Genomic DNA, 60,948 nt, shown 5'->3' with positions numbered 1-60,948 from the left:
TTTCCTGTGACAAAATGGCATCCAATGTAATCAAAAAAGTCAACCAACGAACTCGATTCTTGTACCGGATCTCCTCTCTGGTAAACAAGAATACCCTGAAGACTCTGGCAGGAGCACTCATTCAAGGGTACTACGACTATGCTTGCACCTCATGGTACCAAAGCACCTCAAAGGCACTAAAAACAAAATTACAAACATCTCAAAACAAACTGGTCAGACTACTGCTTGACCTTACTCCTAGAACCCACCTCACCCCTGCCCACTTTGACAACCTAGGATGGCTTAGAGTAGACGACAGAGTACAGCAACTTGCAATGGGCCTGGTCTACAAGATACACTACACGACCAAGGTACCCATGTACATGTCAAAATACTTCCCAAAGGTCAGTGAATACCACGATCACAACACCAGAGGGAGCTCCACAAATCATGTTAAACCCAGATTCGGCTCAAACAAGGGACTAAACACGTTTCGCAATTATGCCACATCAATGTGGAACGCCCTACCCAAAGCTGTAAAGGAATGTGAATCACTACCCACTTTCAAAAACACTCTCAAAAAACACCTACGGGAGACTGCAATTCGAAACTGGCCCCTGTAAATGTCCTAACACAACCCCCTCCAATGTACAGTAAATGACGAAATATGGTCTTGTCAATATTCCAATGTACAGTTTTGCTTGTACAGTTGTACAGTGTGTGTCCCCCACCCCTCCTACCCAACCTCCCCCCCACCCACCCAACCACCTCCAATGTACAGTCCCCCCCCCCCCCCCCCCCCACCTACCCAACCTCCTCCAATGTACTGTTTCTCTTTTCTGGACTCTTTTCGTATCACAAACAGTACTGTATTTGCAAATCTGGTATGTCATAAATGTATAGATGTAGCAGTACTGTCTATCTGTATGTCATGTATGTCATATATGTTATGATGAATTGAAAATGGGGGACCCTGATGTAAACTAGACGAAAGTCTTTCTCTGGTCTGCATCCCCTTAACAATTGTATGTATTGAGCTGTACTGTACTGTACCCATTCTGCAATCTGTTAATAACGTTTTCAATCAATCAATCAATATCTGTATGTCATCATGTCATATAATATATGACATGATGACATACAGATATTGATTGATTGATTGATTGAAAACGTTATTAACAGATTATTAACAACATATTATGTTATGATGAATTGAAAATTGGGGACCCTGACATTTTGACCTCTGACAAGTCCATGATCTCCAGTAAAGGGGTGATAGCATGCGGGTTAAGTGATCATTATATGATTTTCTGTACCCGCAAAAAGCTAAAACAGAAGGCCGGCTGTCACAAAACAGTCACATCTAGAGACCTCAAAACTTACTCTAGAGAGGCCTTTAACCTAGAACTGGGGAGCTTGGACTGGTCAGATGAGCTCAGTGGTACACAGGTTGAAGAAACATGGCTTGGATTCAAAACCAAATTCACAGCAATACTCAACAACATGGCACCGATAAGAACCACCAGGGTTAAAAATCGCGCTGAGGCATGGATGCACACTGAAATACTGGCCGCTATGAAAACCAGAGACAAAAAATGCTCTGAACTTCATAAAAGTCAGACAAAGCTTTCCAAAAGCTCAAACAGTGAACTCCAAGCCCACGTGGTTGAACTAAAAATCCAAAGAAACAGACTAAGAAATGACGTAAACACCATGATCAGAACCGCAAAAAGAAATTTCATCAACGACAAAACTGAGGAAAACAAAAACAAACCCCGCGAACTTTGGAAATTACTCAATAATCAACTAGGCTGCAGTAAAAAACTTAAAACCAGATTCTCAAACATAAACATAAAGACGGACAACACGCTCATCACAGACAAGCTGGATGTAGCCAATTACTTAAACATCTTCTTCACAAACATAGCCACAACACTGGTAAACAAACTACCCTCCCACTCAGGGCATTATGGGGTAGAACACATAGTAGCATACTACAAAAACCTAGGGGTCCACAAAGACGACTTCAAACTTGAAATGGTAACAACCGATGAGGTACTCAAAAAATTGAGCGCCCTCCAACCTAACAAGGCCACTGGCCATGACAACATCCCCTCCAAATTCCTCAGAGACGCAGCAGCCGCCATCACCCCAGTCATCACACACATAATAAACCTCTCTATAAGACAGGGGCACGTCCCCAAGGACTTCAAACTTGCGAGAGTGACCCCTCTACACAAAAAGGGCAGCAAATTAGACCCAGGCAACTACCGCCCTGTTTCTATTCTTACCTCCATCTCGAAAGTCATGGAGAAAATAGTCTACGAACAGGTCGAAAAGTACCTGGCGGAAAAAAACCTAATCTACGAATTCCAATCTGGCTTCAGAACGTCCCACTCCACTGACACATGCCTCCTCTATTTGAACGACCACATCAAACAAGAGGTGGACGCTGGCAAATACTGCGGCATGGTCATGCTGGACCTACAAAAGGCCTTCGACACTGTCAATCACTCCATTCTAATGGACAAGCTAAAAGCAATTGGTTTTGATAGCCTATCAGTGAGCTGGATGCAATCCTACCTGGAGGGGAGAGAACAGATGGTAGAGGTAAACGGTACTCTATCCCCCCCCCTCACAGTGAGCTGTGGTGTTCCACAAGGAAGCATACTAGGACCGCTACTCTTCCTAATTTATGCAAATGACATGTCGTCAGCCTGTGACTGCAACTTGTTCCTGTTTGCGGACGACTCAGCCCTGCTGGTCTCTGACAAGAACAAATTGCAGGTTGAAAAAACCCTCAGCACGGAACTAGGCAAAATCTGCATATGGCTCGCTGATAACAAACTATCATTACACATGGGCAAAACAGAGTCCATTCTCTTCGGTTCAAATAACAAACTCAGCAAGACCGACGGATTCTCAGTTACAGTGGGTGACAATATTGTCACAAGGAAAGACGAAATTACCTACCTGGGTTCCATCCTAGAGGCAAATCTTTCCTGTGACAAAATGGCATCCAATGTAATAAAAAAAGTCAACCAACGAACTAGATTCTTGTACCGGATCTCCTCTCTGGTAAACAAGAATACCCTGAAGACTCTGGCAGGAGCACTCATTCAAGGGTACTATGACTATGCGTGCACCTCATGGTACCAAAGCACCTCAAAGGCGCTTAAAACAAAATTACAAACATCACAAAACAAACTGGTCAGACTACTACTTGACCTGAACCCCAGAACCCACCTCACCCCTGCCCACTTTGCCAACCTAGGATGGCTTAGAGTAGACGACAGAGTACAGCAACTTGCAATGGGCCTGGTCTACAAGATACACTATACGACCGGGGTGCCCATGTACATGTCAAAATACTTCCCAAAGGTCAGTGAATACCACAACCACTACACCAGAGGAAGCTCAACAAATCATGTTAAACCCAGATTCGGCTCAAACAAGGGACTAAACACGTTTCGCAATTATGCCACAACAATGTGGAACGCCCTACCCAAAGCTGTAAAGGAATGTGAATCCCTGCCCACATTCAAAACCGCCCTTAAAGAGCACCTACGGGAGGCTGCAATTCGAAACTGGCCACCATAAATGCCCAAAACCCCCACCACCTCCTAATAGACAGTCTCCTCCCCACCGCATGTATATATTCCCTCCCCGCCGTATGTATATTTCCCTCCCACCCACCCACCCCCTCCTAATGTACAGTCCCCTCCCCATCATATGTATATACTCTGTCAGGATCTAGGGGTAACAGTACTGTATATTTGAATACCGCCTATGTCACAAATGTATCAGTACTAAATACCTATATGTCCCTATGCCATAAATGTCATGTATGTTGTGTATGTCATAAATGTCTATATGAATTGAAAATGGGGGACCCTGATGGAAACAAGACAAACGTCTTTCTCAGGTCTGCATCCCCTTAACAATTGTATGTATTGAGCCGTACTGTATTGTACCCATTCTGCAATCTGTTAAATAAAGTTTTCATTCATTCATTCATTCATTCATTCTGGTGTAAACAAGACGAAAGTCTTTCTCTGGTCTGCAACTGCATCCCGTGTGTGTATTGAGCTGTACTGTATTGTACCCATTCTGCAATCTGTTAATAAAAATGTCAATCAATCAATCAATCAATCAAAGGGTGTGGAATGGATACTGTGGTCGGTGACGTCACTGCGACGAAGAACGTGCCCGCCCCCCCCCCCCTGTGTGTGTGTGCGCGTGCGCGAGGCAGTAGCGGAAGTTCCGTTGTGATCTCTGGGACAGCAAGCGGTGAGTGTGAAGAATCATTGTATTAGCGGGCCGCGGTTTATTAATTTCTATCACTTTACCGCCGGTCGAACCGAACCCATTTGGGGCCTTTAGGGTGTCTAGAACACGGCGACCACCGGACCATGTTCTAAACTAGCCGTGTGACATTGAACCACATTGCTTAATAATAACAAGCCGCCGAGGCAACCTGGTCTGGATGGTAGTGGGAGACAACACACTGTGTGGTTAGCTCGCTAGCTAGCGCTACTACTACTACTAGCCCTGTCCATTGTGGGGGACTGGGGGGGGGGATCATAATGTGTGTGAGCTAGCTAAACGAGATTATAAACCGGGCTGGTAGAGAGAGGATGTAGTGGTCTGATAATAATACTACACTGTGTGCACCTTTTTGGAGCACTAACGGCTTTGCTCTTATCCCCTCCTGCTGAACTCCATCACTGGTGGTGATGATGGTGAAGGATCGCATAACGCGAGGCACTCAGTGGGCGAGCTAAGCCGCTGCTCTCTTCAAAACCCCCATTGTCTCTCCATCCCCACCCCCTTCCTCTGTTTTATTAGTAACTGGAATTGTTACTGTCATGGTTTGTTTAGCTAACAACGCTGGCTGGATGTGGATGATAGCTAGCCTGGATAGCTTTAATAATACGGGGCTGCTTGTCACTCACATACGCATATTATTATACACCGCCATATTTGGTGGTGTGTGTTGTCCACCCACAGCCCTGTTGTAGTGCTTGATTGATTGATTGATTGATTGATTGATTGAAAACTTTAACATATTGCAGAATGGGTATAATACAGTACAGCTCAATACACACAATTGTTAAGGGGATGCAGACCAGCGAAAGACTTTCGTCTTGTTTACATCAGGGTCCCCCATTTTCTATTCATCATAACATACATGACATACAGTCGATATAGACAGTACTGCTACATCTATACATTTATGACATACCAGATGTACAAATACAGTACTGTTTGTGATACAAAAAGAGTCTAAAAAAGAGAGTATATACATTTGACGTAGAAACGGTGCATAATCAATGATGCTATACAACTTAAACCTTGTTTGCATCGACGCAGGAACACCAGTCTGACGTCAGTGAGTCTCTACATCAATCGTGCCCATTTCGCTCCATGTCTGGGGGGTTTAATTCGAGTCAGCTGCTGGATGTTGACTCGTGATGTTCTCTCTAACGCCACGGCGGGGGCATTTTTTGTATGTGTCACACCGACCAGTAGGCAATATCAGAGGTGACCGTGGAATCAGTTCATTACTGTTGCTGCTGGCGAGGGTTCATACTAGGAAAATCATCCCAAGAGAAGCATAAGTTACAGCATAGTATGTCTCCCAGCGTGACCTGTTGTTGGTTCATTCAGTGGCGGCTATGTACACTGTTAGAAGATGTCTGTATGCTTAATGCAATTACAGCCTGCTTTTAAGTGATGTCTTGAAGTCAGTGATTAAATTACACTGGTACTTCTTAGTAACAAAACCTTTTCTATAGCTTTTTTTGCTCTTGTCTACTCTTCAGGCTAGATGCATGCCGCGCAATGCACACAGACACACCATTCCACGTCTGAACAGGCCTACTGTTGAAGTATTGGACCGCACTGTGAAGAGTGGTGTAGTCATCATTAGTGAGCCATTGTTCCCATTGTGCTTTTGTTATTATGTTTTATATGAATCTAGAGAAGGACGACGTGGGATGATGATATACACAGTAGTTAAAGCGGCACGTTGGTTTAACAAATGGAATCTATCGTCGTTGCCTACATGGCTGTGTTTACAGTATGTTGTTACTAGTTTTTACGTTGGCTAGTACAGCCCATAGAAGAGAGAGAGAGAGCATAGGGTGCTTGTTATTGCGGAGAGGTCCCTGGTCGTCAACTCTTTTGAGGTTGTCAATCATTCCCCTGATTTTGCTTTTTCCTCTGTCTGTCTCTCTTTCTCTCAATCCATACCTCCCTCTCTTTGCTTTCGCTCACCCATTCTCTCTCTCTGTTCGTCACCCCTTGTGTTTTTCTACTCGTTCACTGACGGTCATAATGGGGTGGAATTTTAACACTGGTGGTGGTGGTGGGTATTATCACATGAGAGGGTTTATTTATTACACATTAATTAACCTATCTTTTCCATCTTTCCCCTTTTTTGTTCCTGGCCTGGGCGTCGGTGTTCCCGGTCTCCCCCCCCCCATCACCTAAACCAATCAGAATATCTCTGACCCCGTGCCACTCCCTTGCCATATCATCAGGAATGACAGGGTATTATCAGTCAAGGGCGTTTACTGTTTAGTGTTTACTGCGATTTAACTAACACGGCGTACTGTTATCAGTGACTCACTGGGATGGGTTGCCTGCTGCCAACCAACACAGGCATTTTGGTTAATAACCTGCATGTTAAGCCCCAGTCTGTCATTTAGTTAATGACTGTACAGGGCTAGCTGACTGCAGAGCCTACCCTCACACACGCGTCGCTCGTGACATGACTCTTTGGTTCAAAAGCAGTTCCATAAAGTGTGGTATGTTCAGTTCTATTGTCCCCTTGTAGTCATCTGCCTGTCCCAACAGAAGGCAGTGTGGGGGGGGGGGTTGCGCACTGAATAGCTGTATTGATAAACTGCAAATTTCACAGCACAGAATGCATGTGTTTACACTTCACATTTGGAATCAAGCTTTTGACCAGATTTTCAATACGTTTCACTGTTCTGAGAGGCTATTTCATTCTCCTGAACAAACAACCACTTCTTAAGGGTTTTGGATAAACAAGATTCAGTGATATGACTGTTATATCTCTGATATAACATGCTATGACTGTTATATATCTGATATAACATGCTAAGTATGACTTATATCTCTGATATTACATGCCAGGACTGTTATATCTCTGATATTACATGATGTGACTCTTATATCTCTGCCATGTCAACATCCCATTAACACCTCTGACAGCATGTTGTTTTTATTAGTTGCAAAGCACCTCCAGCAATGGTCAGTCAGTAACTCACTCACGGTTAGCCACTCTGTCCCTAGTGGCAGCTCCCAGGCATTGCACTTTGCTTGTTTACAGTATTTATGATCGGGATGTGCTGTTGTGATTGGCCTCTCTTCATATTCATTAAGTATCCAGTCCACCCTAAAACATGGTTTACATGTGTTAGGCCTACAGTACTTCTATTACTCCTATTAAGTTAGACTAGGGCTCTTTAAATTGGGTCTCTTTTGACCTTTTTAGTGTAATTCTGTTGCTAGGGGAACATCTTGGGCCCAAGTGTATTTCCTGGCACTTATTGTATCAGCAAACTCTGCAACAGGAAATACACTTGGGCTACGTTTAGACGGAGAGAGTCTGAACAGAAACCGCAAAAGTCGTCTTACGGTCTCACTTTTAATTTTGTGTTTAGACTAGCGTTTTCGGATGGAATTCTCCATGCAGACGAGGCTGTAACAACTCGAGATGACTGAGCCCCGCTGTCACACGATTGGCGCATATGTCACATGACGTGCTGTGAAGACCCGCCCTACTCTGCCTCTGATTCGCAGACTGTGGGTGGGGAATGTGATTGGACCAAAGCAGAGTCACTCACAGACAGTGGGTCCAGTCACGCCGCGGGACAGATTCTTGTGTATTTAAAAGTACTGCCAATGTAGCCTTCAGGTGATCGCCATGGATAGAATCAGACATGCTTTGTTTACGCTTCTAGGCTACTGGTGCATGCCTGTGATGTAAGCAGTACGCGCGACGAGAGCCTTGACAACCCTTTCGTCATTGTTTTATGCGGTTTGAAAGTTTAGATGATAGCGCAAAGGTTTATCGTTTCTAGGAATTCCACCCTGGAAGGTAGTCTCACTTTTTTGCGGTTTCACCCCGTAAAAACGCAGTTTCCGTATAAACGAAAGGCACATCCGGAAAAATATTTTTGCGGATTCACCTGCTAGCGTTTCCGTCTAAACAGGGCCTTGGGCCCACTTAGAAAGTATGTTGTCAAGTTTGAAAAGGTCTACCTTTTGTGTTTTAACCCCTTCACTACCACACTACAGTAGGTTAACCTTTCACCGTCTGTAGTGTGGTAGTGAAAGGGTTAACCTTCTCTGGTGTGATTGTGAAAGGGTTAACACTTTGTCGTGTGGGAGTGGAAGGGTTAACCTTTCTGATCTTAATCCACTCTCTGCCACCACTATAAGTCTATGGAGATGTTCCCCTTCTTTGCAGGGCTATAACTTTCTAAATTGTATTGCTAAATTGACATTACTATGGCCCATTCAACGTCAAGTATCTATCATTTAGGATGTAGCAACGTTCTACTTTTTCATTCACATATTCATACTAAAATACGGTCTAAAGTTAGAGCTGCCGCGGTATTGATGTTTTCCTTACTGCACAAATTTGCGAAATATTTCCTACCGCTGCGGTTATTACCACACACACACACACACACACACAAAAAAAAAGTTTGAATGCATTTTTTCTTTTTTGTAGTCTACTCTTTATAGCATATAGCCTGCCTCTAGTCTAAATGTCTATCTTTAGAGGATGACTTTGCAGCATGAATATTGTTTGGGATTCGGCAAGCACACATTCGTTATTAAAAGTGAAACACGGATTCGAAGTCTCCCCTCTGGTCGTGCGCCGTTCACTCTGTGTCGCGGGCAGGGGTGGTAGCGGCGCGCCCGGCGGTTACCCCCCCGACCCTTTCTTCTTCTTATTATAACGTTACTACTTATGATTAGAGTTGTTCCGATACCAGTATCGGAAATGCCGCCGATACTGCCTAAAATGCTGGTATCGGTATCGGCGAGTACGCCGAAAGGCTAGCCTCCGATACCATATGACGTCATTTATCAACAACACTGCGGTCTGCTGAGTGAGCATTATAAAACAAACGTGTTTTTAATCGACCGGGAATTAAAGTGTCAATGCTGTTTGTCATTTTAACAGCAGATACTTTCTTAAGTGCCATCGTCCCGAGAGAGGGGTGTTGACGGGGCGCTCTGATGGGTTCGCTTGCTGGTGTTATTTAGCATTAGCTGAAGCGCTAACCGAAAGCTAGTTTTAGCTTTAACGTTACCTTGGCTAAAGTTGGGGCTATTCATAATCCAGCAATAATGGCTGCAGACCTGCAAGCAAAGTACAGCAAGTTGGCACAGGAGTATTCCAAGGTAAATCACTTTTTCATCAGTAACGTTACATTGTTTGTATTTCCATCTAACGTTAGCTAACGCTAACCTAGCTCACGCTAATGTGGCTAACTGATCGACCTCTCGCACACAATTAATGACATGTTGCGGACAGCCATATCGGTGACAATGTTTAGCGTTTAGTGCCAAATGATAAGAGAATGAGAATATTTATTGTGCATTAAAAATTAGAGTTGTTCCGATACCGATACCGGTATCGGAAATGCCGCCGATACTGCCTAAAATGCCAGTATCGGTATCGGCGAGTACACGTAAATTCTAGCCTCCGATCCCATGATGTAATTTATCTCCTGCCGAGTCCTGCGGAGAGTGAGGATTATAAAATGAACATGTTTTAAAGTGTGATGCTGTGTCATTTTAACAGCAGATACACTTTCTTAAATTCCATTGTCCCCGACAGTGCGGTGTGACGGGGAGCTCGGACGGGAATCGAGATGTGTTTGGCTGGTGTTATGATAGCATTAGCTGGAAAGATAGCTAGTGGAACAACATCCGCTTTTAACGTTACATCAAATCAGATGATCGCCTGTCCTTTCTCCAGGACCTAACACTGTCCGTGACCATCTATCAACAATAATGCACCCACGGTGAATTGTATTTAAGTTAAGTAGCTACGGACTAGCGTTAGCTGACTATTACTAACGTTATCTTAATGTCACTGCGGGAAGGCGAGCTAGGTCAGTTAGCTTAGCTTGATAACGTTACCGTGTCTAAAGTTGGTGCTATTCACATAATCCAGCAATAATGGCTGCAGACCTGCAAGCAAAGTACAGCAAGTGCCAAAGGATACGAGTCTGAGGCGGAGTTTCAAAAGAGAATGTTGAATATTTATTTTGCATCAAAAACCACAACATGAACGTTCTATCTGCCACTAGCTTACAGACTGAATAGGGTATATCTGCAGAGCCACTGAGTAGCGAGTGCAACACAACGTTTAATGTCTGTGTGGATCATTGGAGTAGGGTATATCTGCAGTGCTGCAGCCCATACTCATTGATTAATGATACTAATACAAATCTATACAATCACCTGTTGTTGAATAAATACCATACGTTCTAGTTATTACTAAAAAACAGTATAACAGTATCTGAAAAAAAAAAAAAAATTATAATTTATATAATTTTTTTTTTAATTTTTTTTTATGCACTGGTATCGGATAAATATCGGTATCGGCCGATACCCAAAGCTTAGGTATCGGAATCGGATCGGAAAGGGAAAAATGGTATCGGAACATCTCTATTAAAAATCACAACAGATCCTCTGCTAGGAGCTAACTGAACCGGAGCCTTCTGGATAGGAGGAAGTGCGCAACGACGTATAACGTCCGTGCGGAATCAATGTCCCAACAACCATTCCGTGGGTGAACTCATTGAGATAGTTGTCAATTAATGATACTAATACTAATCTATACAATCACCTGTTGTTGAATAAATACCATTACTTTATAGTTATTACTAAAAAACAGTATATATAAAACAGTAGCTGTATACATTTTTTTTTTTTTTTAAGTTTTATAATTTTATATAATATATTTAAAAAAAAAATTATGTATGCACTGGTATCGGATCAGTATCGGTATCGGCCGATACCCAAAGCTTAGGTATCGGAATCGGATCGGGAAGGAAAAAATGGTATCGGAACATCTCTACTTATGATTACAAAGGCATTCGTTTTGTGGCATTAACGTTATATAGTTACACGTTCAATAACATCAGCGTATTTACCGGACCATAGCAAGGCACGCGTTACTCAATTCATATCTCAGTTCCTTTCTTTGCTCAGAGCGTGCCGAGTTGTACCCATTCTGCGGTCTGTTAATAAAGTTTAAAGTACTTTAAATAAAGTGTATAGAACGAAGGGCTTTTATTATAACATTCGTTGCAGTAAAATCATTATGCCTCGTTCCCCCTGAGGAGCGACGGTAATCCACTCCGGTCTCCGGCGGGAGCTAACATATTAGCCGTGTTGTGAGCTCTGATCAATGGCTGACATTCAGGAAGTAAAAACATAATACGATTGGTGGTAACACACTGCAGGACGCTCCAACGTGTGACGCGTCTCTCTTCTGACCAATCAGTGGTCTGCAGTGTTTCATGACTGTGACTTTTCTGGTACCCAATAGGGTCGCTTGGAACCTCGACAGAGGAGTAGGGTATATCTGCAGAGCCGCAAGCCCAACGAGAGCAGGGTACTTTATTATTATTATTATAAAAAACAGCGGTGATGCGGTATTCAGCCTAACTCTGCGGTGGGCGTGATGTAACAGCGATACCGCGGTAATACCGATACCGCGGCAGCTCTATCTAAAGTATAAATATGTTTTTATCGTTTTCTGCAGCATTCTGCAGAAGGCGAGTTATAGCCATAAATACATATATTACATCATCAAATGTAGTTTGATACCGATTGACGTCAGATAAAAAATTTCAATTGTACAAGGTCCTAAACGTCATGCCTCATAATCTGCTGGTGACCGGGGGGGGGGGGGGGGTTATAAGTCCGTGGCCGACGTTAAATGATTCATGTAGTATGGGCGATATATATATCAAAGCAGATTATACGTTTAATAATAATCAAACACGCTGAAACTCACCGCGGCTTCCTCTGACCGTTGGGTGATCAGCGTGGAGCAGAAAGATTGCTATTATGGGATGTTGATATATGCGATCCATTTCCAGGTTGTATAATACTATATGCGTCCAAATCATGTTGTTAATCGAGTTATTTGCAACCGATCGCTGTCCAGTGTATCAAGATGGAGTCTCGCTAACGATAGCGAGTGCCCGGACGAAATATGGTTGAGCACCACTTCCGGCGCGTCACTTCCGGTTTTGGCGATTTGCCGATCGGTTACCAGATGGCGGTCTTGAACCGTTGGAGAGTTGAGAGGAGATCAACAGCAAGTCTCAAGTCTCCGTGGGTGAAATATGATTGCCATCACAGATTTTTGAAATATTGATCTCAAAGACGCCTTACGGCGTCATTGGCAGATTACGCATGGCGAGCAATGACGTGGTAACACGTTCTTGGCGAGAAAAGGGTTAAGGAACCCTTGTTAGACAGTTCAACATTTTTGAACATGACACAATACAAAGATGATCTTCCTGTTATTAAGCCACTAAAGATTCATGGGTCTAACCTGTGAGTGATAGAGTCAAACGATTAGACCTTGAGCTGTTCCATTAACAGTGGAGAGTGGAGACTGTGGGTTTCGTTTCAGCTTTCACGTTCAAACTAGCTTCTTTTGCAGCCGTGTTAGGCCTAACAAAATAAATTGTTTGGTTCCTGTTGGTTGTCAGTTAAGGCCATGCGTAGGTAGGGAATTTATTTTATTTTTTCCCACAGCGACTATGGATAGGGAATTTTTTTATTTAATTAACATTTTCATGACAACATGGATGCATGTACTCTGCCAACATGTTTAATATCCATAATACTAAAGGTTAAAAATACAAAGACACTGTACTACAAAAGTACAATGTACAAAGGTAGTAGTATTAAAAATGCCACCCCTAAATACTAGTCACTAAATATCCTGACGTCAGAGAGCTGTGCAAATATTGTGAAATACTTGCTTTTTATATATTCTCATTATTGACATGGACTGCACTTTTTAAATCTTTTTTTTTGTACTCCTAAAATAAATTTGGGTCACACCTAAATCGGCAGGGTCGGTTGGCTACCGGAACCAAACAATTAATTTTGCATGGCCTTACTGTAAGTATGGAGCAGAACATGTGCCCAACACACACCTCCTCATAACACCGCCCCGGGAGGGTGTCACCACAGTGTTGTTCACAGAGGCGCTCTCCCAGTCACTGTCAGCGGGAAGGCTCTAGAACACGTCTGCCTTTCTCTCACTCCAGGGGAGGTTCCCGACTCTGCTCAGGAGGTAGAGCGGTCGGTCGTCTGGTAATCGGAAGGTTCCCGGTTCGATTCCCGCTCCTCCCAGGCAGCGTGTCGAAGGGTCCTTGAGCAAGACGCATAACCATTTATCATGTATTGTTCCCAAATCTCGACAGAACCATCCGATACCATAGGAATCTCTACCAAGAGAGAGGTCTGGAGAAATTCACAATTTAATGAGTTACTAAACTCCAACCCACACACATCAACAGACTAAAACTAATTTTTTTTAACAAAATGTGATACCAAGTGGGGCTCTTTTGCCTAGAGGTCGCTGTTTGACGGCATCACAGATTCTACCTTTAAAGTAAAACTACCATGTAGTTTTGTGAGTCAGAGAAGTGAATAAATGTCTAAGGTATATTTTTACAACTGAATAAACAAACTGCATTCAGAGGCAATGTTCCCTCTAATTTTTTTTCGGTCTGAGCAAACACTCAAACCTCCTGAGCAGACATCAGCAACTACTGAGCAACATACGTCACCTGCCGATTAACCGGTTAGTTGATAAGCGGCGGTTTGTAAAAAATCTGAGAATCTTAATTTCCCTCAATGTCTAACATAAAAATATATACATTTTGCTGATACACCGAGAAATAATACAAAAAGGCATATTATATTCCTTAATCAAATATTTATTTGACCATTGATTGACGATACAGAGCAAAGTCCTTACTTTGGCGGCAGCGGTCTGAGTCGCGTCACTAACTTTTGTCTTTTTAGGAGGCTGACTCGTCATTATTTTATTAAGTAAGGGATAATGTATGCCTACGAGGTCATTGTCGCAAAATAATTGACCGACACGGAGTTTAAAATACCGAGGCGCCGCGCCGAGGTGTTTTAAACGTAGTGAAGGTCAATTATTTTGCGACAATGACCGAGTAGGCTATACATTATCCCGCTTATTACATGGCTAACTTACTAACAATATACCTAATTCATTTGACAAATCGCAGTTGTTCTGTGGCTCTGTCAGCCCAAATAAAGTGATTATTATTATCGCGGGCAGCCTCTGGCTCCGCTGTCAGTGCAGCGCTATACATTATCCCGCTTATTACATGGCTAACTTACTAACAATATACCTAATTCATTTGACAAATCGCAGTTGTTCTGTGGCTCTGTCAGCCCAAATAAAGTGATTATTATTATCGCGGGCAGCCTCTGTGTTCTGGCTCCGCTTTGTTCTGGGGACGCTCGTCGCTCCGCCCCCTGTCATCGCCGGCACGGCAGTGTCTAATTGCACTGAAACAGTGTGTCAGTGGGCTTGATTGCGAACAGCTGCGCTCTGCGGTCATTATTGAAAAATCTGCGGTCATTATTGAAAAATAATGACCGCAGTCGGGGGGCTATTGACCAATCACAAGCAAGCATTTCGGCGAATGTGAAAACGCCATGTAATAAGTGAATTATAATGCGACTTCAAGGGTGACCATATTGTGATTTTTTTTTTAGAGAGGACACTGCCTTCAGCCTCAAGATACTTAATGATACTGAAAGTTTACTCAAAGATGCCTTACCATTATAATATATTTAAAGTATGCCTTCTCTGTATGGATATAAAATTATTGTTTATATTATTTTATATAACAAAATAATATCTCTCTATAACCAAAGTTACTCAACATGCTGTATTATGCCTAAAGTAATCTCTGACAAATCTCAAGAAAATAACTAAATCAACCTATGACAAAATAATATATATTTTCAAGTCTTACTGGACAAAATAAACAACAAGAAAAATATGAAGTAATGTTCTAAATAATACCTCTTCTGTATTAGAAAATCCAGCTTAAAAAATATATCTTTGTATCTTTTCAATGTAATGTAAATTATAAAACAGTAACCTCACAAAGATACTAATTTAAAAGTGCACTATGCAGTTGCAATTAGTGTACTAAACTAATTTATTACACACATAATCCTTAGAATGATTGTATCATAACAAGCATCTTATCAAACCAAAACATCATTTTGAGGCATCAAAATAGTTTTCAATTATTTTCTTTCTCCCTCTGTATAGCTGCATACTTCAATCAATTCGGTCAACTTTGCCATCAAACTCTCGCCTTGCACTGCTTTGTTTGTAATGTTTTTCTGTGTCCATGTGAGCTTTGAGATCGCCACCACTTTTATTAGACACAGAAACATATGGTCAAGCTTTGCACGCGTTGCGCTCCGCTTCCAATTAGTCTCGACGGGACGATAAATTGGGAATTTTCTCTGCAGTTAATCTGTAATGTACATTTTCGCGTTGGCATTGTGAGGAGCCAGCGATGCTGGTCGGATCTGTCCGCTTCCTGCTCTGTTGTGTGTGTCTGTGTGAGCGTGCAGTAGCGACGCCCACAAAGCACTGAAAGCGAGGCTTCTCTTGGTAACGTCACACGCAACAGGTTACCGTAGTATTCGGTGCAACGCGCCAGTCAATTTAACTACATGCATATTTTACACAAACGCTTCTGTGCGCGACAGATTTCAGATGTGCGCGGGAGCGTTTTGCCATGTGCACGCGCGCACGGGCGCACCTTAGGGGGAACATTGCTCAGAGGTAAGTTGGATCCTGGAACACTGTTTGAAGCTAGAAAGCTTCCTGAAAAGTTACCATTTCATTGCTCTCGTTTACAAAGGCAGCAAATTTAGTTAACAAACGCATTCAACAAAATAGTAACAAAATAGTAAACAAAGCGCAGTACCAAGCAGGGCTCTCTTGCCTAGAGGGCGCTGTCTGATGGTGTTACGGATTCTACCTATACGTCTCTTGTAACTGCCATGTGAGTGATTATAATATGACTATTATGCACTCTGCTACTAAGGGATCGGGCTTGCCTATATTATTTACTACCTACTATCTTTACTACTATGCACTCAAGACTAGCACTCAAGGTCGACACTGTTTGACGAACAATGTCACTTACCGTCAGCTAAATGTAAATGTAAAATGGTATATTTGACTCCTTTCTCATTATGTGTCGTCAGATTTGTCCTAGTATCAGTGATAATAAAACTGTAAACAAAGAGGCCTATTAACTCTTTCAGCGCCACCGGGTCTTGCCATCTTTGTTCCTACTGCGCCACCGCTCTAAGAGATAGGGATGCGTGGCGGTGTTTGCAGGGCTATATCTATATTCTATATTATAGCTATGGTGACAATACTATGGCTCATTTGACATCAACTATCCATCGTTCGACATGTGAAAAAGAATAAATTTTTTCATGTATACGTTCGCGTGTTATACCGTGGTGAATATTGTATATTTTCAGAGTGATCCTGGCTAATTCTTGAAAACGGCGCTATGGAGCAATACGTGCATTTTGCTAAAAGCGTTGGCGTTGCTCACCTGGACACGCTATTATTTTCAATTCAAAGGTATATAATAGGTATTATGTTGACATGAATGCATGAAAGGGGAACGTTTTTTTTTATGCTTTGATCGTCACCAACGGCATACGTTTTGGAGTATGTTACATATGATCGTTGTGAAATCATGGTTGGATCAAAGTAGGATTGATGTCATAATATATAGTCCTTACCGTAGGAGGTATCCCAAAAAGAATATTCCAATTGTCTGATTGCGATTTCCAGTATTGGTGTCCATCGTGTCCCCAACATAATCCGGCACAACACATGCATCGGGGGGCATTGGACGCGTTTCAATGTAATCGGGTGAACCTCTAGACTTGCCTGACCCAAAATACTGTGCCCGGAGGGAATTAAATGTAACACCCGGTGTGAAAAAAGGTTTCAAAGGGTGGGTGATACTGCCACCTAGCTGGATGCAGCCGGTATTGCACTCTAGTGATCTCAGAATGATTTCCTATGGTAACCCCAAGGTCTGTGTGCCTGAAATGAATTAAAAAAATTGAATAAAAGAAATAACGATGAAAACCCGACTATACTCGGGTATGGTGCTCAACCGCTGGCGAGATAACCCGACATCCTCGGGTCTGGCGTCCAATGAGTTAAGATGTTAGATCCTAATATGAAAAACTATGTGATTTAATGTTCTATGCCTATTGCTAGGTTTTAGTGAGTTTTTTCGTACCTTCGCGTGGGGTATGTCTGGAAGTGTTGCATTTATTTTGCATTTATTTAAAAAAAAAATTACTTTATGGTGTTCTTGTTTTGTTCTTGACTTATTGTGATGTTTCTTCTTGACTTGTTTAAAAAAGACGTGTCCGGCCCACGGGGACATTAACATGTGTTGTCGGGCCTTACAAATAAATTTTATTTGATTTGATTTACCTTGACTGCTGCTATATTTAGCTGCTATCTATTTTATACTTATTTTATGTCTGCACTTTTCTTTACATTTTGTGCTCATTTCATGCCAATCTTGTGCTCATTTTATGTCTGTCTGTCTTTATATTTATTAAAACAAAAATTACTGCTGTGGAGCACTTTGAGCTGCAATTCTTGTATGAAAGGTGCTATACAAAATAAAGTGTATTATTGTTATTCTATGGTAACACAGAGCTTTGTGTTTCTCTCCAGCGATCCTCAACAGTGTATGTGTGGCAACAACATGTCTTTTCCGCTGCTCGCCGAGGCTGTGACGGTGTCCGGGACAGAGAAGGAGAGCGCTGCGGTGAGTAGTGCCGACTGAGTCGTGTTGAGTTTTTGGGATTCGAACTTCGTCAGGGTTTTACGAACGAACGTTCGAACCTTCGTTTTTAATTAAAATTTAAAAAAAATATATATATATTCAAAGTTTAACATATTATATATATATATATATATATATATATATATATATATATATACTTTTTTTAATAAATATCCTCAAACTAAATCCTCAATTTGAATAAAGTAATTAATCTGATTAAATGAGTCTTTTTTATTAAATCAACTTTCTTTAATGAATATAACGTTTTTTTTAATACTATAATATTAGTGTAGCCTAATCTTTATCTGCAACCGTGAAGAAAAACCACATTGGTTCAAAGTACAGAATGAATAGACACATAAAAGAAACATTAAAAAAAAAAAAAAAAAATCGATTTAGAATTAGAATGTTAACATAACGAACGAACGTTCGAACATTCGGGCTCAGCCTTAGTTGAGTAGTGGTGAGTCGTGTTGAGTCGTAGTGTTGCACGATACACACAATACTAGAAAAGTGTTGTGATACCCAGCCATTAAAAACGGTCCAATACTATTAGTATCGATGCTTTTAGAATAATAGCCTGATGCAATTTTGAGTGGATGCGTGACCGGAGCAGTGTGTGTGTGTGTGTGTGAGAGAGAGAGAGCATGCTTTGCGTAGTGGGCGTGTCAACAGTGTCGGCGGCACTGTTTAGAATTGTTTTCCCCTGTTCTGTCATCTGTCTATATTACATTCCATTACTTTTCCTGATATTTTAGTTTTTTGCCATGGTATCGTTTTAGAACCGGTATCGTGATACTTAGGCTGGTATTGGTATAGAAGTCAAAGGTTTGGTATTGTGAGTCACAATACCAAACCTTCCGGGAACCCCGATTTGTGACAAAACTGATGGTGAGTCATGCCAGGGGTTCCCGGTAGGGACGCATGACCCCATACTGTCTCACTGCGGACTCCCACTCTCCAGCTTTAGGAGAGAGAGCAGCGCGCAAGAACTTGCGCAAGCGCTTAAAACAGGTGGCGTTCCCCCGCATTTTACTGTTTTGTCCGTATTCCTGTAAAATCACCCTCTTAAGATTAGCTCCCAAGATGTGTCTCTTGACGACATCATCACCAGAGTCTTCGCTCTCGTCTTGTGTCCAGCTTGAGGACAGACTCGTTCATCTTCACAAGTAAAGGCCGAACTGTGTTAAGATGATTGGAGTGATTCTCTTTTGTTTTTGGGTGGATATTGCCTTTTAAGATACACACATAAACTTTGCAGTATCACCAATGTATCAGCCTAGGCTTTCTTTCTTCCTTCTTTTAGGTTATCTTCCTCCATGGGTTGGGAGATTCAGGGTGAGTGATATTTCTTACAATTCTACCATTCGTTACATCAGCTACTGTTAGGCTTCCTTTTCGAGATTTTGGCTCCACCCAACGACCCAAGTATCGAGGCAGTGATATTATTGGCCGATATATGTGCCCTACATTTTTTACTTTGGTTTCAAATTGGTAGCTCATATACACAGATGTTATTGATTATGATCAGTATGATCACTGTATTATTATTATTATTATTATTATTATTATTATTATTATTATTATTATTATTATTATTATTATTATTATTATTATTATTATTATTATTATTATTATTATTATTATTATCTGTGGTATAATGCTTACTTGATCATTTTGAGTGTCAGTATAGGATGAGAACCTCCTGTATCGTCTGGGTCCTAATCAAGACCTGCTTTTTGACGCTTTGATATTTTCATGTCCGTTTCTCTCTTCAGATTGATGTGGTTTTCCCTGTTTCTTCATTAACAATAGATTGTCCTTTTTTGCCTCTTTTTTTAAGCTATAGTTCATGTTGTGGGTTCAATCTGTTTATTATTAGTACGTCTCTGTGTTGAACAGGACATGACCCCAAAAACTCTTCCCCCAAAGTTTCACCAGTCGCTCTGAATTTCTACCGGGGGGGGGGGGGGGGGGCAAAAAAATTGATTTTCCAAATACAATATCCCTTCATAGAGTCCAAGAACACCTGCCTAGTGGCTGGTGGGATTGACAAACCAACCACGCGACTAGCCAAACAATTTACATCTGTTGTTAAACCGCCCGCCCTGGTTGAAAATGGACCAATTGTTTGCGAGACAAAGATTTGCTTTCTCTCTCTCTCTCCGTCAGGCACGGGTGGGCAGACACCCTGACGGCCATCAGGCTGCCGCACGTCAAGTACATCTGCCCCCATGCGTGAGTGTTTCCTCTCGCCGAGGGGGCATTTATTGTGTTATAACAACAACAACAACAATAATAATAATAAACTCTGGACTGCGGTCCATGCATGAAAAGTGCTATATAGATAGTTATTCATATTTATTATTATTGTAAAAATGTATGCATTGAAATGTCTGTAAAGTCTCGACGAGATTGAGGGTGACCTCAATTGTCTTTTCGAGAATAAATACAGGTTTGAATTTAATTGAATAACATTCGCCACTCCACTGGCCTCTGAGCCAGCACCTTGTCATAGTGTGATGTCTGCAGCTGTTGTAAAATCATATCCTACCTCTGTCCGTCTGTCTGTCTGTCTGTCTGTCTGTCTGTCTGTCTGTCTGTCTGTCTGTCTGTCTGTCGTGTCGTGTCATCTGCCCTTATACTGTTTATCTTGTGTGTTCACAGGCCCAGAATTCCTGTTACTCTTAATATGAAGATGACAATGCCATCTTGGTGAGTTCCAAAATGAGAGACCACTTGTGACTTTTCAGTTCGAACAATGTATTCTGTTTTACTGTCTGGGACCAGATTGGACAACACTAGCCGTCCCCCCCTCACACACACACACACACACACTTGGGATTACAATCGATGGACACACTGGATACACACATTCATTGACAATAGTCCAGTTGTCCTAAACGTAGTGTGTGTGTGTGTCTGTAGGTTTGACTTGATGGGCCTCAGCCCGGACTCTCCGGAGGATGAAGCTGGAATCAAGAAGGCGTCAGAGAATAGTGAGTGGTCGTAGGGCGACGTGAGAATGTCTGGGGAAACGTGAACAATGGTTTAAAAGTATGTACAGTTTCCAGGTGTTTAAAAGTATCTAAAAACACACCCAGAAGAAAATCACAAGAACGTTTGGGAAATTCCCTGCTACAATTCCACTGGACACTACGTGTGGAAATGTAATACTGGAGATGTATCAATAAACGTGTACGTAAGATTATTTACTTAAAGCTGCTGCGGGTAAAATCTGGTTAAAGGGATGATTCATCTTTATTTAAAAAACTATTTGCATAAATAAATTATGAAATATTGTAGTGGAATCAATGCATATAATTGAGTGTAATCTGTACTGTAATAATAATAATAGATTCCATTTATGTAGGTGAAAATCAAGAGGTGCTTCACAAAAAATACCAAAGTAAAAATGTACTTAATTAATTATCAGGTTGGTGAAAATATAAAATGATATAAAATATGGCAAGTCGAGTTATAAAAGGTTAACGTGGCCGGAAAGATGTAAAAGAAGAAGTCTACGGTATGTAGTGTGATAGTAAAGGGTTAACCTTCTGTAGTGTGGTAGTGAAAGGGTTAACCCTTTGTCATTTGGCAGTGAAAGGGTTAAAGAGAAAGGGACATGTGAGTGAGAGTGACACACGTCTAGGGTCCCGCCTCCTGCAGCAGGACACTCCTCGCTGAGATGTGCGTACAAATGATATTTTAGAGCCGGCACAATTAAGTCTACACACCCAAATCATCATCAGGGGGACGACTGCAGACTGTGACACGAGTGACGGGAGACGTGTTACATTTTATGCCATGGGTCAGCCTGTCCAATAATTATTCATATCACAGATTTGTGTCAAATATGATAAAACCAAGTGAATTCAATCGGTTAAGGAACACGTCACACGTATGACATTGAAATAAATGACCCGTTCATCCGTAATCTGGCGACGCAGAGTATAGTATTGTAATATACGTAATTGTCTATAAAAAAAATCTACCGGCAATACATGCATATATTGCTGCTGGATCTCTTTGGCCTTGGTTCAAGCTATTCTGACATAGTTGGCCACAAATTATTGGCTGATTTGATTGGCTGTAATTGAAGCCTGCCCTGACTCTTACCTGCTAATAATGTATTCCTCCTACTCCAACTCTAATGCTCTGGACACCAAATTACCAAAATGAAGTTGGACACACATACAGTACATACACCCAGGGCCCTGAGCTAATGCTTGTGCCTGCGTCTAGATTCTTGAAAATAGGGTTTATTAGAAGAAGGTATCTACTGCAAGTTTACGTCAGAATTTCCGGGACGCAATGAAAGTTAATACGTCGTAGGCCTACTTTTAGACCAGTCTTAACTCTGCTTAACCACTATTGACTTGAGTTCAAAGTTGGGTTGATGATTTGTAAATTTGGGGCCAGCTTCCCGTACACAAACTAAGCCTGGTCAATCCTTCACTTACATTTTTTTTCAAATCAGAGTGTATTCATTATTTAAAGTTTTTTCAGATAAACATTATGGTAATAGCAGTAACCATAACATATCACCAGTTAACCTGTACCTTAAACATTATGCTAATAAAAGTAACCACCTTAAACATTATGCTAACAGCAGTAACCATTATTAGTATAATTAGCATTGTTTTTGTCATCATGATTTACTATTGCTGTTGGGGGGGTATGAGGGGATCTTGGAGGATACTGGGTGGGTATGAGGGGATCTTGGAGGATACTGGGTGGGTATGAGGGGATCTTGGAGGATACTGGGTGTATGAGGGGATCTTGGAGGATACTGGGTGGGTATGAGGGGATCTTGGCGGATACTGGGTGGGTATGAGGGGATCTTGGAGGATACTGGGTGTATGAGGGGATCTTGGCGGATACTGGGTGTATGAGGGGATCTTGGCGGATACTGGGTGGGTAGATGATCTTTGAGTCTGTATTGAGCTTGTTTCCCCCCCTATAACAGTATATAGATACTAGACATATGACTGCCGTCACACTTATTATTAAGTAGCAAACACAAAGCACAACTGTGAGTAATTTCTCATGTATGTCTGTTTTTTTGTTTTTAGTCAAGGCTATAATTGACCATGAGGCCAAGAATGGGATCCCTCCTAATCGTATAATGCTTGGTGGATTCTCTCAGGTAAGAAATGCTGTGTCATTTTTGTTAAAAAATAAATAAATACTGGCAGACTCAGAGATTTTTCGTGCCCTTTTAATGATTATTTATTAACAGTTAGTTCCAACCAAGTCATTTGATTGGACTAGAGGCATTCCTTTAGTGCTGATATTCAGCACTGGGACTATGTATCACTCCACTGCACAGGTGTTCTATTAATAACCATTAATTAGGCAATGGTCCAAGTTCAAGAGCTCAGTTGTGGAACTATTTGTTGGCGGAGCTAAATAAACAATTAAATAAACAAACCAATCATAATCTGTTGTTGCTTATTACTGTTTACTAATAAATGGCAATTGTAGAACTGTTGTATAAAGGCAATATCCCAGGAGAGGCAGTGCTGATTATCTTCCGTACTCGTACCTACGACTGAATCACAGCCGTGCTGATACTCGGCGTAACGGCACCCTCTCCTGTGGTGTTGCTTAAATGAAACGATGAATTAGAACGTGGCCTATCCTAAGTTCTTTCTTCCTTCCTTCCTTCCAGGGTGGGGCCTTGTCCTTGTATACCGCCCTGACCTGCCAGCAGCAGTTGGCTGGCGTCGTGGCCCTCAGTTGCTGGCTACCTCTGCACAAGAGTTTCCCGCTGGTAACCTTTTACATTACTTGGTTCTTCCTTCCTAGTGGCCAGACTCATACCAGACATTAAAACTGCTGTTTCAGAATACTCTTTGTCCAGTAAAAACAATAAACTAATATTTATTCATAACTCTGATATAGTATATATATATATTATATATAATAAAATTATGTCAGTGATACAAGGAAAGAAAATGGTAAATGGTAAAACGACGCCATCTGTTGGTAGACAGGGAATTGATCGCTATGATGGATGATGATTAATGATGCTCTATCTATGGCAACTAACAGAATTGTGTTCAAGCTACCTAGAAATGAACGATCCTAACACCTAAATATGGCTCCTAATCATAAACCCCTTTTAGATCATGCATCTTGTATCTGCCCGACATTAGTCGACCGTGGTGCGTCTCCACGCAGGGTAGTTCGCCACTAGTCCCTAGTCTCCCCTCTGCTCAACCGTGGTGCGTCTCCACGCAGGGTAGTTCGCCACTAGTCCCTAGTCTCCCCTCTGCTCTCCTGCCGTCCTCCAGGCGGCGAGCGGCAGCGGCAACAAGGACATGCCGATCCTGCAGTGCCACGGGGAGATGGACCCCATGATCCCTGTGCAGTTTGGCGCCATGACGGCAGAGAAGCTCAAGACTATAGTCAACCCTCAGAAGATCACCTTCAAAACCTACCCAGGGCTCCTTCACAGCTCCTGTCCTCAGGTACAACGTGTGTGTGCGTGTGTGTGTGTGTGTGTGTGTGTGATACAGTCTAGTTTGTACTGTACAATACACATATGTCTAATCTAGTTTGTATGTACTGTACAATACATATATGTCTAGTTTGTACTGTACAACTTTGTACAAACTTGAGAAACTTGAAACTACAATACACATATGTCTAGTTTGTACTGTATAATACACATTAGTTTGGTGTTTACTGTATAATTACACATTGGTGTTGGTGTTGTACTGCTAATACACATGACGCTAGTTTCTAATATGTATGTTAACATGATGCTAGTTTGTACTATGTAATGCACATCAGTGACGCTAACACGATGCTAGTTTGTACTATGTAATGCACATCAGTGATGCTAACACGATGCTAGTTTGTACTATGTAATGCACATCAGTCTGATGCTAACGATGCTAGTTTGTACTATGTAATGCACATCACTGATGCTAAGTTAACACGATGCTAGTTTGTACTATGTAATGCCCATCAGTGACGCTAACACGATGCTAGTTTGTACTATAATGCACATCAGTGATGCTAACACGATGCTAGTTTCATTTGTACTATGTAATGCACATCAGTGATGCTAACACGATGCTAGTTTCATTTGTACTATGTAATGCACATCAGTGATGCTAACACGATGCTAGTTTGTACTATGTAATGCACATCAGTGATGCTAACACGATGCTAGTTTGTACTATGTAATGCACATCAGTGATGCTAACACGATGCTAGTTTGTACTATGTAATGCACATCAGTGATGCTAACACGATGCTAGTTTGTACTATGTAATGCACATCAGTGATGCTAACACGATGCTAGTTTGTACTATGTAATGCACATCAGTGATGCTAACACGATGCTAGTTTGTACTATGTAATGCACATCACTGATGCTAAGTTAACACGATGCTAGTTTGTACTATGTAATGCACATCAGTGATGCTAACACGATGCTAGTTTGTACTATAATGCACATCAGTGATGCTAACACGATGCTAGTTTGTACTATAATGCACATCAGTGATGCTAACACGATGCTAGTTTGTACTATAATGCACATCAGTGATGCTAACACGATGCTAGTTTGTACTATAATGCACATCAGTGACGCTAACACGATGCTAGTTTGTACTATAATGCACATCAGTGATGCTAACACGATGCTAGTTTGTACTATGTAATGCACATCAGTGACGCTAACACGATGCTAGTTTGTACTATAATGCACATCAGTGATGCTAACACGATGCTAGTTTGTACTATGTAATGCACATCAGTGATGCTAACACGATGCTAGTTTGTACTATGTAATGCACATCAGTTAACAGTCTGTAGTGTGGTAGTGAAAGGGTTAACCTTCTGTAGTGTGGTAGTGAAAGGGTTAACAATCTGTAGTGTGGTAGTGAAAAGGTTAACCCTTTGTCGTGTGGCAGTGAAAGGGTTAACCGTTTGGTAGTGAAAGGGTTAACACGATGCTCTTGTCGCCCTTTTGCAGGAGATGGCAGCTGTAAAGGAATTCATCGAGAAGCAGTTGCCCAGGATCTGACCTGACCTCATCCCCACTGTGACCCCTTGTACCCTTAAACACTGACCTCTCACCCCCCCTTCCCCTTCTTCACCCACCTGCCATTCTCCCACAGGAAACAGCCATGAGCACCCCACCCACATGTACAAATTAACAAACACACGCATATGCATGAGCGCACACACACACACACACACACACACACACACACACACGCACACACACACACACACACACACACATATACACACATACAGTAATAATTAGATTTACATACATAAAACACATCCCTCTCTCATACGGTCCAAACCGACATCTTTCATACGAAGAAATTAAACCATTTTACACACATTGCAATAGTGATGATAATAACAACACAACAGAGTGCTTACAGTCTTTCAAGTCTTATCTTTTGAAGGGAGAGCCATCACCAGTACAGTCCCCTTGGGGAGTTAATCAACACCTGGCTAATTCCCCTTCCTTTCATTCCCTCCCATCTCTCCCATTCCTCACCCATCATCACCACACCCGGTCAGCCCCCCCCCCTCTCCCTCCCATTCACGTGTGTGTGTGCCAGTGTGTGAGCTGGTGAGTGTGAAAGGACAACAACAGTCTCGTCAGCTCAAGCTAACGGCTGCGCCGACACTCTCTGTGTTCGAACCCGCCCTCCAGTGTTACAGAGCCGGCCGCCGCCTCGTTAGCAGCACAGCGGGGGGAGTCGGCCAATACGCAAAAAAACCCAGAGTCTAGCCAGGAAGCGGGTGGAGATGGAGGCTCGGGTCCCCTTGGTCAAGCCGTGGTCTCTGGTGTTTCTGAGAACTCTGGTTCCGTCCGGAGTGACTCGTTCTCCGACCACACTGCATGCTGTCTTCCCGCTCAGCCCACCCCACCCCCCCACCTCCCGCCCGCCCCTCCTCCTCCCCTCGACGGTGCACTGCGGCCCTGTCCCCGTGGCCTCCTGGCTGCCCGCTCTCCTCCCTGTGGGCTCTCAAGTCCACGCCCCCCCCCCCCCCCCCCTCCTCTCTTGATTGTCTTCAAATACCTGAAATTATACTAAAGGAAAACCCGTTGAAATAAAAGAAACCAATGGATCATTACTTTTTGCCACCATGTTCTGTTCTTTTGACCCAGCTTACTGTATGGAATGGAGGGGTGTTATGATTTGGTATGATGGATAGGCCTCAGAGAAGCTCTTTCGTTATTTAACAGCGTATCAAGAGGGCGACGGTTCATCCTGATAGTAGTGCACCACTCTCCACATGCTATTCCCTTCCAACATCTCGCCAGTGAAGACTCACAGTATGTCTTGTAAAAAAGCACCACAACACACAGAAGGTTATCTCTTCGCCGTTCAGTCGCAATAAGCCTCGAGATGGTCCGTGGGTCTCCGTGGAACTTGGTGAAACCCAGCGTCCGCCGCGTTCCATCATGTCTGCCTCTCGGGAACAGTTTGGGGTCTCGAGGCGGAACCGATCATTTGTTCCCTTTTACCACAACACATGTGCTCCCTCCTCCTTTGGCAACTTACTGGAACCCACTAATAAGAACATGAAAGGTCAGAGTTAAACTTTAAATCCAGCACTATTGTAATCCACCTCTTAAAAATGGCTATACACTCGGAAGGCTCTGGCAAGGAGCTGTTCCGGCATTAACTGAAGGGTGATTTTTAAAATAAGAATGAACCTTGAACAACTAGCGATCCTCGGACATAATAGGAATATAATTCTGAGGAGTCTGTGTGCTAAAAACAATATATATATCAGGTGTTCTGTATCTTCCTTTTGTGAATGTTTTTTTTCTCATGATTACTTAATTCTATATTGCTGTTCTGGAACCTAATTTAAAAAAGACAGTAGACAGGAGGAAATGGATCTGTTTTGATTGTTCGCAATTCAATGAATGTCTCTCTCTCCCGTTTCTTTGGTATAGGCCATTTTATATTCCCCTCATGTCGAGACTTTCCTCAATTCTATCTGCTCTTGATGCCTGTATTTCGTGATGTTGTTTGTTTTTCCTCTTCATTTGATCTCCCACTTCTTCCTCCCCCCCTCCTCTCCCTCCCTGTCACCACAATCATTCTTGTGTTATTATTCCATCGGTCCCCGTATGTGTGACAAGGTCGGACAGTCTCCCGTTATGTTCATATGTTGTCATTGGTTTAACATTTTTACATTTTGTGTTGTCATTTTTGACTTTTCATTTTGTTTTGATGTGTTCTGTCACCTCTGTCATCTCATCCTTTTATGTGTCTTTTATTATTTGATGGGCTAAAAAAATATTTGAGGTGGGACCGTTGGTCTCTTTTATTTTCCAAGACACCTGTATGCGGAATAAATGATGCAAATAAGAATCCATTTGGGTTGAATTATTTTTATTTGCTATAGATTTGTCCTCATTCACTGTTGCTAATCCTTCTCTATTAAAAAGGTTATTTGTATCGCGTTAGATAGTCCAAATACTATATGTGCATGAACAACTCCCAAAGCTAGAAAATTGGAAACTGAAATGAAAACCTGTGATGTCATCAATATATAAAATGTAGAGCTGCTCCATACATAAACAATTATTTTGTTCGAGAAAGTCCCTTTGGGTGTTTTCATAGTTCCCTTACTATTTCTTTTTTTTTTACAAATACATAGACTATATTATAGAGCAAATGAGCTGTTCTGGACTCTGTGACATCACATATGCAAGCCATAATCCTCTGGTTTATTTGGAAATGAGTTATTCATATTCATAAATATTCATTTAGTTGTCCTAAGCCATAGGAACAACATTCATTCTTAAGTTGAGTGGTATTCCCATTTAAGCTGTAAACTCTTGCTTAACTTCACTTCCCCTTAAACGGACCCAAGACGTGTGGACTTGAGTCACATGACATGACTCATTGATGACTTCAGACTTGACTTCTAATCTGCTGATTATAACGCTTCACATGAGCTATAGCATCTCTATCTGCTGATTATAACGCTTCACATTAGCTATAGCATCTCTATCTGCTGATTATAACGCTTCACATGAGCTATAGCATGTCTGCTGATTATAATGCTACACATGAGCTATATCATGTCTGCTGATTATAATGCTACACATGAGCTATAGCATGTCTATCTGCTGCTATATCGCTTCACATGAGCTATATCATGTCTATCTGCTGATTATAATGCTACACATGAGCTATATCATGTATCTGCTGCTATAATGCTTCACATGAGCTATAGCATGTCTATCTGCTGCTATAACGCTTCACATGAGCTATATCATGTCTATCTGCTGATTATAATGCTACACATGAGCTATATCATGTCTATCTGCTGATTATAATGCTACACATGAGCTATAGCATGTCTATCTGCTGATTATAATGCTACACATGAGCTATATCATGTCTATCTGTGGATTATAATGCTTCACATGCTGGAATTAGCAACATACTCCTACCTTAGATGCCACCTTGTTGTGCAAAGTATATCACATTAAAAGCTATGTCACAACTCCCTCATTATCCCCATGTCCCTGCAACCTAATATTTGATATGACCACAAAACTAGGAATCTCTTCAGGTATGGGCATGGTAATAGCAGAAGACATAAATATATGCAATAAAATGATAGTACAGTAAAAATAAGCGGTGTAAACCATATCATTAACTCTGAATATAAGCATACAGTACTGTATGAGCAAGTAGGCAGTGTAATCAACGGTGCAGGTGACCGTGTTTGGGTCTAACTTAGCTCACACAAGTATTTTGCAGGCCTACAAAGTCATTCATTGCCAATGGAGCAACCTCCAGATTTGAGAGCCAGAAGACATCTCAAATTTGAGGGTTCTCTCAGATTTCACATTGTGTAACCAGTTTTGAAACCAAGGGTTTGGGACTTTCAGGACTTTCTTACTGTGAGGCAACAGTGCTAACTGCTAGGGGCACCATGCTGCCCACTAATATACTACAGGGTTCTACAAAAACAACTAATGAAGGTCTACCATAAGTTTAATCACATGACATCATATTTTATATTTATATGTTCTCTACATAGGGCTCGTCTTACAGAAATGCCCATCTTATAATGTTTTTTAATAATAATAATAAATTCAATTTGTACCGCACTTTATATTTGTGAAAATCTCAAAGTGCTACAGGAGATAAAGATAAAAAGTTAAATGAATAAAACAATTAAAATGAATAAAACAACCAATGAAATGAATAGAAGTAAAAATAAAAGTAAAAGAAAAATTCAGGCAAAAGCCTTGTTAAAAAGGAAATGTTTTTAGGCCCCTTTTAAAAGCCTCGACGGATTGTGGTGCTCTCAGGTGGATTGGGAGAGCATTCCACAGTCTGGGTGTGGCAGAGCAGAAGGCTCGATTGCCCATGGTGTGCAGCTTAGTCCTGGGGGCTTTGAGGAGGTAGGCTGTGCCGGAGCGGAGGGAGCGGGGCGTTTTTAGGGTTAGAAAACATTGGGGGCTTCAGCCCGGGGGGTGGAGGGGCACCCCCCCCCCCAATTTTTTTTCTTTTTTTTTAAACACAGAAATACGCAATTTTAGAGTAATTAGAGATGAATACTGAATAACTAGAATCATTAGAGGTTCTCAAAGTGAGGTCCAGGTCCATGAGAGGGATCTGGGCAGTCCCCATAGAAAATTCAAAGTTAACAGGACCAAATCATCAGTTTCTTATTTATTTATTTAACCTTTATTTAGACAGATAAAACATTGATCTGGTCCAAGAAGCCCCAACAGGAGTACAAATATACATATATATATATATGTACACCAATAACAAAATAAAAACACAGTTAAGAATCATACACATAAGCAAATAAACAAACAAACAAACATATGCACAGCCTATGTACAAAAGAAATAAACAGTTAATCTCTAGTCTTAATCAAAAGTATTACACAATTATCAAAACCTTACACGCAAGGAGCAAAATATAGGCCCAGATTTGCACCCCTACAATGTCAGCCTCACACTTTTTGCAAAACAATACACAGTGATTTGCAAAACACTAAACACACTTGCATTACATTAGACACAGAATGTCAAATTACCACACATATGAGCCAATTGGTTAAACACAGCCATCAGATGCACAAACACACCATTGCTAAATTGTAGATACACCAATCAGGGTTAAGCACTATAAAAATGCAGCAGGTGAGTTCACCTGTCTTCAACCAAAATGGAAGGAGAGTGAAGTACTGTACACAGAGAACGTGAAAATATACAATACATCCACCAAACACTACACAAGACAACCAATGATGCAGACTGATGAAAATATACATTTTCTCCCATTTTCCCAAATCAGTCAACATGGAGAATCACAACAAAAAATTATCTTGCCAGATCCAGCTAGGCAAAGAGATAATGTCTAGTATTATCTGTTTAAATTTTTTCAATCTTTTTTTGTTTTACTGTAATTTTAACCTGTACTGGATACAGTATTTTATGTTTGTCTGATATTTGCTGATCTTACTGATATAGTAGCATGAAAACTGGGACATGTATTGTTGTGATTCTCCATGTTGAAATGTTGACTGATTTGGTTATATGGAGAGAACATATATATTTTCATCAGTCTGCATCATTGATTTGGGTATATTGAGAGAAAATGTAATTTTTTTCATCAGTCTGCATCATTGATTTGGGTATATGTAGATAAATAAATTATATTTTCATCACAGTGTAGTGTTTGGTGAATTTATTGTATATTTGCACATTCTCTGCGTACTTCACTTACAGTACTCTAATCACTGAGAAGTAGAATTGCTAAATGTAACTGAGGGGTACAATTCCCTGACTGTATTGTTAGATATGATACTTACTACCACTACCTCTTGTACTTTAGACTCTGGCCACCCAGTACTAGGTATAAATAATTATGATAAACACTCCCACCTGATGAAACGGATCCAACACAAATGTACCAAGTCGAAAGTCTGCGTTTAATAATAATACATAGCAAAAGGTATGTACAACGATCACTTAATTACATTTATGATTTGAAATAGTATGCACTTTTATGGCAAATGAGTATTCGTAGGTAGATCAATATCGAATGTCCAATCTCTGATTGCGCAGGAAGCAAATATACAACCTGGAATATTTAGGGAACAATAGCAATGATACTTGAATGATTATATAGCTGGATACACTAGGGGGAGGTTCCGACTGCTTGTAGGACAGCTGGAGGGGGGGGTAGAGTCTGGCTGTATCCCGTCTGGCCGAGGGTATCCTGGGAGAGCCCACAGTCGTGCGACCCGGTGCCCAGCGATCCTCGATCCACAGATGAAAGCAGTTGGACTCTCTGTGGCCGGCGTCCTCCGGTCCACGATGGAGAGACGTGAGGCGACCTCGTCGTGTAGAGCGTCTTCTCACCTGTCGTCCTCTCCGGGGGGGGTATTTCCAACACACCGCAGTGTTGGCCTTTATCCATAGAATAATCAAAGTACTCAAAGCATAATCCAAGCCGGGGAAGGCTAGCCGTCGTCGGTAGAATAATCCAATATACAGGTCCACTCGCTCTTTGGCCTGGAGCTCCTCGGGTGCAGCTTCACGTGGGGTCAACCACCCTGGATAAGCGTCCAGCTGATGCCCGAAACGATGGGGGTGCTGATTACTATAGAACTCTTACCGCACGAGGCACTACATATGAATAGACTATTATTAGCTTAATAGAATACGTCCAACTCGACGATATAGTGCCAAATATGACTATTCAAATATTAATATACACGATGTCTCAATGCCGATACTGGGCCGAATTGGCCTTACTGCCCACACGTGGTTCGCGGGGAGGCTTTTGCGTCTGTCACTCTGTTGGAGGGTAAGGAACTGGACTAAAAGAAAGCTCTACTTTAATAGCGCAGTATATATACGCACTATGAACAAATAGTACCATTAGTGGTGCGGTAGACATATTCCTACGCGGAACTAGGACTTGTCCATACATGTTGAGCGGTACGATTGAACCTGGTCTGAGGGGTATGGCGACCTGGCACCAAGGTCTCGTCCAATGGTAGAATGGAGACTATTATGGGATGTTCAGTAGACTAGAAGGGATATTCAATGCATATTGTACAAGGAATATACAAGGGATATCAGGGGATATACAAATACAATTAAATATATATATATAAATAAATATATATATTCGGTTTAATCTGATCCTTCAGAACACTAAATGTGTTTTAGGTTAAGCACAGCAGTGTGTGTAACTGGTTCAAACAGAATTAAGTCATATGAAACGTGTGTTTCATATGGTAACAAAATGTAGTTTTTATAAATTAGTGTATGGTTTTGACAAGTGTTTAATTTAGCAAAGGATCTGATGTGTTCTGATAATTGTGTGTGTGGTTGTGCTAATTGTGTGTTTTGAAACACCGGGCCCCGTTTTCAAAATCATGCTTAGGCAATCGGAAAAAAACTGTATTGTGTGTTTCATTCATATGTTTCAGTCTTCTCATAAAAAAAAGATTCGATTTTTGGGTCTTTTCCTGCCTTTGGTCCGCTTTGCATTCACATCTCAAATGAACCGCAGCAGGGTTCACTTGCAAGAGTGAATGAGCTTTCACACCACCCCAAACCAATCGGACTATCCGAGGAAATGAACCAGGGTTCGATTAAAGCTGATTAAATATCTGTACTATTTAAAAGCACAGTGCAGGACACACTCAAAGGTTATCGCACCTCAGAGATGGCAGTGGACATGTATGACAGGACAAAGGCCATATATAATGGCCTTTGGATTGAGGAACATACTACCAGCCAAAGGAGGAAGCAGAAAAGGATGGACGAGTATGTAGTTGAGTCATCTTGTGGCACAAGCTCAGACCTCAGCTCAGAGACTGTTCTATCCAGTCGTCGACAGAATGCTGCAAGAGCTTGAGAGCAGGTTCTCATGAGTTGGATAACAACTTATGAGAGGCATACAGGCATGTTATCCAGCCTCAGACCAGTTTCTCTCAGTGGAATTGCTGCAACCCCTCGCCACACATTACAATATCCAACTATTGCCAGAGGAGATCACAGTTGCAAAGTGTTTCCTGGTCAGGACAGGCAGAGATGCAGTCCCTACTATCCAAAGTGTATTTTCCCTCCTGGATGATAATAATAATAATAATAATAATAATAATAATAATAATAATAATAATAATAATAATAATAATAATAATAATAATAATAATAATAATAATAATAATAATAATAATAATAATAATAATAATGCATTTGATTTATAAGGCGCCTTTCAGGACCTCAGTTCTGAAAGAAACAGACTAAGAAATGACGTAAACACCATGATCAGAACCGCAAAAAGAAATTTCATCAACGACAAAACTGAGGAAAACAAAAACAAACCCTGCGAACTTTGGAAATTACTCAATAATCAACTAGGCTGCAGTAAAAAACTTAAAACCAGATTCTCAAACATAAACATAAAGACGGACAACACGCTCATCACAGACAAGCTGGATGTAGCCAATTACTTAAACATCTTCTTCACAAACATAGCCACAACACTGGTAAACAAACTACCCTCCCACTCAGGGCATTATGGGGTAGAACACATAGTAGCATACTACAAAAACCTAGGGGTCCACAAAGACGACTTCAAACTTGAAATGGTAACAACCGATGAGGTACTCAAAAAATTGAGCGCCCTCCAACCTAACAAGGCCACTGGCCATGACAACATCCCCTCCAAATTCCTCAGAGACGCAGCAGCCGCCATCACCCCAGTCATCACACACATAATAAACCTCTCTATAAAACAGGGGCACGTCCCCAAGGACTTCAAAATTGCGAGAGTGACCCCTCTGCACAAAAAGGGCAGCAAATTAGACCCAGGCAACTACCGCCCTGTTTCTATTCTTACCTCCATCTCGAAAGTCATAGAGAAAATAGTCTACGAACAGGTCGAAAAGTACCTGGCGGAAAAAAAATCTAATCTACGAATTCCAATCTGGCTTCAGAACGTCCCACTCCACTGACACATGCCTCCTCTATTTGAACGACCACATCAAACAAGAGGTGGACGCGGGCAAATACTGCGGCATGGTCATGCTGGACCTACAAAAGGCCTTCGACACTGTCAATCACTCCATTCTAATGGACAAGCTAAAAGCAATTGGTTTTGATAGCTTATCAGTGAGCTGGATGCAATCCTACCTGGAGGGGAGAGAACAGATGGTAGAGGTAAACGGTACTCTATCCCCCCCCCTCACAGTGAGCTGTGGTGTTCCACAAGGAAGCATACTAGGACCGCTACTCTTCCTAATTTATGCAAATGACATGTCGTCAGCCTGTGACTGCAACTTGTTCCTGTTTGCGGACGACTCAGCCCTGCTGGTCTCTGACAAGAACAAGTTGCAGGTTGAAAAAACCCTCAGCTCGGAACTAGGCAAAATCTGCATATGGCTCGCTAATAACAAACTATCATTACACATGGGCAAAACAGAGTCCATTCTCTTCGGTTCAAATAACAAACTCAGCAAGACCGACGGCTTCTCAGTTACAGTGGGTGACAATATTGTCACAAGGAAAGACGAAATTACCTACCTGGGTTCCATCCTAGAGGCAAATCTTTCCTGTGACAAAATGGCATCCAATGTAATAAAAAAAGTCAACCAACAAACTAGATTCTTGTACCGGATCTCCTCTCTGGTAAACAAGAATACCCTGAAGACTCTGGCAGGAGCACTCATTCAAGGGTACTATGACTATGCATGCACCTCATGGTACCAAAGCACCTCAAAGGCGCTTAAAACAAAATTACAAACATCACAAAACAAACTGGTCAGACTACTACTTGACCTGAACCCCAGAACCCACCTCACCCCTGCCCACTTTGACAACCTAGGATGGCTTAGAGTAGACGACAGAGTACAGCAACTTGCAATGGGCCTGGTCTACAAGATACACTATACGACCGGGGTGCCCATGTACATGTCAAAATACTTCCCAAAGGTCAGTGAATACCACAACCACTACACCAGAGGAAGCTCAACAAATCATGTTAAACCCAGATTCGGCTCAAACAAGGGACTAAACACGTTTCGCAATTATGCCACAACAATGTGGAACGCCCTACCCAAAGCTGTAAAGGAATGTGAATCCCTGCCCACATTCAAAACCGCTCTTAAAGAGCACCTACGGGAGGCTGCAATTCGAAACTGGCCACCGTAAATGCCCAAAACCCCCACCACCTCCTAATAGACAGTCTCCTCCCCACCGCATGTATATATTCCCTCCCCACCGTACGTATATTTCTCTCCCACCTACCCACCCCCTCATAATGTACAGTCCCCTCCCCATCATATGTATATACTCTGTCAGGATCTAGGGGTAACAGTACTGTATATTTGAATACCGTTTATGTCACAAATGTATCAGTACTAAATACCTATATGTCCCTATGCCATAAATGTCATGTATGTTGTGTATGTCATAAATGTCTATATGAATTGAAAATGGGGGACCCTGATGGAAACAAGACAAACGTCTTTCTAAGGTCTGCATCCCCTTAACAATTGTATGTATTGAGCCGTACTGTATTGTACCCATTCTGCAATCTGTTAAATAAAGTTTTCATTCATTCATTCATGCAATAGTCCAGCCTGGAGGAAACAAAGGCGTGGACGAGTTTCTCAGAATCTGCCAGGGTGAGTGAGGAACGGAGTTTAGTGATGTTTCTGAGGTGAAAGAAAGAGGTCTTGCAGAGGTGTTTGATGTGAGTTTCGTATGTGAGGTGGGGGTCCATTTTCTTTTTTTTAAACTTAAAATTTTATTAACATTTATAGACAAACAACACTTACACAAAAATTAAACTAACAACACAATAAGAGAGAATGCAGTGAACATAAATGGTTACATGGGTAGCATGGTTAGTTATATGGTTCCACTACAGTTGTTTTTCCAGGTACTTAATACAAAGACTGATTGTATACCGCCCTTAAACAGGCATAAAAAATCTGATACCTACTCAAAAGGATTAAATACTGACTAAGGCAAACATGTGTTCTTTCTTCCCTTATCCTTCGCCCTTTCTATTTCTTTTATATAAAATTTCTCTTTGCCTTTTGATTCACCCATATACAAACCACATCATCCCTGAATATTAATACAACACTGTTAAACAGACATAAATAATAAAGTACAAAAAACATAAAACAATTGTAATACCCAAAAAAAAAAATTAGAAAATAATAACTAAAGCAAAAGTGTGTGACATGGGTTCAGAGACCCTCCTTGAACTTCTTTCCTCCTTTACCCTTCGCCCTCTTGTGTTGCATTTAGTTCTTCCTCTGTGATGTCGTTTTCGTTCCCTCTATAATCCTCCCACTTTACCCATCTTTCTCCAAATTTCTCTTCCTGTAGCCTCAGCATGTGCGTTATCCTCTCCATATCCTGTATCGCCTCTACTATTCCTACCCATTGTGCTATTGTCGGTGGGTCTTCCTTGTACCACAGTCTCGTTATTGCTTTTCTGGCCGATATCAACATTATCTTTATTAAATACTTGTCCCCCCCTTGTATTCCCTTGTGTGTCAGGTCCCCTAAGTAAAGCACCAGTCCCGTTTGTGGTAATCCGTATCCTAATATTCTGATCATTGCCTCCCCTATCTCCTCCCAATACCCCTTCAGCTTCTGACATCCCCAGAATATGTGTGTGTGATTTGCCCCCTCCTTCCCACACATCCTCCAGCATGCTCTTTGTGTTGGTGCATATTTTCCCTTCAACTCTGGGGTTATAAAGAATCTGATTATGTTTTTCCATCCAAACTCTTTCCATATCCTCGATCCTGTTGTTGAATGTTGCACCTTGCATATGTTACCCCATTCCTTCCCTGTTATTCCTATCTCTAGTTAGCTCTCTCCCATTTCTCCCTTATGTAGTCTGTCGTGTGTCCCTTGCTGGTCATTATAGCCCGGTACAGTGTTGATATTACCCTTCCTTTCCCTCCTTCGTATGCCCTTACTATCATCCTAATTATTCCATTCTGTTCTTCGTCCTTGTCCCCTCTTATTTCTTTATTATAGTAATCTCTAATCTGTAGATATCTAAAGTGGTCCCTGTTTTCTAGTCCAAATTTCTCCTTTAATTTTTGTAATGTTTGCATTTCCCCCTTCTCTATCATTTTGCATATCGCTGTTGCCCCCCCCCCCCCCCCTCTGGGGGGTCCATTTTCACGCCCAAGTTGGTGACAGAGGGGAATGTCCTGACCGGAGAAGGAGATGGTGGTGATGGTGGATGACCGGACCTGGTGTAGGGTACCGATCAGCATGGCTTCTGTTTTGGAGCTGTTGACCTGGAGAAACCTGTGGTTCAAGACTGAAAAACAAGAAAAAAATATACAAAACCACTTAAAGGCCCAATCAGTCCAAAAGTAAAAAAAGAAATGGGTAGCTCCACCACCAAAAATAATAAACAGAAATGGAGACATATTTTCATTCTCTCGTCGTCTCAACTTTTGATGGACTACACTGGACAATGGGTAAATTAGTTTTTAATTGTATTTGTAGTTTTTTTGTGGTTGTAAAGGGCTTGTTCATTGGTAATGTTTATAAACAGTGCAGTAAAATATCTTTAGATTCAATTTGTGGTGCAATCAAAACCAGTGGACCCAGAAATCGGTCCAATGGGAATTTTCCATAGACACAAAAAAAATTGTTAGCTATGAAAACCATTTTGTTTCACTCATCGTGCATGCTGTCATTTGAAATTACGAGGGTTGTATTTTGTGAAGCTATTCTGAGTTCATTAGAATATATTTGTAACATTCAAAACGTGGCACAAAATACATCCCTTATAATTAGAAAAGTCTGCCAGATATGAATACCTTGGTATTCAAATGGTTAGCATTTCAAGCTAACATTTATTAATAGATGTCTATGGCCCATACGGTGGCCATTTTGCTCTTACAGTATGTCATGCTCAGGTTGTGTAGAGGAGCCAAAGCTATATATTTAGGTTATTGTATTATATGAATGTTTATATGTTTATTTTTATAACCTTACATTGAACCGGCATTAGGAATACTGATTGGATTTAGATAAAGTCATTGAACCGTCTTATTTGTCATAATAGAACATTCTAGAATTTGTGATGTCACAGTATGATGTCAAACATTCTAGAACATTTGTGATTCACAGTATGATGTCATAATCAAACATTCTAGAACATTTGTGATGTCAGTATGATGTCATAACCAAACATTCTAGAACATTTGTGTATCTATTCAACAATTCTCTCATGAGAGGTCAGTGTGCATCTTGAAACAGTGCATGACCAGTACTGAACAGATAGACTAAACAACATAGATTGAAGCCTGCATTTCTAGACCCGGGTGCCTTGCCTACCGTTTTGCTGTGGAAAGAGCCGGCAAGTTGATTTACTGCTTTCAGGTGTGTGAAGGATATATTTGTAACATTCAAAACATGGCACAAAATACATCCCTTATAATTAGAAATGTCTGCCAGATATGAGTATAAGAAAATACCTTGGTATTCAAATGGTTAGCATTTCAAGCTAACATTTATTAATAGATGTCTATGGCCCATATGGTGGCCATTTTGCTCTTACAGTAGTATGTCATGCTCGGTTGTGTAGAGGGCCAAAGCTATATATTTAGGTTATTGTATTATATGAATGTTTATATGTTTATTTTTATAACCTTACATTGAACCGGCATTAGGAATACTGATTGGATTTAGATAAAGTCATTGAACCGTCTTATTTGTCATAATAGAACATTCTAGAACATTTGTGATGTCACAGTATGATGTCAAACATGCTAGAACATTTGTGATGTGACAGTATGATGTCATAATCAAACATTCTAGAACATTTGTGATGTCAGTATGATGTCATAACCAAACATTCTAGAACATTTGTGTATCTATATATATTCAACAATTCTCTCATGAGAGGTCAGTGTGCATCTTGAAACAGTGCATGACCAGTACTGAACAGATAGACTAAACAACATAGATTGAAGCCTGCATTTCTAGACCCGGGTGCCTTGCCTACCGTTTTGCTGTGGAAAGAGCCGGCAAGTTGATTTACTGCTTTCAGGTGTGTGAAGGATATATTTGTAACATTCAAAACATGGCACAAAATACATCCCTTATAATTAGAAATGTCTGCCAGATATGAGTATAAGAAAATACCTTGGTATTCAAATGGTTAGCATTTCAAGCTAACATTTATTAATAGATGTCTATGGCCCATATGGTGGCCATTTTGCTCTTACAGTAGTATGTCATGCTCAGGTTGTGTAGAGGGCCAAAGCTATATATTTAGGTTATTGTATTATATGAATGTTTATATGTTTATTTTTATAACCTTACATTGAACCGGCATTAGGAATACTGATTGGATTTAGATAAAGTCATTGAACCGTCTTATTTGTCATAATAGAACATCCTAGAACATTTGTGATGTCACAGTATGATGTCAAACATGCTAGAACATTTGTGATGTGACAGTATGATGTCATAATCAAACATACTAGAACATTTGTGATGTCAGTATGATGTCATAACCAAACATTCTAGAACATTTGTGTATCTATATATATTCAACAATTCTCTCATGAGAGGTCAGTGTGCATCTTGAAACAGTGCTGAGCAGTACTGAACAGATAGACTAAACAACATAGATTGACGCCAGTGTAACGGGTGTAAAACTCACTCCCCAGAGGCATCCAAACTGAGCGCTTAGAAGGGAATTCCTTTCTTGGCGCAGCGGTTTGTGATGTCGCCCGCAGTGCGGACGCCTGGGGTTCGACTCCCACTCAAGGCATGGTCGAATTCGTGGCAGGAGCGAGTTGCCTCTGTTACACTGGTGCCGTGACCCGGATGCCTTGGGTGGTGTGAGTTTAGGGGGGGTGAGTGTAACGGGTGTAAAACTCACTCCCCAGAGGCATCCAAACTGAGCGCTTAGAAGGGAATTCCTTTCTTGGCGCAGCGGTTTGTGATGTCGCCCGCAGTGCGGACGCCTGGGGTTCGACTCCCACTCAAGGCATGGTCGAATTCGTGGCAGGGGCGAGTTGCCTCTGTTACACCTGCATTTCTAGACCCGGGTGCCTTGCCTATACCGTTTTGCTGTGGAAAGAGCCGGCAAGTTGATTTCAGGTGTGTGAAGGAATTTTGTCATGTGTCGAGTCGGCTGTGATTTTGGAGACTGGGAAAATACCGTTTTCTTACCTTGTAGTAGTGACGTGAATATTTAGGAAAATAGCTTTAGGACCACTTCTGTAAAGAGACTTTATTTTTCTTTATCAATGAAAGTGCTACTTACGAGTAAGCAACTGTAACCAGTAGAGTGGAATGTCGGCCCTCATAGGTTTGATTGATTGATTGATTGATTGAAAAGTTTATCATCATCGATTTCAGACGCCAGCCAAACCCCAAAACCCCCATATCCATCTCCGGCAAACCCATAATCACCACAGATTCCTTCAAATTTCTCGGCACTCACATAAGCAATAACCTCAAATGGAAAACCAACACAGACCACATACACAAAAAAGCAAATCAAAGACTCTTCTTCCTCCGCCAGCTTAAGAAATACAGAGTCAATAAACATCTCTTGCTCCGTTTCTACCAGGCCATTATACAAAGCATCCTCACCTTCTCCATAACTGTTTGGTACAGCAATCTGGACACTCACTCAAAAAACAAACTACAAAGAATCATCAATAAATCCTCAAAAATAATCTGCACCCCCCTCCCTTCTCTCGAATCACTCCACCGCCAAATCACAATCAGGAGAGCCAGAAAAATCATCTCCGACCCCACTCACCCAGCACACCACATCTTCCAGCTGCTGCCCTCCGGGAGGCGCTACAGATCCCTGACCACCAAAACATCCCGGTTCAAAAACAGCTTCTTCCCCACTGAACTCCCTGTTTTGATTGATTGATTGAAAAGTTTATTAACAGATTGCAGAATGGGTACAGTACAGTACAGCTCAATACATACAATTGTTAAGAGGATGCAGACCTGAGAAAGACTTTTGTCTTGTTTCCATCAGGGTCCCCCATTTTCAATTCATCATATGACACACATGACATACAGATAGACAGTACTGCTACATCTATACATTTATGACATACCAGATTTTCAAATACAGTACTGTTTGTGATACTAAAAAAATCCAGAAGAAGAGTATATACATTTGACATAGAAACTGTGCATTGGGGGAGGTTGGGTAGGTGGGGTGGGGCTGTACATTGGAGGTGGGGGGGGGGGGGGGGGGGTAGGGGGGACACACACTGTACATTGGAATACCAACATACATTTGACATGGAAACTGTACATTGGAGGAGGTTGGGTAGGTGGGTTGGGGTTGGGTGGGGCTGTACATTGGAATACTGACAAAGCCATGCTTGGTCTTTATTGTACAACTGGGTTAGGACATTTGTAGGGCCAGTTTTGAATTGCAGTCTCCTGTAGGTGTTCTTTGAGAGTGTTTTTGAAGGTGGGTAGTGATTTACATTCCTTTACAGCTTTGGGTAGGGCGTTCCACATTGTTGTGGCATAATTGCGAAACGTGTTTAGTCCCTTGTTTGAGCCGAATCTGGGTTTTACATGATTTGTGGAGCTCCCTCTGGTGTTGTGATCGTGGTATTCACTGACCTTTGGGAAGTATTTTGACATGTACATGGGTACCTTGGTCGTGTAGTGTATCTTGTAGACCAGGCCCATTGCAAGTTGCTGTACTCTGTTGTCTACTCTAAGCCATCCTAGGTTGGCAAAGTGTGCAGGGGTGAGGTGGGTTCTAGGAGTCAGGTCAAGCAGTAGTCTGACTAGTTTGTTTTGAGATGTTTGTAATTTGGTTTTTAGTGCCTTTGAGGTGCTTTGGTACCATGAGGTGCAAGCATAGTCGTAGTACCCTTGAATGAGTGCTCCTGCCAGAGTCTTCAGGGTATTCTTGTTTACCAGGGAGGAGATCCGGTACAAGAATCGAGTTCGTTGATTGACTTTTTTTATTACATTGGATGCCATTTTGTCACAGGAAAGATTAGCCTCTAGGATGGAACCTAGGTAGGTAATTTCATCTTTCCTTGTGACAATATTGTCACCCACTGTAACTGAGAAACCGTCTGTTTTGCTGAGTTTGTTATTTGAACCGAAGAGAATGGACTCTGTTTTGCCCATGTGTAATGATAGTTTGTTGTCGGCGAGCCATATGCAGATTTTGCCTAGTTCCGAGCTGAGGGTTTTTTCAACCTGTAACTTGTTCTTGTCAGAGACCAGCAGGGCTGAGTCGTCCGCAAACAGGAACAAGTTGCAGTCACAAGCTGACGACATGTCATTTGCATAAATTAGGAACAGTAGTGGTCCTAGTATGCTTCCTTGTGGAACACCACAGTTCACTGTAGCACCCCCCCCCCCCTCCCTGTAGTACCCCCCCGCAACCCCCCTTACCTCTGCTGACATGGACATGGACAACTCTGAACTGTATCTATGTAATTGTGTTTTCTTTTATGTACGCTGTAAGTGATGTTATATGTTCTATGTTTTATGTTGGAACTGCTATGCTATGCACTGAAACCAAATTCCACCAGCCTGGCTGGGTGGTCATTAAAGAAATTGAATTGAATTGATTAACAGATTGCAGAATGGGTACAGTACAGTACAGCTCAATACATACAATTGTTAAGGGGATGCAGACCAGAGAAAGACTTTCGTCTTGTTTACATCAGGGTCCCCCATTTTCAATTCATCATAACATATATGACATACATGACATACAGATAGACAGTACTGCTACATCTATACATTTATGACATATCAGATTTGCAAATACAGTACTGTTTGTGATACAAAAGTGTCCAGAAAAAGAGTGTATATACATTTGGTGTAGAAACTGTACATTGGAGGAGGTTGGGTGGGTGGGGTGGGGTTGGGTGGGCGGGTAAGGGCTGTACATTGGAGGTGGGGGGGGTTGGGTAGGGGACACACACACATTTTACACTGTACATTGGAATACTGACAAAGCCTTACTTGGTCATTTACTGTACAACTAGGTTAGGACATTTGTAGGGGCCAGTTTCGAATTGCAGTCTCACGTAGGTGTTTTTTGAGAGTGTTTTTGAAAGTGGGTAGTGATTCACATTCCTTTACGGCGTTCCACATTGATGTGGCATAATTGCTAAACGTGTTTAGTCCCTTGTTTGAGCCGAATCTGGGTTTTACATGATTTGTGGAGCTCCCTCTGGTGTTGTGATCGTGGTATTCACTGACCTTTGGGAAGTATTTTGACATGTACATGGGTACCTTGGTCGCGTAGTGTATTTTGTAGACCAGGCCCATTGCAAGTTACTGTACTCTGTCGTCTACTCTAAGCCATCCTAGGTTGTCAAAGTGGGCAGGGGTGAGGTTGGGTTCCTTTCCACTAGAGCGAGGCCAATGAGAAAATAATATAAAAGTGATCATAGTTTTCACTTTATCCACTATTAATTCTGGATTATACAACAGACATTTGATCAGATGGAGGTTCCTGAGACAACATCTTTGACAGATAGAGGCTAAGGAAACTAAAAAGGTTTAGAACCTCCGATGGCCCCGTTTGTATTTGTGTATTTTTATTTTTACTTTTATTCCTAGTTTAAAATGTTTGTCGGTGTTATCTGTGAAAAGGCAAAAATGGCTAATATTCCTCCGCCTCCTCCTGTTTCAAAATAGGCCCCGGAAGAGGAGGGACTCCAACACTCCATCTCGCTGGTCGCCATAAAACCTGCTGCTTGCTGACACTGAACGCCATTTTGAGAGCAAGGACAGACCAGAAGGCTGATCTAGGAGAAAGACACGGTTACCAGACGGCCATTTCTCTTCGCTTTCGTATTTTTTTCCATTGGTATTTTTGGTAATTCGAACCGGCCAAGAAAAAATGGCTCAGAGGTTCAATCAAAGAAATTACGGCGGCGGCGGTGCAATGAACACATTTCAGCAGCGCAGGGGCGGCGGCGGCGGCCCCGGCGGACCGATGCGAGGTGGACTGATGGGGAACCCGAATTTCAGAAATCACCCGTTTCAGAACCAAAACCAGCAGAATCGAGGAGGACACCAGGGCAATAACTTCAACAAACTACCGACCCCGGTACCACAGGTGCCGCAGGTGCCACAGGCGACCCCCCCGAAGCCACAGCAGCCGACGATCATTCCCCAGCAGCCGGGCATTGGGATCCGGCCTCCCCCGACCCCAGGCCCGGCGCTGACGATGAAAGGCCCGATGCAGCAGCAGCAGAAAACACCGCCCGTCGCCGCTGCCTCGCCTGCCCCCGCCGCATCGCCTGCCCCGACTCCTACTCCCACACCGACTCCTTCTCCTACTCCCACCCCGACCCCTGCCAAGGCCCCGGCGCCCGCCCCTGCCCCCGCAGCCCCACAGCCACCGAAGATCGTGTCTCCAGCACCGAAGCCAAACCTATCATCGCCGCCTCCACCAAACCAAGCCAACAAAAACCAGAATCAGAATCAGAATCAGAACCAACAGCAGAAACAACAAGGCAATGTTAACGTTAACAATCAACCCAAGCCGATGCTCCCACCACAGGCGCCGATGCTCCCACCACAGGCGAAGGCCCCGATGCTCCCACCACAGGCGAAGGCCCCGATGCTCCCACCACAGGCGAAGGCCCCGATGCTCCCACCACAGGCGAAGTTGCCGATGCTCCCACCACAGGCACCGGGCCCGAAACAGGGCCCCAGGCAGCAGCAGCAGCACAACCAGCAGCATAACCAGCAGCAGCAACATAACCAGCAGCATCATCAACAACAACGGGAACAAAGGAGGTCTTCATTCGGGAACGATGGAAGCCACCACCAAGTATGTGGAACGTTGATTACACTTTATTAAAAAAAAAATCACATATATTAAATTTGTAACTGAGCTTTAAGTCTAAATGTTTTGTGGGGGTTGGGCGGTGTTTCACTTGAGGAACAGAGTTTATACATGGTCGTTCCAATAGGGTCCAGCTGCAGCGCCGGAGAATCCTCACTGGGCACTGCTTAGGCCCTCTTTCGAAGTCTGTTATGCTTAGGAGTTTGGAATCAGGGCTGCTGGTCTATCGCCCTACTCTAAAGAAACTAAGCATAACCAGTTCGAAACAAGGCGAACATTAATAAAATGTTCAATCAATCCAACACGCTCACTTAAAACAGCGCAGGTTCGTGGCTGCCACAGGCTTGCCCAGTGAGAGGATTCTCCGGCGCTGCAGCTGGACCCCACACGCTCCATTACAACGAACCACGGACGTCCGCCATCTTAGATCATCCTCGCGAACATTTATAAACGTCTTAATCGCATCACACATTGTCTAAACTCTAGATAACGAAGTATTTATAGTTTAAGATATCTACTAGCATTATCGATTTCCATAAATACATCGTGTTGTTATACTAGGGGATGTTTGATATCTAGGTAAAGTTGGCTGTGGCTTAATGCATCGTGGCGTGTGGGGGATGGGAAGGCTTTTCCCTGACTAGGGCAGTACGTGCTTCGATTTATTTAGCTACCGTTGTATTATGTTGTGTTCTAGCTACGTTTTAAAGGATAAACTCTCAATGTCCATGTTGGATTTTTTTTTACCAGGGATATAACGTTTGCCGTTAATATATATAGTCTTACGCGTACATGTGACATAGGCCTAATCAAATTGATGTGACGATACAGACTGCGTGGCAATAAAGTGAGGGGCATAAAATCAAACCTTACACTGTAATAAATACATTTACTCAATCAGGTTGTTGGCTAATTTGTAGTTTATATTTACGCCATACCCGTGTACAGGGTGTAATTTTTTTTCTTTTGGGTATCTCCCCCCCCCCCCCCCCCACATCCTTCTAGTTTGTTAGGGCAGGCTGTACCACTGATATCATATATTTGGATCCTTTATTACCATTAATTTAAAGCAGTGCTTGTGTTTTTTTTTAAATGGGAATTGATTGTAATGTGTTGTCAATTTCAACAGCAACAGCAGCAGCAGCAACAACAACGGGAACAGCGGGAACAAAAGAAGGCTCCGGCTCCAGCGCCAGCCGCGAAGGACGATGGAGCCGCCCCTAGTAATGTATGTGGAACGTTTATTAAACGTTAATATAGTAATACTAACTTATTTGACTTGCATCAGAGTATACATTTTTATTAAGATTGTGATGCCAACTATGTTGTTGTGTACTTGTGTCCCGAGGTCAAGGTTATTATATATGGGCTTTGTGACTTAAGGCTGTCCTCTGGTAGTGTATCTTAGACTTAGAAATGCACCTTTTAATAAGTCAGGGGCCGTGCTAGATGGTCAAAACTGACATCAAAGATCTAAGATTTTGGCCTCATGTAGGTTTACTCGGGGTTCCCATGGTACCTGGAAAACATGGAATTAATGTTTTCATTTTCCAGGTATGGAAAAGTCATGGAAACTGAGCAGAAGTGAACACTTACATGGAAATAGAACCAGTTGTCCTGGACAATTGTATTGGATGATGTGTAAAATGGTAATAAAATGAAACTATTGAGCACAAAATTAACATGAGTTTATAAAAACCCTCTTGGCATCCTATATGGTATGTTGGAATTTGATACAGGCAACTTGGCGATATGGACTTTAAAAGTATAGTTTCGGATTGGTGGACTTCAGGAATAATAACATTACTCGCGATCTCAATAGAAGGGTCAAATACATGCATTTCCCAGCCAACACTGGAGCCTTGACATCTACAGTCTGTCTTGTTTTGTATGAATGAGTAGAAATTAAAAACGGTAATCTTGTTTTATTGTTTTATGTGATATAGATAAAGATATTGTTTCATTGTGTATTTAACTTTACATTTGCGCTTCATTACTTTACAAAAGTTATACTGGCACCTCTAATACAGCAATGGATTATGGGTAAATGTAATGTTAAAGCAGTGCCAATGTAAGACTGACTACATTAAACGACTGACAATAATATAGTATAAAGTAGGGTATTATTTGGCCTAAAGAATGATGTTGGCTCACCCTACTCGCATGTTGAGGGAGCGCACCATTCATTATACACTGAGAAACCACGGCATAGTGAGCTCTCCGGGAACAACCCCACTTTGCCCGACATTTTCTTGGCAACCTTCTTCTGGTCTGACATCCTTTGCTAGCGGTCTAATCTACACTGCTTCCACCTATCGTCACAGAGGGGAATTGCAGCCATTTTGTATAAATAAAAAGAAATGTGGGAAAATACAGGAAAATATTTTAACGTGGCGACGGCGGGAGAGAAGGTTGAAATACGGCAGAATCCTGGAAAAATGGGATGGTTACAAGTATGACATGGAGCGCAATCTTGCTAGCCAACATTCAGTTTGCTAACTAACTAGCTACTAGCTAGTGTTGGCTAGCTTGCATTGCTAGCTAACTACCAATACATTTTCACATTAGGCTGTGACATTACTTCTATACTAGTTAACATGAATAGTCTAGTCTTGATACATTTTGTAACATTCATTCTTATATCTACTATAGCCTTTTTTATTTTTTTATTAATAGATCACTTAATATGGTACCTGGAAAATCAGGAGGTAGCATGGAAAAAATGTCAATGCAAGCGTGGGAACCCTGTTACTGATTTATGCCTTTTGCCAATTTCTGCATTTTGGATTATCCTGATTATTGAAATTAATCTACAGGAGCTGAGGGCAACGCTGTCTGTGCTGCTCAAACCCGGTGAAAAGACCTACACTCAGCGCTGCCGTTTGTTCATTGGTAACCTGCCCAATGACATCTCAGAGGAGGAGTTCAAGAAGCTATTTGCAAAATATGGAGAGCCCAGCGAGATCTTCATTAACAAGAACAAAGGCTTTGGCTTCATTCGATTGGTGAGCATAACCACATTGGCCTTACATATACACTCTGAGAACCTTCACTTCGGTGTCTTGTTCATTTACAGTCGTTTCCCCTTTGTCTCTTACAGGAGTCCCGTACGTTGGCGGAGATCGCCAAGGCAGAACTCGATGATATACCCATGAAAGGCAGGCCACTGCGTGTTCGCTTTGCCACTCACTCTGCAGCTCTGTCCATAAAGAACCTGTGCCCCTTCGTCTCCAACGAGCTCTTAGAAGAGGCCTTCTCGCAGTTTGGAGCTGTGGAGCGGGCGGTGGTGATTGTGGACGACCGCGGGCGCTCCTCCGGAAGGGGCATCGTGGAATACGCTTCCAAACTGGCGGCCAGGAAGGCCTTGGACCGCTGCTGCGATGGTGTCTTTCTGCTCACCACGTAAGTTGCTTTTGAATTTGTAGCCCAGTGGGTTGTATCTGTGAATTACTTATTCCATATATAAACCAACATTCTTTTAGGTAGCCTTGATGCTTTTGAATACGGTCATCATGATTGAACCTTCTTCCTGGTCACAGGTCACCCCGTCCCGTTGCTGTTGAGCCCCTCGAACAGTACGATGATGAGGATGGTCTTCCAGAGAAGCTGGCACAGAAGAACCCAAGATATCAGAAGTAAGCCCTGCTTCTCTTCCCCCAACCCCCACTTGGCAATCGTGTTTATCTTCCTGTTGGATGAATGGTCAAGTGAATTCTTTTCACTGTGGCCAGGTGCTGGGCGACCGCGTGGTCTTTGTAGTGTAAATGATTTAGCCCAGATCTCTTCATGTCCGGCAGATGGTCCGGGTGGGGGGTTGTGTGTTCTTGGTTTCACAGCTGTTCAAAATCAATTCACACGCCTTCTCTGGGGGGGTTGGGGGTTGTCGCTTTTGGGACACAATGCCACACTTTACCAACACCATTACCCCCCATATTGTCAGATTTAGATGTGATGGAGACTTTTAATGTGTAAGGATTTAATTTCTTCTGGAACACAGCTGTTGTCTATTGTTGACTATCATTAGCTCTTGGAGAAAAGGTGAGGTAGGGAATCATTTTCTGCTCGACACGTAGGAGTGCCCAACTTTTAGCAAATGTCATGACTAGAGTAAAGTAGTTAAATATTACTATCAAGTTAACTATTTTTGGGCACCATAACATATGCCCTGTGGTAGTCTTGTCTACCCATGGATTCTTGTGATTTATTGATTTGCATTTATTTATTTGAACTCATACATTCAACCCTAATGGAGATTCCTTGGATCCCCTCTAGCTCCTATTGTAATTTCCTGATGTTCTTTGCGTGTGTTTGATGTCCTGATAACATTCCTGCTTGTGTTTTTCTTGCCCTCAGGGAACGAGAGGAGCCCCCTCGTTTCGCCCGTCCAGGCACTTTTGAGTTTGAGTACAGCAAGCGCTGGAAGTCTCTGGATGAGATGGAGAAGCAGCAGAGGCAGCAGGTGGAGAAGAACATGAGAGAGGCCCGCGAGAAGCTGGAGAGTGAGATGGACGACGCCTACCATGAGCACCAGGCCAACATGCTGCGCCAAGGCAAGTGTGGTGCCGTACACGTTAGGAATGCCGGTTCTTTAATTAAGACCACCTAGTACTCTGCTCGTGTCTCGCTGTTAGAATAGAAGGACTTTATTGATCCTGAGCGAAATTCAGCACTACAGATCGCCCACGATAAACATTTAGCTAGTCAAAAATAAGAATAAAAATACATTCAAGGATATAATTCTAAAATATGTGTATATACATTCTAAAATTTCCAGATATGAAAGTGTTTATTCTAAATCTAAACAGTGATGATAAACTCACCCAATAATGGTCATCATGCGTAGACGGGTAAATGCAAGTTACGGTTAAGTGACTTATAATGGGCTGCAATCATTTGGAGTCTTAAGGATTTAACCGATCAAAGAAACACTCTGAATCCATTAGACGACTGCTGACGTTAAATGACTGCTGCTGGAGTTCAATTTCCATGTCTTCATACAGATCTGCTGAGGCGGCAGGAGGAGCTCAGGCGCATGGAGGAGATGCACAGTGCGGAGATGGCCAAGAGAAAAGAGATGCAGCTCAGGTATTTACATTTTAGACTGTTTAGCTATTATCATCAGGCCGTTTAACCTGTTCCACCTGTGCGGTCCATCGGCGGACCGCAAATGACATCTGGTCATAAATCAATATTTTTACGCCTGTACCTTGTGCATTCCAGATCTTATTGACATCACACTTCAGACTGCCAAATTCATATACCGACTAAGCAAAACCCACTTTCCACAATATGTCCCTTGTAAAACATTTTCCTCATGTCTAAGATATTTATCTGTGTTTAAACAGACAGGATGAGGAGCGCCAAAGGCGCGAGGAGGAGATGATCCGCCACCGAGAGGTCGAGGAGCAGATGCGTCGCCAGAGGGAGGAGAAGTTCAGAGGGATGGGCAACTTCATGGACGTGAGTAGAACTGCTGCTGGTTGTAGACTCTATTCTGGAGAGTAAAGGGCTTCAGAGTGGACCGTTGATATTGTGGATTATAATGGTGGTTAACAATTAGAAGTAATGACATGTTTTTCATTTCATTAAGTGGTGTAATGGTGTCCCTCCCTTCCCCTTTTGCTTTTTATCTTCTAGCGGGACAGAGAAATGAGGATGAGTCAAGGTGGAGCCATGGGCATGACCGGTTTGTAATATATTTATTTTCTTACTTAGTAGCCAGTCACTAGTTACCTTTTCTTTTCCAGTCATTAACGAATGAGTAGGTTGCTGATGAAGTGAAAACGTTTTAAACTATGGAACAATTCATTTCTGCCGGCATAACGGTGAATTTTAGAATCCACGATGGATTTATGGATATTTTAGTTCCTCTGATTAGGAAGGCCCCCGTGCAGGCTTTCTCTGATGTCTGTGCCCTCTGTAAATGTATGACATGCAGTCTTGTTGTCCTTGTTAGACATGCCATTTGGCACATCACCCAACCAGAAGTTCCCCATGAGCGGAATGGGCTTTGAGGGACAACAGGGCATGGGGGGAGCCACAGCCGGCGGAGCCGGAGGAGCAGCTGCAGCAGCAGCCGGAGGTGGTGGAGGCCTGATGTCCAACGAAATGGTAATGTATCCCACATAGGGATAGATCAGTAGTTCTTAGTACTAGTTTGTGGCTGGTTTTCCTACTTGTTGGAAAAGTCTCCCAGTTGCGTTAATGGAGAAGTGAAGCTGGTGTTTTTTTGGCTAGTAAATTCAGTTTGAGTGGGAGAGCTGTGGATATGCTCCCATATGACGCCACGCGTCACTAGATGGCTCTTGATGCACGTTGAGTGCGTTAGATGTGGTGCCTGCCCGAAAGTGTGTTCATCCATGTCGAGCCATGCCCTCAGTTTCCTTAAACAAGACTCTGCCTGCGTTCCAGCTGAAAATAGTCAACCTGCACTAAGCTATAGCGAGTTGCTCTGCAGTGCTCTCTCCGAACTGTAAACAGATCAGTGGCTCTGCTACAAGCCTGTGTGTTGTGGACCTCCTATTGCAAGCCCTGTCTCCTGTGAGCTGGACAGGCACGTCTCTTGGCAAGAGGAAGAATGTCATCCCGAAGCATTTTTCCCTCCCTTTTTCCCTGCCATGGCTGAAAATATGGGTTTGACGTAGTTGTAAATCCTATTGTCCATACTGTGCCGATAGATTCGTATATCATTGAAGGATACAAGTGTTGTGTGAAGAACCTGAGTAATCTAGGGGTGGCAATGTGAAGTCTTTGAACCTCTCTTGAGAATAACTTCTGCGACATGGAAGTAGTGAACTGCCTGCTAGTAGAGTAGCAACTTGTAACTTTTGAACGGTCACTTTTTTTGGGCCCAAGCAGTTGAAATCAGATGTTTTAGTGCAGGTTGACAGTTTGAGGCTTTTAAAAAATGAGTAAAGGTGAACATGTGCAAATTGCAGAGCATAACGTTTGGAACTGAGGGTGGCACACATGGCCTCGCAACCGCTCCTTCTGTAGGTCTGTATACTGGATAATATCCCTTAATTTCATTAGCTAGTTGAGCCTTGAGTGAACAGCAGGATCTTAGTACTGATCTTTGCTTCGCCACTGGCATACATTTGCTACACGAGTCTAGTAAACTAGTAAAGATATAGTTGCTTCATGGTTTCTAAATGTGTAAAGAAATTCTCAAATGCAAAACATGTTTGAGATCTGCTTTCATTCTTGTATTAGCAGATCATTTCAAATGGATAAATATGCTCAGCTTTTGACATTTAGACTTGTTGCTCGGTTATCATCATTGATCCCCTCACAGGAATTGAAAATTGTGGGCGGCTGGGTGGCGTAGCGGAGATTGCGCTCGTCACCAATGCAAGAGACTCCGGTATCGAATCCCAGTCTCACCATTGCCTTCGGCTTGGGCCGGCCGTCGTACTGGCTCATTTGGCAGAGTCAGCGGGTGGAAGTCGATGGGTGGGGATTGGACATTGTGGACAGCGACCCCTACGGGTCAGTTGGGAGACGCCTGCACAGCAGAGACAGGAAGTGGCGAGGGTAGTGTGAGCCTCCCATGCGTTACACCTCGCCATTGAGAGTCCGTGCTGGAAGGCAAAAAGATGTGACGGGCTGCCTCCGTGTGCCAGAGGGAACATGTGATGCAAGGCTTCTATCCTCTCTACAACCGACCAGTGGGGGGCATAGTCGAGCAACGTTCAAGACGGGGGAAGGGATAATTGGATACACGAAAATTGGGATGGGAGAAAAATAGGAAATAAGGAGAAAGTGGATAAAAAAATTAATTGGAAATAGTTTCAGACTACTATTGTGGAAGCAAAGCTTATGCTTTGGTGTGAAACCAACTCGTTTGCAGGACTACAGTTTAGCTTAAATCTGCACCACTGTTTTGTATGTCATCATTTAGTAAAAGTGAGTTGATGTCAGCAGTCCTAGTCCTCACAAGACATAATTTTTATTCCTTCAAGCTCATCTTTACTTTTACTTTGACCACAGCATTTAAATGTAGCCTAATCTGTTACTTAGCTGTGCTCTTGCTATGAATTGTGGCCTGCTCTGTCCAGATTCAAGATTTCCTTGAACTCAAAACCTCTCCTGAAAAGAATATTTAGCACACACATTAATGAATTTATGACCATGTCAATGTCCTGTGTAATATGATTGTTAGGTTTGTCTGTTGCCAAATCATTGTACGATGCCGTCTTTGGCAGTCATTTTCATAATTCAAGATCTCTGGCCGTTGTGGAGAGAGAATCGACTGACTTGAAAAAGAACCCCCTCATCTGAATCGGCCTAATTTATCTAGACTATGCCATCAGAGATGGGGGACTTAAGGGCGTCCACACACACTGCGATTTTTGCCATATTTTTAAATGTATTATATGCCAGATTGTTGCCATCGACCATTTGGGACTGTTGGAGTTGGCGCCCCTAGGCTGTCATACTGGGGTGATGCAAGGCTGCATCCTGCAACGGCCAACATGCACCATTTCAGCCTCACTTTACTGCTGGCCCAGCACGACATCGCACCACATGTACAAATCGACCCATCTCAAACCCCGCCTTAGTTTCTTCATCCTCCAATCACAACTGTGTTCAGTCGGCCAAAGGAAAAGATGTCTGTTTTGAGATGGGTCAATTATTTCCATCTGCTTTTTTTGTTACGTAGTTTGCTTCCCCCGGCAGCTGTCGTGGTCAGAGTTATGTCCCAGATGACACGAGGCATGCATTCATATGCCATAGAACTGTCAGTCATTCAGTAATTCACTCATAGTTTAGCCACTTTGCCCCTAGTAGAGGCTCACAGGCATGGCACTTTGTGTGCAAGACCAGTTAAATCTATGACACAAAGGTCCCTTTTTATTTTTTTTTAAATTCATTTTTTATTATACACTGGCCTTCCAAGCATGTGGGCATTGCTTTGTGCTTTCTGGTACCTCACCGGGATCCCTCTGTGGCACCAGTCTCTTGAGTTACTGAGACTGACTGAACCTCACCGGAGCCTGTAGGAGCCTGTAGGACGAACGACCCCAAGGTCAGCCGGCAATCGTTCACGCCGAAAGATTTAGTCTTGAAGAGCTAAAGATGGCCAAAAACGCAGTGTGTGTGGTGACTTAAAAGAGTAGCTAATTCAATTAGGCGCTTTTGGACCAACCGTTTCTGGGGACTCCCTGATAGGAAGTTGGAACTGCTCACCTGGGAGCTCTCCAGAGAACTACATATCTTCAGTGCTTTTCCCCCCCCATTTGCATTCGCACCACCAATAGGATCGCTGAAGTGATGTAAGCTGGTCGCCAGGGTTCCCGTTGTCCGGTAATTACCGGTTTTTGACCGGCAAAATCTGTTGAAGTCCGACATATTTAATCTCTCCGGTCATAATGTCCGTGAAAATAATTCCCTCTAAGCACAATTTGATTATTTGAATTGTATTAAAATAGGCTAAAATTAAATAGCCTATGCGATGAACGAAACAATCATTACATTTGTTTCATCGTTGCTTCACCAAGCAGGTCTAATAATGACAACGATGTTGTCAGCCGGAGCTTAGTGCTGGATTTGCGAGAGCATGCAGCTGCAGAGCCACAGAACCCGAGCTGTGCCCGCACAGTGCAGTACTCTATTTCAGCCATTGGCAATTCAGCTGTTGGGTGGGGGGCGCTGCTGAGTGGTCCCCAGACCGGACGTGAAAACGCCGCTCTCTGCGGCTGCATGCTCTCGCAAATCCAGCAGCACCAAGTCGTTGGGAGGTGGAGATATACATCACGCAAACCCACAATAATGTTGCCGTCTCTCTCTGCCAAATTTATCAGTTCTTCGCTTGATATAATTAATACAAATGTCCAATATAACGGAATTCGTTAGCTCATAAAAATGTGACTATAACAGACTGCTGTTTATTAATGTCGGGCAGACTGCCCACCGACAACTCAAGTCGGCAGCAGCACGAAGTCTCGAGACTTATTTTATTTGGAATATATTAAAAAGTAGCCTAGTTTTAAGTTAAAATATTATAAATGCCTTGATGATGTCATTCTTTATATAGGCCTATCAATTGTTTTTAAGCTCAATAAACTCTGACCGGAATTGATCCCATTTGTCCGGTAGTTTGAAATAGGCAAAAAATAAAAAATTAACTGAAACCCTGCTGGCCGCACTTCTGCCTTTTTCCCGGAGACTGGACAGTGGCTGGGCATGTAGTGGGGAAACCTTGCCTGCATGCCAGTTTGGCCAAATAGCAAACATTGGAAATAACTTGATGCTTCACCTATAAACACAAACATGCGGTCTTGTCGTAATTCGCTGAGAAGTTGGATCACTAAATTGATTAACTTTAAAACTAGGGGTGCTCTGATACCAGGCTAAAATAGAAGAATTTCCCAGATACTAAAATATGATGCCAAGAAATGCGTCTTAACGTACCAGTAATCAAAGCAGTCACTTGATGTGCTGCATTTTTGACACATTACTTCACTCTTAATCTTTGTCTAATGACTCCAAATTGACGGTCCAAGTCTACACTCATTAAAACTAGATCTGATCTGTACTCTATATCCACCAAAGCCCAGGTTTTGGCATCTGGACTGAAAGTTGGTCTGTGCATCCCTACTTAGAAGAACTAAGCACTTCCTGGTTTGATGACGAGATGAGTGGTCAAATGGTCAAATAGCGAACATTAAATACGTAACTTACAAACTAAAAACTGTTCTGACGGCACAGGTATTTCATCTACAGTACGAGGTTGACTCTGGCATTGGCTGGTCTGCTCTCCAGCTGAGCACAGCTGACCACACGAACATGAGATGTCGTCTCCCCCAATTACTGCACTTGCATCACTCAGGTTCTTATTGTGCTGTAGAATACCTACCCTGAAGTAGGAGCTAATAATCTTCACTTCCTGCAGTGTGGACACAAAAAAAGGGGTAGTTCCTCCAATAGTTGGTCTGAAAGCGCCCGTTAGCCTGCCAGCCCCCGCCCCCATAAATTATGTTTGTACAACAAGTGCATTCATTTAACGATTATATAAGGAACATTATTATACTCTTATCTGATTTACTTGATTCCTCTCTACGTAGAAATGTTGGCATTTTACAGCATCGACACACGTTGTGACCGTGAGGAGCTGACTGCTTGCTGGCATTCACAAAGTACTCCACCATTTGCCACCAGTGAAGAATTTAGGTCAATCTTAGGCATGCAGTGGAGAGACCATGCTAGGTAGGCACTGACTAACGAAAGCATTACCCTTTCTTCCTTCTCCGTATGTAACCTGTGGCACCTGTGGACCTTCATATTGGAACGAACGTAATCATCGGATGTGTCTCCTGCTGCTTGTGTTGTAAATCTCACAAAATATAAAAACGAACCACTTCTCTCGGCATTCCCTTTTCCCCTCCTCCCCCCCCCCCCTCCCCCTATGGACATGAACTGTGTGCTTTTGCACTGATCCAATGCCCCTCTCTCTCTCAATCTACCTCCGTGGTAAATTGCTCCCTGCAGCGCAATGAGCGCTTCCAACAGGGTGGTCAAAGGGGCATGGGTTCTGGCCAGCAAGGGTTTGGCAGGGTCCGTGAGGAGTTTGATGGACCTGCCAAGAAACCCCGCTTTTAAAACATGCTCGTTGTCATTCTCATAGCAGCACTCTTTGTGTGTAGATTCTTTAAAAACAACTATTGAGTCCTAACTGTTGTATTTAAGTTCAAAGTGTTCTTGCATTTTAGCCTGAAGACTCGTACATTTTATGGCAAGTTCGATATTTTCCATTTTATTTTGTATTTTGAGTAGTGGTGATAATAGTAGTCACCCATGTGATCTAGAGGCGCTAGCTCACCCTTGTATAATTTTCTTTACAGTTGTATTCATGCTCTGTTACTCGTCGTTGAAGTGGTAATTGTTCAAATCTATCAACTTTCTATCTATGGCTGTGTTTTTGTGCCATTTAAAAATTGAAGTAGAAGCATGTATTCCAATAAAGAGTTCAGTTCTATCAAATCTCATTTTATTCATGGACAGGTGAAATTTGTCAAATAGTTAGCAAAAAAACGGGCAACAAGATGTGTTCTGTGTAGTTGCCCTAGATCAATTGTTGAACAAAGAAAAATAGGAATATTACCTACTGGATTGAGAATTTTAAACTTAAATAAGTGGACAGTCTTAAATGTATCCATAAATGGCTGTTTTGCAGCTGCTCTGCCCTTTCATTGGGCAAAATTTGTATAGACACTGTCCTGCTCTACTTTTTCTCACTTTTAAGATTTCTTTGCCAAACAAACATCTTGCATCAAGGCCGAAGCTTAATTATGCCATTTTCTTTTTAAACACAAGATGCATTTCAGCATACTACATGGTCATATATATGGTCAGTCAAATTCAGTATTGGACAAAAAAAAGATCTAAGCATATCTTTGACTCAAATTAGAGACATTGTGCTCTTCCTTAAAGAGCAATACATTCTAATTTATAGATGAATGAATTGATATTTAAATTGCCACCACTGATCCAGTCATTACACAAAGCACAATAGTCTTAGATGAAGGGTAAGGATGGCACTCTACAGGTCCAAGAAAGTAACTGATAAGTGTGTGTGCTTGGAATGCCTCATGGTTTAGTTATGTGGCAAATAATTTATATATATAATTTGTGAGCTATTCTTTGACTAGATTATGATCTTGGCATGAGAGATGGCTGTAAGCTTATCCTTTCAAAAGCACACTTCGACAAACAGTCATGCATCTTTAAAACACAATAATAACACAAAGTCCAGGTCTTTCTTGGAACAGAAGGCAGGCTATACAAAGTTATGATGACGGCGTTTAACGAATGGGGTTACCATACACATAACCGTGACAAGATTATATAGAATCCTGTTACATTTTATACCTCTACTTTCCTGATATCACATAATCCTTTCAAGGAGCTTTTCTTTTCAGCTTAACGTAGGGTTTGAGACCGGTTTTTGTAGGTAAACTGTTCCAGTCCTGTGCTCCTGAATATTAAAAGTAGAACTTGCCTGACAACTTGTGACTGACCTCGCACCCATAACTACTTTTCCAGATACTTGGATTGGTGATTTTGTGTACTAAGTGAAGCCATAACTGCCCTGCCCTGTATTGCACAGGGAGCCAGGTTCTCCTAGCTAGGTTCTTGGTCATGGTTCACATGGTCACAGGGGCCCCAGGCCCTCTAATCGACGTATTTTGTGCTACCTCAAGTATCTTTTCCCAAGTTATAGACCAATCTCCAAACCATAATGTATTGACCATGTTTGGATTTAGAGCATTATTGGACTCTTATTTGGATAATTAGGATAAGTACCCCACACAAGGTTTTAACTTTTCACCAAACTTAAAGCAAAATTTCACCCTGAAACTGAATTTACATTGTGCAATTCCAATGATCCTTGACATTTCACTTTCAGCCGTTAACATACACTGTCTACCACCTAAGCTGGATAGGTAGAGAAACTCTTTATTTAGTCATATAATTTATATGAGATATTACAAATTAGTTTTATTTAAATGTTTACAGCTCTGAATCAGAAGATTTACCCATATCCCAGTAAAATCACCATGGCTACTGTCATAGTGTCCTAGACGTAGGAATGCTCAAGTTCACTTATTCATTGTCTGTTAGTTGGCGGTCTGAACGAGTAACAACAGTGTTTGGTTTGTTCCCACATTCACAAAGGCTAGAACAGAAGACTGGTATAAAGAAATCGCAGTGAAATGGCACTCTTCAATGGAAGTTAGGCTCATACTAGGCAAATTTGACTAGCTAAGTCCATAGGTCTTCACTTATGGAAGTTTTATTAGTCAGACTTTGACAAGGTATCACGTTAGGACAACTCTTGTCCATATATCCGACATGTTGGGACAACTCTGTTCCACATATCCGACACAAGGCAAAGGATTCCATTACATTGCAGCCAGCTACTGAGCCAAAGAAGAATAACAACACAACAGCGCATGCAGGCCAGAGGCCAGGCAGGAACAGCTCCAAGCTCAAGTGGAGATCGGTGTTTAATGACGTGTAATGCTCCCTCGTAGTGGCTGAAATTTGAAACTTGCTTTTCAGTCGACACGGTTCCACCAATGATGTTCTCTATAACCTGCATATAAAATAAATTACATGAGTTTACTTTGATCCCTGTGAACAATTATTTGCTTATTTCGTTTTTATGATCATCCCTACTTGGGAAGTGGTTCTATGGAGCAGCTCAATGATTTACCTCTTGATGACATCATCACTAGAATCTTGTTGAATCTTGTTGCTAGTATTGAGCTTAAAGTTGGGGTAGGTCATTTTTTTTAGATCATTTTAGTATTTGGTAATTCTTGACATCCCAACAGCTAATAATCTCTATAAATGTCCCAGGCCCTGTAATCGGACATTCTAAAACCTCAGGGTTGTCTGAATCTTAACAACCATGAGTTGTTTTTTTGGCCTGCCAAGTGGTATTCCTGCGGTTGCATCAAAAAACTAACCATCATGTTCCTTGTCAAAGTACACTGTGTGCAAAACCTCCTGCAGATCAGAGGCCGTGATGGTTGATTATAATTTTTTTTTAAATCCAGCTTAAAGCTGCCGATGCTAGGAATCTTGGCTTGAAAAGTGATGCTGAGCTTGCTTTATTTCTGCTGGACATGTAAGCTCACGCTTGCTTATTTCTCAAATAGCCTACCCCACCTTTAGGGAGACGTATATTTGCAAACTGAACTGTACAATATTATAGAAATTACATGGTATTTTAGACTGGATTTTCCCTAAGACCCCAGAGTAGATGCAAATCTAGCTGGGGACCACAATGTTTGCTGTATGTAAAAGATTTCGCCGCTCTGAACGGCTTTAATGTTGGGTATTGGGACGGGAGTGAAACCTATGGTCATTCTGAATTTCCATCTTTTAATAGGTTTTCTCGTTGTGCTATTGAGGACATGAAATTGTAGGAACATTTAAAGTCACCATGAAATTGATTTATGTTGTTTCACTTTTGTGATTTGACATGTTTCTGAATGCAACAGGCCTTTGCGGAATTTAACACTAGGAGGGACTTGATTCAAGTATTGACAAGATAACTGCAAAGGGAGTGATGCCAATGAGAAAGT

At 42.1% G+C, this 60,948-nt stretch overlaps 2 protein-coding genes across 3 annotated transcripts; both read left to right on the top strand.

Moving 5' to 3' along the window:
* The first annotated feature begins 4,239 nt into the window (after nt 1-4,239).
* Nucleotides 4,240-28,350, top strand: lypla2 (lysophospholipase 2). The gene is made up of 10 exons (XM_084312345.1): nt 4,240-4,269; nt 17,864-17,957; nt 19,282-19,313; nt 20,148-20,213; nt 20,643-20,690; nt 20,904-20,974; nt 23,051-23,124; nt 23,650-23,751; nt 24,275-24,451; nt 25,969-28,350. The coding sequence occupies exons 2-10, from the start codon at nt 17,880-17,882 to the stop codon at nt 26,017-26,019; spliced, it is 699 nt and encodes a 232-aa protein (XP_084168471.1). The 5' UTR covers nt 4,240-4,269; nt 17,864-17,879; the 3' UTR covers nt 26,020-28,350.
* Nucleotides 28,351-44,757: 16,407 nt separating this feature from the next.
* On the top strand, nt 44,758-57,840 carry sfpq (splicing factor proline/glutamine-rich). Of its 2 annotated transcripts, none has more exons than XM_084313428.1 (11): nt 44,758-45,838; nt 46,989-47,081; nt 48,670-48,858; nt 48,954-49,255; nt 49,393-49,488; nt 50,207-50,403; nt 50,854-50,938; nt 51,199-51,313; nt 51,491-51,539; nt 51,810-51,964; nt 57,344-57,840. In XM_084313428.1, the coding sequence occupies exons 1-11, from the start codon at nt 44,900-44,902 to the stop codon at nt 57,452-57,454; spliced, it is 2,331 nt and encodes a 776-aa protein (XP_084169554.1). In that variant the 5' UTR covers nt 44,758-44,899; the 3' UTR covers nt 57,455-57,840. The 2 variants fall into 2 exon arrangements, with proteins under 2 accessions (XP_084169554.1, XP_084169553.1); XM_084313427.1 differs by having other exon boundaries at nt 46,983-47,081.
* The last annotated feature ends 3,108 nt before the right edge of the window (nt 57,841-60,948 follow it).

This window comes from Notolepis coatsorum, assembly GCF_963971535.1.
Source record: "Notolepis coatsorum genome assembly, chromosome: 4".
In the NCBI taxonomy this organism is placed as follows: Eukaryota; Metazoa; Chordata; class Actinopteri; order Aulopiformes; family Paralepididae; genus Notolepis; species Notolepis coatsorum.
Note: the sequence above shows the minus strand (reverse complement) of the source record. Positions and strands in the feature narration are given on the sequence as shown.

Coding starts and splice junctions, on each gene's coding strand:
- lypla2 (XM_084312345.1), top strand. CDS start 17,880: ATGTGTGGCAACAACATGTCTTTTCCGCTGCTCGCCGAGGCTGTGACG. Junction 19,314..20,147: donor CATGGGTTGGGAGATTCAGG/GTGAGTGATATT, acceptor TCTCTCCGTCAG/GCACGGGTGGGCAGACACCC. Junction 24,452..25,968: donor TTCACAGCTCCTGTCCTCAG/GTACAACGTGTG, acceptor GCCCTTTTGCAG/GAGATGGCAGCTGTAAAGGA.
- sfpq (XM_084313427.1), top strand. CDS start 44,900: ATGGCTCAGAGGTTCAATCAAAGAAATTACGGCGGCGGCGGTGCAATG. Junction 45,839..46,982: donor ACGATGGAAGCCACCACCAA/GTATGTGGAACG, acceptor CAATTTCAACAG/CAACAGCAGCAGCAGCAACA. Junction 47,082..48,669: donor ATGGAGCCGCCCCTAGTAAT/GTATGTGGAACG, acceptor ATTAATCTACAG/GAGCTGAGGGCAACGCTGTC.